Source organism: Cynoglossus semilaevis, chromosome 17 (assembly GCF_000523025.1).
Source record: "Cynoglossus semilaevis isolate Cse_v1.0 chromosome 17, Cse_v1.0, whole genome shotgun sequence".
Classification (NCBI taxonomy): Eukaryota; Metazoa; Chordata; class Actinopteri; order Pleuronectiformes; family Cynoglossidae; genus Cynoglossus; species Cynoglossus semilaevis.
Window position 1 is genome coordinate 1,962,617 of NC_024323.1, and position 63,035 is coordinate 2,025,651.

At 38.9% G+C, this 63,035-nt stretch overlaps 1 protein-coding gene and 1 long non-coding RNA gene across 6 annotated transcripts; one reads left to right on the forward strand and one right to left on the reverse strand.

Annotated features, from left to right (window-relative positions):
• Positions 1-19,025: 19,025 nt before the first annotated feature.
• Positions 19,026-50,892, reverse strand: LOC103392622 (uncharacterized). 5 transcript variants are annotated; one of them, XR_003052532.1, is made up of 7 exons: positions 50,857-50,892; positions 50,474-50,539; positions 48,633-48,719; positions 41,760-41,858; positions 31,637-31,704; positions 22,548-22,663; positions 19,026-19,852 (listed from the first exon to the last, which is right to left on the reverse strand). It is a non-coding gene; the product is annotated as an uncharacterized LOC103392622 (long non-coding RNA). The 5 variants fall into 5 exon arrangements; XR_003052533.1 differs by lacking the exon at positions 22,548-22,663; XR_003052531.1 differs by lacking the exons at positions 19,026-19,852; positions 22,548-22,663 and adding an exon at positions 23,545-27,867 and having other exon boundaries at positions 28,482-31,704.
• On the forward strand, positions 41,794-59,429 carry elfn1a (extracellular leucine-rich repeat and fibronectin type III domain containing 1a). Its single transcript, XM_008329269.3, has 2 exons — positions 41,794-41,871; positions 55,087-59,429. The coding sequence occupies exon 2, from the start codon at positions 55,449-55,451 to the stop codon at positions 57,816-57,818; it is 2,370 nt and encodes a 789-aa protein (XP_008327491.1). The 5' UTR covers positions 41,794-41,871; positions 55,087-55,448; the 3' UTR covers positions 57,819-59,429.
• Positions 59,430-63,035: the final 3,606 nt, after the last annotated feature.

Below are 63,035 nucleotides of genomic sequence, written 5' to 3' on the forward strand. Positions count from 1 at the left end.
GAACCCAGATAATCCATGAGCGTAAAGGATGCGCAACGCAAGACGAACATTTAACGTTAACAACGATGACCCGACAAAGACAGCGCGAGGGAGAGAGGTGTTTATACCCAGGGCGCCAGGTGAGAAGAATGAGGCTAATGGACAGATAATCACAGGACACAGGTGAGAGTGATGACACCGATTATCACAGGGAAACAGACGGGAGGGAAGAGAGAGGCAGACACAGAGTGGTAAAACAGTGAGTTATTAGCAAAAATGACCGAACAATTTCCCAAGAAAACTCCCAAGACCTGTATAAAAGATGGAAACTTTGTGGAAAATATGGAGCTTAGTCAAAACATTCCAAATTCAAGTGGATGGATTAAAAAAAACAAACAAACAATTCTTTAATTAGTTTTGGATATTTGTCTAATAGTTGGCCAAAACCACTCAAAAGGAAAAAATACAAAAGTATTTCGACCAAAACAAAAACTAATCAGTAAGATACTGTAGCCAAAAGTTGGCTCAATACTACAAAAAAAACAAAAAAAAACAAAAAAACTGTAGTTTTATTGACCTAATAACAAACACTAAATAGCAGAGAAAATACTTGGAAATATATCATTTTTGCAGTTTTTCTGTTCCACCTCCTGTATACTTCTGTCAGACAGATCTTTATTTGTATTTGTGTGTATGTACTGTAACAGAAGGTTCTTATCTCACAACAATCCTCTGCATCTGTTCTACCATTGAGGTGGCAGCCAGACAAAGGCAACACTCTGTGTTTTTAACAGTTCTCTTTTTTTTTTTTCTCAAGACCAGCAAAACTCTGGTATGTACAAATAAACCCCCCAAAAAAATCCAGAACTGCAGGAAGACGCTGCGTTCGGCTGGACTGACAGGCTGTAAATAATTGACAGACTCATTAATAATCATCAAGCATTTTAGCCTTTATGCATGACTTTTACATGTCATGAATCTTAACACTCCATCTATCTGCTCCTGACCCGGCCCCCCCCTGTCAAATTTTAGGACCAATTGTGGCCCGCGAGTCAGAAAATTCGTCCACGTCTGGGTTAAGACGCATACTTGACTTGTTGATCACGTGATTAAAATGTCGCATTTTATTAGTCCTGATTCTAAGAGTATTTGCATTTCAAATAATGTCCAAATAGTAATATATACATTATATATATACATACACATATAAATACATATATCCATATATGTACATATATGTGTATATACACATATATATATACACATGTAAATATATATACTGTACATATATTTGTATTTACATATATACACATATATGTATATATATATATATATATACACAGCGCAGATTTCCAGATTACTTAAAGTGGAGCTTTAAAGTCAGCAGTGTGTGGTCAGTGAGAGGGTCGGCCATTTGTAAACGAATGTATTTATTTCTAATCTGGAACACTGACTTAAATCTAAAGCATTGCTGTGACTGCGAGTGTGAATGCTGGTGCAACGTTACCATAGAAACTGCTGTCAAACTTGGAGTAAAACATGCAGCGCTCACATCACGGGCAGGGCCACAGCGTACCAGTAACAGTCGCCCTGGAAAAACTGCGGCGCGTACTTGACTCGGTGTTGGCTGGCACATCAGAAGGCTTCGATACGAGGCAGGTTTTTTCAAAGGAGCCAATTTCTCCACAATGGTAAACTCCAGTCTTTAATAAAAGCCTTTGTGCTGCACTTAATGACTCCCATGAAAGACTCTGAAAGTGATAAGACACGGAGTTAATTAAGACTTGGTGTTTGTGAAGAATCTCACACTGTCACAGTTTTAATCTCCGTGTCTGATTAAAAACTCTTTCCTCTGGGGAGGAAATGAATTGAGGAACAAAAAGAGGGAGTTCGGAGGACCGGCCCGAGCGATAAATAAATAAATACTTTTGGACTGAATGACTGACTCACTACGGCACACAGTACGTGGCCCCAGGCAACAAAGTAAGTGCTGTGCTCTGCGGTTACCGTATGCTACAGATCGTCATTGGAATCAAACGCGAGACGTTTCTTGGCAGCTTCGTTTTCTGCTTACAGCAGCGAATCACAGAGATGTCAACATTTACCTGGAATTCTGCCACAAGTTAAAAAAAAATACAAAAAAGAAAGCAGTAAATATCTTCAGTTCTCCTGGGACTTATGACATCAAGGACAGTGAGACTGTGAAATGTATCAATGTTTTCATGTAGGTTATACTGTGACTAGAACATGGCAGAGTGACTTCAGTCATTTCAGCTAAAGTTAGCAAAGATAATGCTAAAGATTAGCCTGATTCTCAACAGCAATCAACCACAAGCAAAACCAAAATGTTACAAAAGGGAATTTCTCCAAAAGCCTGACCCAAAATAGTTCACCCAATAATCAGCTAGTTAAAACCGAACACAGTGTTTCCTCGATTTGCATTGAAATTCCGTTCCTACGGCACAACGTAACGTGTTTTTTTCCACATGTCACTACACTGTTTAACTAAAAAGGATTCCGTCTCTTTGGGCAGATTTCTTCACATTTGAAACAACTATAAGTTTACATAACCAAAGCAAAACTTTAACTAAGCTCAGAAATCACCACAGCGCAATCATAACATAAATGTTTTCCCCTTTGTTTTCATGCAAATAGTTACAAGTATATTGGAAATTCTTTCACTTATAACATTTATCAAGTGGGTCGTATTGAATCAAGTATATTGGAAATTCTTTCACTTATCGTATTGAATCCCCTAGCGGGCTGGTTTTGGCCCGCGGGCCATATGTTTGACACCCCTAATCTAGGCCAACAGCTGGAGGAGAGAAATCGCCCCGTCCCCGGCTGCAGCCCGTCAGTCTGACACTTCACCTGTTGTCTCTCCACTTTTGCCCTGCGCTGATTATTAAACAGCGCTGCCTTTTGGGCCAAACGAGCTCACTGCGGTGAAAGCCCAGAGTGAGAGCAGAGCAGAGAGAGAGAGATGGGATCTGGGCTGCCAGATTGTCAGGACTGGGAGGTGTTATTCCTCAAATAAATATGGTGTGGAACGACCGTGTGCCAGTTACACTTTACACTTCTTTAGTACAGACTCTTCAAAATGTCTGTGTCAAGCTGCGCCGCAAGTGCTTTTTTTTTCATCTCTTTTTGTAGCAAGATTTACTGCATATAAGCTTTTGATTTTAAAAAGAAAAAAAACTTGTTAAAAAGTAACATTTAGAATTAATTGTTTTAGGAATGCTTACACAAGAAGACTGCTAACAATAGCTAAAGTTAACCAAGAAAACGCTAGAGGGAGTTGTTAATGTGATTAGGATGAGTAAGTAAAATAGGAAAATTGAAAGATTTGGCAAAAAATAGTTACAAATTCAACTTCATTGTTAAAGAAGGGTCAAGACATAAATAAGAGTTTCAAAAAGTAAATCAAAAACAGCTCAAATTTAGCTCGCTAGCTGAATAGGCAGGAAGCAGATGAACTGCAAAAAAGCAAAAACAAAAAAAAAAAAGTTTGCAAAAATTGTCTAAATTTGAGAAATCTGATTTCAATGTGCAGTTAAAGGCTAAAAAACCCCACACATTTCCCTAAAACAGCCAAGATCAATGCACATAATAAAATATAAGTGATCGAAAAAAAAAAAAGTTTGCAAAAATTGTCTAAATTTGAGAAATCTCGCAAAAAAGCAAAAACAAAAAAAAAAAAGTTTGCAAAAATTGTCTAAATTTGAGAAATCTAATGCACATAATAAAATATAAGTGATCGATATACTGTACAAACCATTAGTTAACGTCAAAAAGACACCATTATCTAAAGACATAAAAAGATTGTGCTAATCACAATTAGCTCAAAGTTAGCAAAAGGAGTTCAAATTGTGTAAAATATTTCACAAAGCGTAACTATTTCAGATAAGAAATAGAGCCTTTAAATGCAACTTTTTTTTGACTAAAATAGCCAAAAAAAAAACCCCAACTAAATGTTACCCAAAAAAGAAGACAAAAAGCAAAGATGTAAAGTGCCGCAGGAGAAGGAAAGACGTCGGTGAAGATGTGTGAGCCGTGTTACAAAAACACACACCTGCTCATACAAACAGTACCGGCAGAAAAGTACATGTTTCGGTTCTTTTGTAGCACCTGCTCAGAACAGGAAGTGCCAGTGTCTCGCTCTTCTCCCACTGTTGACGTGCCATTGATCCCAACCCGTGAAACAATGGGTGTCCAGAGTGTAAGGACAGACCGTGTCCTTGCCCACGGCCACGGCGTGATTCTTATTTCACACACACTGGCTCGGTGCTGCCTTCGAGGCACCAGGTTTTACCGAGCGAGAAGGAAAAAGATAAGACCTTAATCCCTCACTGGTTTTTAAATGTTCTACAATTAGGGATTCTTTTTGCTTGTAAACACTAAATAACTAATGAAGACAGATTTCAACACAGCCGTAGGGCCTCATTATTTGCCAATTCTGACGCTGATCATTTGATCACATTAGTTTTGCTGTGGTCCCACAGTCGCTATGACAGAAAATCTGGCCTAACGTGAAACTATTTGACGATGTTTTTTATTGGCATTTGTGAAAATAAATGATAAAGTTTTTAATGAAATAAAATAATAAAATAGATTCAAGACAGAATTTGTTTAATGGGCTGTGTTTAGCTATTTTTGGCTAACTTGTATTTTGTGCCTGGCAAACATTTTAGCTATATATACATTTTATCATTAGCTATTTGAATCTTGGTCGATGTTTTATTTTGTTGCACTTTTAACAACTTTTTTTGTTCTTTTCTAACAACTTCCTCAGTAATCAGTCTTAAATTAGGTTTTAGCCTTTTGCTAATAGCACACTTTTCGCTAATTTTAAGCCTGACTAAAAATCAAAATTTGTACAGATCTTAACAGTTGAAAATGTTGGGCAACAATGACGCTGTTACACTTTAACTAGAACTATGTACTGTAGTTATTTTTAACATTACCCACAGCGCCTTTTTTTATTTTTTGGCTGGTGCGACGTATACTCTGGAAAATACGGTACATTATCTCACAGTACACACTGTAGTGTAATATAATTGATAAACAGCAGTTTGATGTTGTATAAAAAATAAAAAAATTAACACAATGTTTCCATAAAAATAATTAAGTTATTTTTGTGTAGAGTTCACTTAGAAAAAAAAATCAAACATTTTAATGAGAAAGCCTTGTTGTTGGTTTAAAAAGGAATACATAGATTTAAAAAAAAATGGATTACCTCTATAAGCGTTCTAAATTATTTTTAACATTTATCCCACCTACCTGAAGCGAACTGCAGGTGCCCACACTCTCCACATTTAAAACCATCTGCCAATCCTGCTGACAAACGAGAGAAACAGATGTACCCGTACAGAAATGCCTTTACGGCGCGTCTGTGGGCTGTTTTCAGGTTTAATGTGTTTTTGTTTCGCTGAATAAATTACACCCTGAACAAATGTTTAAATGCTGTGAACGGTAGGTTAAACCTATAGACCACACGCTGTGGGAAACCTGAGTAATTTGAATCACATGATGATGGTGAAATCGAGGGAAATAGGGATGTAGTAAAATGTAAAAAAAACAAACAAACAAAAAATAAAAACCTCATACCAAAGTTACCGTTTATTAGTCCTGTCAGTAATAAACATTACGGTAATTTCTACACCTACGTGGTAAAATAATCTAATTATAGTTCATCTGATTTACTTTATCTTGACCTGTAGATATCAGAGAATCGCAGACATCTGTTCGTCTTCTTTGCCTTTCCAGCAAATACTTAAATGTTTTTGTAGACATGGACTGTAGCCCACTGTTTCCCAAAGACTGGGTTGCAGCCCTTAGGTGGGTCGCAAGATTTTTTTTTTTGGGTCGCATCGTATCATGTTTCCCAGGAGTTTACGAATAATGTCTATTGACTTGGGTCGCGAAGGTTTGTGACTTTTAAAATATGGGTCCCCAGAAAAAAAGTTTGGGAAACACTACTGCAGCCCATAGTCTGACACTAGGGACAGGGTGGACATGACCCCCTCAGATTTATAGTGACCATAATCAGCCCCCGCCCAGTGCCTCTAGAAAGCTAGCTACATTAGCATAAAAAAGCCAAACAACCACATAAAACATAACAAAAATTACAAATAAAACCAAGGAAAGAATATTCAAAAGTTATTATAGTATAGTCTTACTAATAAACGAACCTAATCTTAGCCTGGAAATAGGGAAGGTGGTCAAAAACAGAACGTGAATTAGTTGTGAATAAGTTGTATTAAAGAGCATTTTTAAAACTTGCTGAAAAAAAACCCAAAACAAACAACAAGCTAAAGTTAACAGAAAAAAAAAACAGCCCAGGTTTGCCAAGAGTTAAGTTTAAACCTGGAAATGACTAAAAATATAAGCTCAAATGATTGATGCCTCCCACAATCCTCCCTCGGGGCAAATTGTTTTCAGGCACCAGAAACAAAAATCAACTGAGTTTAATTTTTTTTATATATATTTTTCAATATTTTTTTGGGCTGGATGCTAGAGTGGTGCAGCGGTGGGGAGCCCTGCCTGCCACCAGAAGGTTCTTGGTTTGATACATACCACACAGTCTCTGAATCTCAGGTTGGATTGCATTGGGAAGGGCACAGAGTTTACTGTAAATAGTCTGCCAAAGTATGATGACTACCACTGTGACGCCCCCTGACAAAGGGAAAAAGCCAATGTTAGAGTCAATTAATGTTGTGTTGTAATCAATGCAGAATGAACCTGGATAAAAATCATACATCATCAAACAGACAGGAACCTGATTACATTTGAAGTAATTCCATGTTTTCCTCCTTAGTTTCCTAATGTACAAGAACATTAGACAAAAAAATCATATTTAATGAAATATAATATGACAAACATCACTAACATGAAAACATTTTTTCTACCTTCAAAATTCATCATGCGGTCCAAATTGAACCCCCTCGCGGACCAGTTTTTGGCCCGTGCGCCATATGTTTGACACCCCTGATCTAACATTTGGAAACATCTTTAAAATGTTGCAAATCAGGATTTTGCATCTGAGAAAGAGGTTGTAAAAATATCATAGACACAATGAGAGGGTGATGAGGGCTCTGTTTATGACTTCTGTCTTTGGCTCCGATCATGAATTCCTGACTGATTTGATCAACGACAGCCTCACCAAACTACATTGGCAGCGAAGAGGTGTTACGTCTCTCTGCTGACTGCACTGAAACGACAACAGGAAAGATAAAAAAAAAACAACAAAAAAAAAAAAACCCCAATAACCCAAAGCAGAATGGGAGTACAGAGCAGTAGATCTGCTCATTTGTAACAAAAATGAGCAGCGTTTACGAGGATATGAGCAGACAGTGTCTGAAGCCTGCTCTGTGGTTGTAGTTTTTACACCGTGATGTTCCATGGTCTCAAAGTAAGAGCTGCATGCATATAATACCTTCCCACACCATTAAAATAGACAAAAAAAAAAAACCCACTCAGGCTCTTCAAGTGCTTCACGCAGAGCTGGATGAAGAGAATACAGCTGAGCAGTGAATATTATACTGCACATATTGGACGTTTATTCAAGGACAGGCTGCGCCTCCCTCGACGGTCCGAGTGCCTATTAGCCCTGCAGGTGGTTTGCCTGCTCACACTCTAGTCCTGTCTGCTGCCCACCTCCTTCCCCCCCGCCCCGCGCCTCCCCCCCTTTATCAACCACTGTGCAACGCCTCCGGTCCTCTCCTCCCCAAAGGAAGTTCTAACAGAGATGCATCTGTTATTTCACAACAGTGCTTGGGACAGCATTATGATTAATTTGTTTTGTTTATGTACTCGTAGTAGCCAGAAATCTTTAAATATTACAGTAGGAGGGGAAGAATCACCAGGATGTTGTGTACAGTTCCAATAGATTTTTTTGTAAGGAAAAAAAAAATGGTTCCAAGACAGAGAAGACAGCACCGGCGGTGGTGTATGTTAGCACTGTGTCAGCTACGCTAACGAAGTGCTAACATCATAATCTAGGACATAAAAACATTAGAAGAGTCTGATTTACGCCTGAGAGCCATAATGAAGGGCAAAAAGTTCCCAAAAAAAAACCAACACAAACGATGTAGCACAATCAAATTTATGTCGTACAACCGCCGAATGTAAACAAAACCATTCCACGTAGAACACCGCATGACGACGTATTTGTCCGTTCCGCTTGCCAACTACTAATTGACGAGTTTGAACGCCTTTCTTCGGAATGTAGGAAGACTTGTAAATTTATGGGAGATGACAACGCAACGTCGAAACGCTGCAGGTCGAGGTCGTAAATCATGGAGTCCTTGTATACACTTGTAAAGGCGGGCTAGCTGTTATTCTAACCACTACAGCTAGGGTGACACGCTTAAAAGTTTTAAGACAAATGCGAACACGTCAGGCCACAGTTTTATCATTACATCCTTTTCAAGCCAGTGTTTTAATTAATCCAGTTTTTCCATCCTCTAAAATGAACCATTTCGGAAGCAGATCAAACAGCAACATTTTGAGCAAAATTTAATCAAAACAACCTTTGTGACAGTTTTTGTCTGACCTCCAGCTTAAAATATGATTCCACCAAAACTAAAAAAAGAAGAAAAAAAATTAGACAAACTCACAAAAAATAATACACCTTTTTGGTTCATAATAAAGGCTTTTTTAGCACTGGGACCAACCAGACTGAATTATTCTATGTTTATTGTTTTAGAGTGGAATTACTATTAGTACGCGGGACCCAAATGCAACACTGAAGAGACCACTCAAGTAAAGCAAGTTCATTTAAACAACAATTAAACTTAAATTCATCCACTTACAGAACTGCAGGGCCAGATGAAAACAAGCAAGTGAACATAGCATTAGCATGAACTATCCACAACCACCCAACCAAGACTGAGTGAAGGGAGAGAGACATAAACACCAAGGAGACCAGGTGAGACGAGTCAGACTAATTAACAGGGAACCTCAGAACATAGGTGAACAAGCTAATGTTGCTAATTAGCCACAGAGAAACAGACAGGGGGGAAGAGCTGAAAGCTAAAGCTAAAACAGTTTAAATCATTTCATTGTTATTATGAAATTGCAGAATATTAAAATAAATATATTATAGATATATTTTAATTCACTCACACAAATACATACACAAATTACTGTGCTAATTACCTCAGGGACACAGCCTGTAGTGCCACTCATCGAGACAGGATTTAAATACTGTCGTATTTGCACAGAGACAATGTAAAAGCTTTGATGTACGGAGGCCGGCGGTTTCTTTTTGATTTTCTAATTTCCCATTAAATAGGTTGTACACGTAGAGTTCTGATAAAATGACCAGCGTCCTCTCTGAGGCAGCTCTGTAGCAGGAGCCTCCACTGGGTCTGCTTCGCATATAAATCACACAACGGTGTTTTTAATGAAATGCTGTCAAAGTGGGGGAAAGCAAAACCACATCTATTTTGCCTACTTTAAAAAATATGTTCATTCACAGTAAAAAGGCTGGCATTGTGAATTTGGTATAAAAATAAATAAATTAATAAATTAAAAAAATTTTTTTACCTTTTTGTTTACTTACTTTTAACTTAACCCTATAAAGCCTGAAAAATAAAATAAAAAATTCCAGAAAATTCTACAGTTTTGGAGCTAAGATGTTAATGCTACATTACAACAAAAATATTACCAAATATTCTTTTGTTTACTTTTTGCAAAAATAAAAGTGAATATGATACAAATGGTATACAAATAGTAACTATTTATAAATATTCTAATGAATATTTAGCAAATTATTTAATATTTTTTCTATCTCAGGATATATGAATAACAATCTAATTCCACATTTAATGTTTTAAGAATAGTTTGCCTATTTCTCGCACACATTTAATCTCTTTCTGATATTTACTATTTGTCCTAACTTTATCCAATTCTGACAGAAGTAATCGTAATTAAAGGTTTTGGTGGAAATGCAGATATATTTTGTGTAAAGCGCTGGCTTTAATTTAAATCCTGTAAACAGACTCACTGACTGACAGCTTAAATAGGCTGTGGAGGTAGAGCGTTGAGAATTCAGTTCCTCCTGCTTCATTAATTGAGTTCACTAATAAAAGCAGTAGATCAAGACGCTTGTTTTTATGTAAAAAGATCGCCTGTACCGAACTTGTAAAGCAAACAGGCATTGTTGAGGGCAGCCTAGGGCGGTTCTAGGCGAGTTCCTGCCAGAATCCAACCTCTCTAATCAAACCATCACTGGAGGACCAGTGAAATCACAGGCTGCTTCTGAAACATGTCTCACACACACACACTCCTCCCCGTCTGATAACACACATCTGCAACCGTGTCACTTTCACAAACAGAGAAAATCGAATGTAAAATCAACCTGGGAGGACGACTCTGGGTTCTGACAGGTTTAATATGTATAAGTTAGAGACATTTGATGAGCTATGATGAGCTGAAAAGGTATTTAGAACCCTCAGTGGAATCACTGCAGCTGGCGACTTCATCATTGCATTTTCATATTTCATATATTTACATAAATGATGTAAAAACATACAAACATATATGTGTAAATATATGTATATACGTGTTTGTGTGTATATACATATATGTATACCTATATATATGTGCCATTGTATGTTTGTGTATAGGTACATATATGTCCATATATAAATATATACACATATATATGGACATACAGTATATATATATAAATATATACACACATATATGTGGATATATACATATATACTGTATGTGTGTGTTTGTATATATATATAAACTTATATAATACATAAGCTTTGTGAATTTATACTTTATATATATCATATATATATTTATCATGATAATGAAAATGTGAAAAGAAAATTGTACCTCCAAATGTATGCTACCTGCTGCTATAGTTATATATATACATGTATCATATTTTTACTCTGACATGTATTGCGTTTATTTCTAAGGTGGCTAGTTGACAGCTCGAGAGAACATAGTCATTTAGACAAATGGTTCTGTCATGTCAGAATGAAGAGTTCACTTCACGTCTTGTTCATATTTAACCTTCAGGTTGCGATATCTCCATCAGGTTGACCTCTGCCTCCCGCGCGCCTAATTGATTCGTGTGCAGACATTTATTTAATGCGAGCGTCCATCACATTTTTTTCGGCCAATGATTTTTGTCAAAGCAGTAGATTATGCTCATTAGTTTGACATGACTCGCTCGTGGTTTGTCACTGTCGGGGGATTTTTTAATCTTCGCTCCAGCGCGAGAAGGAAATTATTTGTTTTTCTATATGAGGACAGTGACGGAGAGGATGAAGCTGGAGTGACTGCTCCAGGAAATGGAGCTTAAAATATCTGACAGTGTCTTTATCATGGAGTCCCTTAAGTCAAAGATGTAAACCACTGCAGCGTAGAATCTCAGTGTGGAAACTTTCACTGCAAAAACAAACAAATAGTAATATATAAGAGTAATCTTCTGCGAAGGCAAACAACAACCAAATGTAGCCGTAAATAGATTCAAGTCATGATGAAGTCATTTTGGAACAACGAGAAATATTTCACAATAAGGACTCACATTGTTTGTTCTTCTGCAAGTGCACGAATCAATAAATTCTCATTCGAGAAGCAACAGCAGGAGGTCAGCTCTGCTCAGAAAATACAGTGGTTGATACGAAACGCCAATCTCTAGCGCATATATTAATCCTCTCAGGTCTTCCTCTTTTCCCCTTGCCTGGCAACCTCATCTCCATCATCTTGTATCCAATCAGCTCCCTCCCTCTCAGCCCAACGATCAACCACCTCAACCCCTGCCTCTCTAACTTTATCTTCAAACTACTAAACCATGAAATCCCCCCCATCCTAACCTCTGTCGTCCGGCATCTTCCATTTCCAGCAGTCGTCCAAAAATGCCTTTCTTATCTCTGTCCTGATAGACTAATAAGAGCCGTCCAATCACCACTGGTGCCCTGTCGGTAAACAGCAAGGGAGCTGGTTGCTGTCAATCCTATTTGTGATCAATCCTGAAGTGAAGATCTGCCCATCCTGATGCACCAGAAGGACACAGTATGTCCCACCTTGTAGGACATGACTCAGTAGGACTGTCTCTAACTCATTAAATACAATATTGGCCTACTTAGAAAACAAATATGGCGTCATCCCACGACTTATATATCATGAACACAGGGGTCCTCGACTTACATCGGGGCTCTGTTTCTTTGGACGACGTAAGTCGAAACTTACAAGAAATTATGTATCGTCACTGGTGAATGTAAACAGAGCCGTCTTCCTTGTCGGAATGCGGGACTGGTGAATGTAAACAGAGCCGTCTTCAATGTCGGAATGCGGGAACAGGACTTTCTTAATAAATGTATATGTAGGGGTTGTGGCAACGAAATGCGTCGTAAAAAAACATCAGCCGCCATCATCATGAAAGATATTTTTTCATAATATCTGTCATATTTTCTGTAATTTTTACATTACAGATCCTGATATAAACCCTGGACCTACGCAGATCACACAATGTCACGTAATAACGCAAAGGTCTGTCAGCCCAGTCCTTCACACGTTGGACTCGAAATAGCAGAAGCCAAGGGGTGATTAAAAAAAAAACCAAAAAAAAAAACACCTCTACTGTCAACACCAAGTAGTCAAGAGGTGAAGACGAGCTAAAAACAGACAGCCATACCTGCCATCGACAGCCTCACATCACATCCCAAGATAACGTCGTTAACTAAATTGTCATTTACCCTGCAGCAAAGACAGCTGTGCTGTCCTTTTTTTTTTTTTTTAACCTTTACTGTAATATACGTTTATGGCATCAGTTGCGGTGACCTGCCTTTCCGCAGAGCTTAACCGACTCTGACAGCTTTAGGGAACGCAAAATAAACTCATTTACACCCCGCCGCTCTCATTAGGTAACGGGTAATACGGCAATGTCACACATGGCCCCTGCCCCAGATGTTAACCATACTGTAGTTAATACTTAAAACAAATGAAGTTGAGAACCTCCATGATGAGTTCGTAAACGATTAAATGTTGGGGGAAATTATAAGATTATACACAGTGTCACTGTGTCTGGGATGCAGTTTTTTCTATACTGTAAATCTCCAGTTGTATTACCTGGTCGATTTTCTTGCAACAAAAATACACCCTGAATGATTTTTTTTTTCTTCTTCATGTCATAAATGATGTCATAAAAACATATTGTCAATTTATGGCAGACATGAGTTCAAATATATTTCTTGAAAAAAAAAATACTTGATGCAAAACAAGTGGGAAAAATGCCACTGAAAATATATAACTACCTATAAATTACAATAAATCCATGTTTTTCCCTTTTGTTTTCCCGCAAATAAGTACAAATATATTAGAAAATATTCATATTTAATGAAATATAATTTGACAAAACATTGCATTTTTTTTCATTTTCAAAATGCATCAGGTGGGCCGGATCGAACTCCCTAGTGGGCCGGTTTTGGCCCGCGGACCGTATGTTTGGCACCCCTGTAGTTTGTGTACAAAGTATGTTCTGTTTACACGAGTAAACATATATCCATCGTCGCAGTAGGTAGAGTACTTTAGCCCGGTCTTTTGAATAGTACTTCCCGAGCCGAAAAAGAAAAAAAAAAATCAGTGTTTATATCCTAGCACGGCATCTCAGCTCGGCTGTTCCGATCGACGTCCTCAATTCTGCATGTGTCGCTCACATTCACAATCATCACAAAGTTATCCTTGGCGACTGCTGCTGTTTGCAGAGATGTCAAGGATTTATCTGTACTTACATCTTATTTAATGAGCTCATGTTGACAGGAAGGAGGTAAAAGAAGAAAAAAAATCTTTCTTTGTGTCTGTACATGTTTTAAAATCAACCGTATGGATCCTGGGAGCTGTCAGCCTGCTTGGTTCGGTGAAGGATGAGGAAAAACAGTGTGGAATTACATTACAAGTCCTCACACAAACTGGAGCCGTGCCAAAGGCAGCTTTGGGGGGAGCAGCTTGACCAAGGCTCCTCTCTTCTCTTTTTAATGTGCTCCGGATACAGAGCCACCAGCCATCATACTCCTGCAATACCCATTTTCATTTTTTTCTTTTTTTTTAACCCTGCGGTGTCGCCTCCATACTGTGAAGAGTCTGATTTTTACCCATATGGAGTGAATGTGTGCCTCTCACCTTCTTACATTGCTTTCATTGACTGGAGCAGATCCAGCAGGGGAGGAAACGGGGACTGAAACGACAGGCTACTGTTTTCCTGTGCTACAGGACTGAACTCAATATACTGACAGAACAGTACAGCGCATTCATGCCGTGTCATGAAGCCTAGCGTTATCAGACAGGTCCAAGGTCTGTGGCCAACACCATGCCAGGTTATCTTTTAATTTAGGGTCAGGTCAATTCTGTCAAATTTTGCATTGTTTTTTTTTTTTTTATCTCTTTGGGCTAACCCTTAGTTAATTTCGCTTAGTTTTGGTTAGCTAATAGCATGTTTTGCTAGCATTTTGCTTTGTAGCTGTTTAATTATAACTTGTTGTGGGTTAACTACATATTCTCTTTAACTATTTTGAGTGCATCATCATATTACATTTAGCTATAACATTTTTATATATATGAATATATATGTATACACTAAATTGATTAGCGTACAGTATTTTCCGGACTATGAGTCGCACTTTTTTTCATCCTTTGGCTGCGTTCGCGACTTATATATTGAAATATATTATTATTATTATTATTTAGACACTAACAGCTGCTAGAGGGCACTCTAGGCTTGTGTACCAGTCTCTGCTACTCCTGTTCCACTGAAAATTCACATGTTCGTTATTTTCACACTGACAGCCACTAGAGGGCGCTCTAGCTGGCTGGTGCGACTTATACTCCAGAGTGACTTATAGTCCGGAAAATACAGTATGTACACATACATATACCATAGCGATATTGTGGTATACTTTACTTTAGTATGTAGAAATAAATGGTAATAATACATTTATTTATTAGTAACATTACATACAACAATGATCACATTCTACTACATTCTAGTCAGTACTTTTGGAGTGTACTGCTACTCCCTCTCTTTCTATCGCATCGCTCTACTTCCATCCCTGTGTTCTTCCTATGTTTTCCTTCGGTCCTCTTCTGCTGCCGGAGCCTTCATTTCCCGTGGGAACTCCCGGGGGGATTAATAAGGTTCTATCCAGCATCTATTTAGACAAAAAACTACTTAGGATTCCTCAGCTGTGACCACATGATCTCACTTATATCTCCAGATTCACCGTGAAAAAAAAGACAGAGACGCTGCCTCGCCACTGTTTTTCATAGTCCTGAAGTGCACGTTTATCTGGACATGTATCAGACGGGCTGTTGCGGGAGGCGAGGCCACACGAACGCCCTGCCACTTCTGCAGGCTGTAAGCCGGCCCAGCACTCTCTAAATTACCTGTCAGCATCAATTACAGAGAGTCAGCACGGATGGGATCCTGGATTTTCTTTCTCTCAGAATTAAGATAAGCTGCTGCCTGCCTGTTTGCGATGCCCCTCGTTGACCCACCTGTTGAGTTGGATGTGAGATGTGTATTCTGGTCACTCTGACATTATTATCCCCACACTGCACACGCCTGCACTCACCCCCAGCTGGCAGCAGTGGCAGTCCTCATCTATTCAATTCTGCCCATCATTGCTGTCCCACGTATCTTCTTACCTTATTTATTTTCTTTTTTTTTTTTCTTTCTCCTTTTCTCTCAGACCTTTCATCGAGCTGTCTCTCTGCTGTTATTCAGCCTCCACTTCAATGCCGCACCTGGCTGGCTGTTATTTTGAAGGCGAATGTTCCTTTTTCTGATGTCATCCGAGCAGACACATTCTTCTGTTTATTTTATTAAATCCAAAACGAAGCGCACAATTTCCTGACTGCGAGGTTGCTCTAACTGACATTTCGCATCTTTGCTCTGTTTAGATGTGCTTTTATTTCACTGACATCGTTATCAGTTGGATACCGCTCTACTTTGTCTCGTTAATATAATCTGAATGTATTATTAATTCGAGGCAAATTCTTATTTTATCACGTGACTATCGAACTAAAATCAAGAGAAATAGGTGTTTGTATTCATATAGTTTGTTTTTTTTTTTTTCCAAGTCAAAATCACATATTGTGAGTGTTTCAGTGCAGTTTACAGCAGTCCTAGCTTGGGCTTTTCGTATCTTTATTATAATAATTATGTCGTGCTTCAACACAGTGTGCACCTGTGTTACAGCCCCTGAGAGAAACAGAGTAGTGAGGCAAGAGTGAGAGAAGCCCTGGTATTTAAAATACTGCATTTGCATAAACTGTGAAAGAGACAGATACTGCAAGGAAGAGACAGGAATGTTTTCCTGCAGAAAAATAAATACATTTAAATCTTAAAACTGATTCAGATTTATTTGGAACAAAACAAACACAAACAACATTCAGATTTATTTGGAACAAAACAAACAAACAAAAAATCTCTACAACAACTAATAGGTATGTTGGAGCCATTTCCTTAAGCCAGCAGGAAGTTTAAGATTATCATTATATTTTTATGTTTGTTTTTTTTTGTAGCTACAAGCTCATGTGTCCCTTTGCATTATCCACCTAGCGATAGCATAATGTGAAAAAAAAGGAAAAGAAATCAGTACAAGTCAGTACCAGTGCTGTACCTACGTACTGTATACATGCAGTAAAAAGCACTGCATTACCACGCAGATGACCACGAGTCAAACCCACAAACTGAAACATTGCTTTGCATTCTAATATGCCACAACTCACACAGACTGAGTGGTGTGACGTACAGTACACATCCAGCTGTGATGTTTGTCAACCTATACACGTCTGTCAAACGCAGGTTCACCATAACAGTCCGCCTTCCACGGAGAAAGTCCGTAATGGAAGCGACAGGAAGTAATGAGACAGCAGCTTCAGTAATGAGTGATTGGATTTTTTTTTTTAATCAAATACAAGGGCAAATATGGTGTAATATTGACTATTCATATGGTCATGAGAGAGATCTGTTGAAAATTAAATGATGAAGTTAACAGTATAGTTTATAGCAGTGGTCCCAACCCCTGGTCCGTGGACCAGTGCTGCAGCGGGACACTGTCAAAAAATGTACTTCAGTTTTATAAATTTACTTCATTGAAAAATAATCCAGTCATATCCCTTTACTTTTTGATCTAAAAGATAATCTGGCAATTTTCAAAATAAAACATCTTATAGCTCCCAACCCCTGGTCCGTGGACCAGTGCTGCAGCGGGACACTGTCAAAAAATGTACTTCAGTTTTATAATTTACTTCATTCAAAAATAATCCAGTCATATCCCTTTACTTTTTGATCTAAAAGATAATCTGGCAATTTTCAAAATAAAACATCTTATAGCCTTTATTCTGTTAGTATCGGAGTCTGGATGACACATTATTTTGAAATATTGCCAGGTTCTCTTTGAATGAAGGAAATCAGTAAAACTGAAGTACTGAATTTTTCATATTGGCAACAAAAAGTCTGCAGACCTGGCGTCGGGGACCCCGGATCTAGACAAAACAAATAGTTGTTACCTTTTTGTGACCTCATGTTCCAGGTTCCACTTTGTAACTGTGACTTAAAGGCGTCAACTGAAGCCGATCAAAAAGGCGTACACAAGAATCACCATGATCTCCCTGTGACTTGTTGCTATTTCGTTACAGGTCATTTGTCACAAATAGTCGCGGCTAAAACTTTCCTGCCAAGCCGTCACCGAGGGTGAAAATATACACCGCTTTGGAAAGTTTCTGCTCACACAGGAGGAGGTTTAACCAGGAATTCGAGCGGAGAGCGATGACGCAGAAAAGGAGCGATTCACACTAAAATATAATCGTGATACTGACAGCGTCTGTACGGAGGGGATGATGAAATACAAATGAAATGAAGACAAACTGACGAAATCATCGGGAACTGCTCAATTGCGGCGTATTAACCTAAGACCTTCTGAGACAATGAGACAACTCGGCCTCAAGGAATTTGGAATGTGTCTGAAATTGAATCAGAGATCAGCTCATATTAAAGCTACCCTGAGCAGAGTCTGTGCCTCTGTTGAAACTTTTAATGTGCTGCTCTCACAGTCACTATATTCAGTGAGAAACAAACTGATATCGGCATGAGGATCAATGTATTTCTTTGACAGCACAGCAGCGTAATGCTGCTTGAGATGCAGCTCATGAAAACTATTTCCACGTCTTCCTACTCCGTTTCCCATTCATTATCAATATCGGAGCTCGGCACCCTGTATCAATGCGACGCAGCAATTAGGAGCCGCTTCTCTGGCTCTGAAAGGAGGAGATGTAATATCTTTATAGATTCTGATGAGACTTTCTAATACCCGCCAGAAAAAGATATGCGACTTTGTGTTGCGTTCCCCAGACCATAAAGACATAAAGTTGTTATCGGGGGAGGAGAAGGCAGTCTTTACTCAGACGGTCGCCAATTTGCACAACTTCAAGCCTAATATTGACTCGATGAGAGTCCTTTAAATGGGGTTCAGGAATGTAATGCAATTTCAGAAGAGGGCAGATTACACCTTAAACGGTGCAGAGAGTTTTCAGATTGAAGGGTTAGGTGGGAACAGTAAAAGAAATATATTTATATATTTTATATATTATATATTAGCTCTTTTAACAGGAATCCCACCAACAGCAGTTCCCCTAAAAATGCAAGAAGCAATTTGATATGACTGATGTTTTCCCTGAACTCTAAAGTTGAGCATTTATAGAATATTGTTGCAATAGTTATCTATTTAGTATAGAACTAGAACTAGAACAGACTAGATATGACTTGACCAGATTAGACTAGAAAGACTAGACTAGATATGACTCGTATAGACTGGACTACTGTCAGTGTACATACATATAGACAGCTGTAATTAATCAATAAAAGAAATTCTACCTTCTCTGAAATCGCTTGGAAAACGATTGTCTAATTTAGAGAAACAACTGTTTAATTTAGAGAAAAGGACAATCATGTTCTAGAACGATTGTCTAATTTAGAGAAACAACTGTTAATTTAGAGAAAACGACAATCATGTTCTAGAACCGTCAAACTCAGGCCCGTGGGCCAAATTTGGCCCGTGCTGTAATTATATTCGGCCCACAAGATCATATCAAATGTGTATTAGTTTATTAATTGGCCTGCCATTATACAGCCTCTATATACTGCCAGGGTTTGTAGTATTAGTGATGTATGCAGGATATTATAGCACATACATTTTTGGTTTGTTCTGTTGTTGGCCTGTCAAAAAAGATTCACAATAAAAAGGAACTCAACAGGCTAGAGATAGAGAGCGACATAAGAAACGAATACCGCCGCGTGTCTTATTTCAAATTTAATTTAAAGTGTTTAGCTTTGGTGGCTCCAGATTGGCTGTTACCCAACTGTCCGTTTAGAAGTTTGGGACTGACAGTTCAAACAACAGTATAGAAGCAGAATTGAATATAAATAAGTAATCAAAGCTGAGCGAGATGAATCCATTATTATTTTATTCTGTGAGCGCTACTGTATGTGATTCAAAGTAAAGATAAAATAGGTTTTGTGTCGCTTCTCCCACCGATCAGCCTACAGAAGCACAACCGTGACTCAGGGCCCGGTTGCCACATTGGCTGCTTTTATCAGCTCGTCTCAAACATGGCAGAGTAATTGTGTCCTAGTCAAGACGTTTTGTTATTGTACTTACAGTTCCTAATCCCTCAGGTAATCCCATCAACTTTACTGCAGCCACAACCTCCCAGCTTGAGCTCTTGTGAGCAGCTGTCATCTCCTTCTATTTAACTGTCAAACTGTCGGGCCAGATAGGACTTTATGGGCACGGCGTGTTGCGGTCAACAACGTTTTATCCGCCTCCTCTGGATGAACAACTGTTTCCTGCAGAGAAAAAAAAACCCAACCCCAGTAAACGAGTGAGGCGTGACAATAACAGCAACATCTAAATGGCTTCATTTGAAGATTATCATTGTCCCCATTAGTGTCGTTGGCGTTCCATGATGGAGACTCTGCCGTTGCCGCCGTCTCCTTCTACCCTCGATGATGAACCATTATCATGGCGTAATTGATTTTTGCCGGACGTGGACCTAATGCACTCCAAACACATGCACCATTACACAATAAGACAGCTCTGTCCACTACCTCCAACTTCTCGTGTTTGGCAAACCTTCTGCCACATTGATGATTTTATGTGTAAGAAATATAATTATTATTTATGATATATTGAATTATATATTGATATATTGAATTTTATATGCTTGTGACATGCACAGAAATACAGGGGAAACCATGCGGTGAGACACTGGTGCTCAATGTTGGTTTCCAAATATACATAACAATATATAACAAAGTGTAAAATATGAAAAAGGATTTTAAATAAATATATAAATTCAGTTTTATTAAGGGGAAAATGTTTTTTTTTTTTTTTTTTTTACTTTATTGATCCCACCCCCATTCTTGTATAACCAGCAGATCTGCTGCAAAAAGCTAAGCGTGCCAAGTGCTACACTATGGAACCACATAACATAACCAATTTTTCTAATGTTTTTTTTTTAATTAAAAATATTTATGAATATTTTGCAAATTCTAATGTACACAAATTTTACTGTAATACGATGTAAAGTCCAGCGTTAAATTTAAAAATACATTTATTTCATAATAATATTATGTTAAATTTAACAAAAAAAAATGAACCAAGCATTTACTCTATAACAATGTAAATAAGCAATAGAAAAATATTGAATAAAAATGCTCAAAAATTTACAAATTAATGTTCAACTAGAAAAGTGTTCACCGTGTTTATTAATTGGCATCTATGCTGAATTTTAGGATATTTATTGATGTCATTAGCTTTAGCTTTAGCTTGCAAAGTAAAAAAACATGCAGATTAGCATTACGTTAACTTGACACCATAACTCTGACTGTTAGCATGTGCGAGTGGCGGAGAAATGGGCCGAGGTGGACGGTACTCTGCTAGCACTGTCTCCAGTGGTTCTGACCAAGATAACAGTTGTTGTAATGATATAAAATATTGTTTTCCTGCCTTTGTAAAAAGATGAAGAAAATCCAAAACAAACCCAGTGTTGTGTCCTTATGATCGAACACTTCATGGATTTTCTCACTAAACTTCGAGCCAACTTTGAAGCACAGCCAAACATTACACCAAAGAGTGATGACAGGGAGTCCTTAAGTGTTCCGTGAAGAACACTGGGTGGGGGGGCAGGAGCCAGAGGCTAAAGGTGCTGTAACAGCATAAGCTCACCAGGTGTTGTCTAAGATTCAGTTTAGACCCTGGTCTTCTCTTTCTGTCACTGCCTCCAGGCTGTCCACCCTCAGACTCAGACTCAGGCTTCAGTTTGTTTCTCCCAGCTGCCTCCACAGATCCACAGAGCACAGAGTCGTCCTATGAACGCCGCTGACTGGGAGGATGTTTAATAGTCTGTAACATGCACTGACTATGAGCCTCTTAAGGAAAACATTTCCCTTACTCTTGTCGCAGTTTTCTATTTACACCTCCTCCTACTGCCTGCTTTTGTTGATAGAGCTGTTGTCTGGCTGTCTTTTCTTTTCGTACTTCAGGCGGAGATTTAATGGAAACGCGGGGAAGGTGTGAGACGCGGCAAAACATCTCCGGATTTTATTTGGGTTCAGTTTTGCACTGGATGTGCTTCTTGCTCGACCCATCTACCTTGGCTGTGACAGTGTTGACTTCTCACACAGATGCCTGCATGCGCCAATATCCAGGACTTTGCCATTACAGTGTTTTCCGGACAATAATTCGCACTTTTTTCCCATCCTTTAGCTAGGTTTGCGACTTATACTGAGGTGCGACTCATATATTAAAATGTATAATTTCACATGTGTTGCTTTCACACTGATAGCCGCAAAAGGGCTTGTGAAGTAGTGTCTGCTAGTCCTGTGCCACTGAAAATGTTATATTTGTTATTTCACTGACAGCCACTAGAAGTCACTAGTGTGACTTATACGCCAGAGCCACCTATATATGTTTTTTTTTTCTTCATTATGCAATTTTTTGGCTGGTGCGACTTAAACTTGGGCAATATATAATATAAATATGTAATATAATATAAATATATATAATATATATTTGTTATTTTCACACTGGCAGCTGCTAGAGGGCACAGGAGGGACTTATAGTCCGGAAAATACGGTAAAAGTGTCATAGGAAGGAATTGCAGAACAGCGATACAACAACATCAATTTGAAATAAAACGATGGAAGGGATGTTTGCTCTACAGCAGTGGTTGCCAAAATGGGGGGCGTGACCCCCCACGGGCCCAGAGAAATGGCAGATGGGTAACCGTATGTTATTAGTTTTTAATTAAAGTTAATGGGCACCATAATTGACCGTAGGTTTGAAAGTGAGTCTTAATGGTTGTTTGTCAGTTCATATAATGAACTGGTGAACTGTCCAGCCTTCGCTTGATAAACTCTAGGATAGGCTCCAGTCCGTTTGTTAGGTTAGTGCGATCAACCTTTTACAGGTAGAATTTAAAGCACAGGGAGAAGAAGACTTAGACGTCGTTTGAAGTTTTGTTAAAAAATAGATTTTTACCTCAGCGCTTGACAGATAAGCTATACCAACTCGAGCGCTGACACAGTCAAATGACAGGACGGTCCTACAGGTCCTGTCTCCCCTGAGCCTCCGCAGTACATTGATGTTAAGGGAACCTGTCAAGATGAAGAAAAAGTTCAGTTGCTTACATAGAACCCTTCCTGACATACTGCACTGTACACAGCTGGCAGCTACGCTTCATATAAAAGGGACAGAAAAAGAAGTGGAGTGTTCACTTGCAGAAGTCAGGCCTGAATCAGCTGTTAAAGGCATGGAGCTGTCTGTTCCTTATGGCCACTTCAGTGGAGACGGTGTCAGCCTGAATGTTCCTCGACAGATCATCGTGTCGTTATTCAAGTGTAGACCGCTATTGACATCACGGGGGTCACTTTTTATTGGTAGCACAATTACACGCGGGTCACACTGAGGTTACAGGTGCAGGTTTATCTACGGTAACAATAGCCACGAGACAAAGACGTGCAACAGCCGGGGCAGGATTCAAACCTGGCATCCTCAGGTAACAAGCCAGATTATCTTACCTACAGACCAAAGGCAAAGCTTTGGTCTAGGATTTTGGACAGAAAGGGGTCGCAAAAACACAAAAGTGGTATATTATTTGATAAATACATTCGTCTAGTTAATTCTTATAGCAGAAAAATTCAGTAAAGTATCCTCAGTAATGTCCTATTTGGCAGAAGCACAGCACATAAATATTACTTTGTCACTATTCCCAAAGATGTGCCACATGGTTCAATATCAGGTCCTTTACTTTTTCACGGTTTGACACTAATTCTTTCTACAACTTTATATTCCTTCCAGTTTTTATTTTCCTTCCAATAAAATGTATTTGGATATAACGGTTGGAAAGAAATACCGCTGATATCTTTTGTAAAACCCAAACGAAAAATTAAATTACGTTTATACATGTCTATCAAGGAAGACGGACAGAGTCGCCGTTGTGGTTCTGATTTAAATTGCTTGCATGAAGACAACATGAGTCGCCGTTGTGGTTCTGATTTAAATGGCTTGCATGAAGACAACATCATCACTGATATAAACAAAACAAATTTCATTGAAATCTCTTTAAATTTTCTCAAAAAACCTTTCCGATATGAAAACTGTCCGAAGCTAGTTTATTGGTTCCTCTTCAATTAAGGCGGTACGGAAGGCTGTGACCAGTCCAAACTCCTCCGGTATGTAGTACTCAGATACTAGCCCAACACAAACCCTGGACTCTCATCAAGAATTTACTGTCCTTACACGCTGTTGTCTCGCAACATTTCATTTGTAATTGTAACATTTATGGCCTAAGGCCGGCGTCAATATTAGCCCATCGTCAGAGAGATATTCAAAGCCCATCGTTAGCCGAGAGAGTTAATTCCGAGGTTATTTATCGACTTGGACGACATGAGCTGAGAGCCAGTAAATTGGTGGCCATTAAGATTGAGAGTGGTTTGTGTCAACACGCACGTTGCGGGGCTTTGACGGCGCTCTGTTTTAATTGATTACACTGTAAAACTGATATGTAAAAGGAGTGTTTAATAAAACAAACACAGTGTGTTCTGCTTTTATAGGTATCCTCACAGTACATCACCCCCCCCCTCCCCCCCCCCTTCTCACCCCTTTTCCAACAATGTTGTAAGGCGTTACTACACTCGCAAATCTTCTCTGGGGTTCTTCATGTTCGACTCCTGCACAGCAAATGTCAAAACCCTCTCAACCTTTCTTCTCCACCTCTATCTCCAAACAGTTCAACTACAGCTCTCCCTCAAATATTTTTTTTTCTTATACTTTTGTCAGATACAGTGAGTAACTAGTACAACCCATCTGAGTACTTGCTGAAAATAACTCAGCTGTTTCTTTAGGGAAGAAGGTAATCGGTATCCATTGGATCAAATACCTCGGCTAATGAGTCGGAGTTTAGGTTACTGTCTGCAGCGTTTCCCCGTCTAAATCAGATGTCTCAGTCCATTCTGGCAGAGAGCTCATCACAGTGGAATGATGATGTAAGCGTACAGGCTTTTAAGCGGCTGGTGAGCAGTCAGGTAGAATGACATATGGCAGGTAGGAACGAGTGGTGTGCTGCAAATCACACTCAGATGAACACAGTCTTTGCCTCCACTTTCAGGTTAAATAATAAATAATGTATTAAAAAAGGAAAATAAAATCATCTGGCTTCTCCCCTGAGTATAAACAAATGTCTTTTAAACCATACTTGTAAGTGCACTCGGAAAAAAACAAACCAAAATGGCCGACTTATACTTGTACTTGTCATAGATCTAAAACTGAACTCCAAAAAAGCCCGCCATACTCATCGGCCACGACCTGAAACTACCGATGTTCAGGTTTGGTTTAAATTTGACACAGCCACAGCCCGGGCTGTTGGTCTGGGAGATTGTGTTCCTGTATTAAAGAACTGGAACTTAGGATGCAACTTAACAGTGTGTTACAGGCATGACTATCAGTTTTGGTTCATGTTTTCCAAAAATGAAACATAAACATGTTGAGCGTCCTATGCCAGATCTGATAGGACACTGACAGCTTGGCATCCTGGTAGCTTTCCTGTCTGTAGGTAGACGGCTAACCTGAAATTTTGAGCTGTTTGATTGGTCACTGGGACTAAAAAAATAGTTATATTGGTACAGACCAATCAGTAAAAAATTCTCATATATATATATATTTATTTATATAATATGTAAATAGGGTTTGTACTTGAGCCGCTAATTAAATCGAGTCACACTGTGTAAACAAACATAGCTGATTAGCCCATTAAGTAATGAGCACACCTTACACCAACAGAGTGAAAGTGCATGTGTTTAAAAAAAAAAAAAAAAAAGGAAAAACTTTCTGTTTGTTACATATTTGCACTCGTGTTTATTCTCTAGAATGACGTGTAGGTGTTTTAAGATTTCAAAGAAGTCCTAATAAAAGTGGCGTGGAAAAATAAAACGGTGGTGCTCAGCTGGTGTCACATGTGTTTAAAGAGGATTTTTTTTTTTTTTTATACAGTTTTTCTAGCTGCAAGGATTTGGAACAGTAGAAGTTATTGAATGTCTGAATGTGCCAAGAAGAAACCCTGAGGATACAAAGGCCTCCAGTTCCCTCCAGCGCTTCCTTGAGCGTGACTTCAGGGCAGAGAGCAGACTGTGGAAGGCAGTGACACTAGAAGAACCTCCCGGAAAGTTTGAGTAGGTCACAAAGACAGAGAGCCCAGTGGCTGCGAAGACACTATAGAATCCAGAAAATGAGACAAAGAAAACAAAAAAAAAAAAAAAAAACTGACCAGAAAGAGTTGCCACGGTGCGGCAAAAGAGTTGAAGGACATGAATAATAGAAGGGAACGCAGCTGACATTTGGGTGATTATGTTTATGCCGCAGTAATTCTCCATTTATATATATAGATTTCACGGCGTGGGATTTTTCTGATTAAGGTAATTGAAACACTCACACTGCCTCTCTAAAAGCAAGTCACCGAGGAAATGAGCGTGCAAAGGCAAAAGGATGAGGACAGAGAACTGAAAAGAGAGGGGGGGAGAAAAAAAAAAGTTTTTTATCTTCACACATCTCTGGGGCTTTTTGTGGAGGTTGTCGGTTGCAGGAGGCTCCAAAAAAGGAGAGGGTTTGCTAATGTAGCGTTCAGTCAGAGCATAACGTTTATATGATGTTTTTTACTGAGATAAACAGGAAGGAATGTTAGGCTTCAAGGCCATTGGTGTAAATTTGGAAAGGTAGATTTTGGAAAGGTAGTTTTTAGTTTTTTGCCTATACAGGAGGTCCTCAGTTTACGACGTCCTCGACTTACAGCGTTTCACGGTTACGTCGCCGTCTCCCATAAATTTATTAAGAAAGTCTTGTTCCATCATTCTGACATACGGCGTTAAAGCAACAACAGGAACTAGTTGGCGTGCAGAGTCACGTGATGCTATACGCAGAAGACGGCTTTGTTTACGTTGCCGACTGTACGTTGTTTTCTGGGAAATGTTTGCCCTTCATGATGGCTCCCAAGCGTACGTCAGACTCTTCTGATGTACTGATGTACTTTCACGGTCGTATTCTCAGGTCACACTACCATGGTGACAGAAGAAACAACCCACATTATTGTGATCTATCATTGTCAGCTCCGACACTGTGGCGGTTCTACATTTTTGTTTGTATTAAGGCCAAAAAATACTACCCGTGTTTCGCATATCTCTGTGAAAAGAGACAACACCAAGACCTGTATGAATTCAGTGTTATCGTCTCCACATGGTTTTGTTTTTGAAAATGCTTCATGGACCTTTTTGGTGTTTAAGATTCTGACTGCTTTCTACTGGAGTGACAAGCAGCAGACTTCCCGTTATTTGCATTGGCATGCAGCTGTCGTCAAACCCCCGACCTCAGGTTAAAAGGTCAACACAATGCTGCGACTCCCATTTTCAGTAAATGCTAATGCCATCAAAAAATACAAACTGAAGTTTTTTTAAAAATGTGTCACATTCTGTAGCTAGCCATATTTCATCAAATCTAAATCGTGATGTGACTTGAGGTTTGAAGCTTTTTATTACTAAAATGTTGGTTCTATCATCCAGCAAAGTTTGAATTTAACTTTTTGAATTGAATTTTGCTATATATTTTTTATTTAAATGATTATCTATATAAGCTTCAGTCAGATTCTGTTCATTTGTAAGTCATTTTGCTGTCTATATTAGGTCTTTTACAAGCTATCTAGTTATTCTGAGCCTAATTTGACTTTAAACAGGTTTTGCTATCATTAGCATTTCCCTTTTAAAAAGGGCTAATCGTAGTTTTAATAGAATTTTTATTTTTTTATTTTTTGTTAATAAACATATGTTAATATTTTTGTATATCTATGCATTAATCATCTTGGATTGTTTATTCTAACTTAAGCTGTAATTTTGCTAACTGGCTAGCTTTGGCTAAATATTATAACCAACTAAATGAAAACTGCTGTTATTGATGAAACACGTGAAGTTGAAACACAGCATTGTTGTGTTCCACATAACATCGTCAGTCCTATCACAGGGGGAGCAGACGACCCTGAGGTGTTATTTAATTTGCCCTTGTTCAAAACATAAAAACAACGTTGTTACCCTAAGGGCAGCATGAGTGAGAATAGGAAAAGCAAACATCTCAAAAAAATGAAAAACATTTTTTTTTGTTTTTCATTTTCCTCCAAACCATTTTCCAATTTGAAGTAACCGAGTCTATATTCACCGTTTCAGTGATGTACAGCAGTTTCGAAGTTCGAGGCTTCAACACAACTTTGCTAATTGGATTTTAATGTTCCCCTGATAACACAATGGGCAGCAGCAGCAGGCACCTTCCATGTTTGGATCCAGTGCAGAAAACAAACAAACAAACAAACAAATGAGCTAGTTACTGCCGGGTTTACACCAGGACACACAATCTCACCACTTCACTGTTGTGTTATTATTACATTACATTATATTTATTACTGTATTTTCAGAGGGTTGTGCTTGGAATCGTTTAAGTGGCAACCGCACTAATATTCTCTCTTTACATTAGGCCTTTAGAAAAGTTACAACAGAATTGACAGTATATACAGTATAATGTATATGCTGGCCAAGTAAACATGTTATTATTATTATCCATTAATATTTGTCTTATATATCGCTAGTCAATATAGCGCTCATCAATGACATAACACATGTGGTATACTGCTACATGTTGCTACAGTAGCATGTGGTATACTGCTACATGTTGCTACAGCAGCAGTCCCATGAAGGGCCCACGTATGGGATAAGGGTGTACTATGCAGAAAAGCAATACTGCGGCTAAATCACCAAAGTAACACATACTGCGAGTTAGGAAAAAGTGAAGTAGAAAAAAAGAACTGAGAGTTAAACCCACAAAGAGAGGTGTCTGTTTACAAATGTTACCAGATGCATGAGCACCGCAGATGACAAAGCTTACATCATGTACGAGGCCCCGCGACAGGAATTGGATTTGAAGGACAAAACACTTTCCTTCACCAGAGAACCCAGGGGAGATCTGGAAAAAAGGAAAAGGGGGGGGAGCAAAAAGGCAGGGATGCAGCTAGTACAGAGGGACGTCGGCGGGCAAACAAAAGGGGAAAAACAAAACAACACCGTACGGTGCAACAGGGTTGCAGAGTAGAGACACTGAAGAAATTGAAAGCGAGTGTGGCTGGAATTAATGAAAAAAGAAATCTGTCGGGTAAAAACACCGAGTAACAGAAACACAAAAACACTGGACGGAGGTGTCGACTGTGAAAAGGAAGATACAGTGATACTGTATCTTCCTGTCAGGGTAAAGATGAACTTTTGAACCCGTGTCTATAAGCTAACATTTTTCCTTATAATAAGGGAATTATAATTAATACGATGATGTACTTAAACCTGCTACTTTGTTAGCAGGTCCCAGAGGAATTACATATGCGGCGCCTCCTAGGGGCAGCCTGTTGCAGCAGATCTCTTGACAACATAAGGATTTTTCCTACTGTGGGATCAGGAAAGTTCAAATAATTGTTAATTTGTGGCACATATATCCACTGAAAGTAAATACGTTTCGCTGTAAAATAATTGCTTTTCAATACTGGTTAAGTCATAGCAAACTATGGCTTAAATGTATGTAAGTAGAAAAAGTAACATTCACATTCCCCATGTCAGTGTAATTTCATGAATAAGGCTAAAGAAAAACATGCTTTATCGCACTTGCAGCTTCTGTTGCTACAGTTCCACAGGGATCTGAACCCGACTCCCTTTCAATTGGCCTTGGCCATCTGAACTGGTTCCCCCATTTGATACCCGCTCTTTTTGTATGGTATTTGCTCTATGGTATGTTGCTCTATGGTTGCTCTATGGTATGTTCTCTACATTGTATTAGTTGGGTCATGTCATGGGGATTAGGTTAATCGGAGACTCAAACACTTGGCTCGGGGGCTACTTTTGGCCCGTGAACCTAGCCGTTGCCTAGATGTCAAAAATATTTTTTCTCAATTAATAAAGTCAGTCTCAGTTAAAATTCAATACTAAATAATGAGAATAATAAAAAACAAAAAAACAATGCCCTTGGATACTTGAATTTTTGAATTTTCCACCCAGGCTGTAAATATTTCATATATTTCAGTAAAGATGTTGGAGGTGATGTCAACCTTGTCTCAGTGGCACAATAAAGTCAAGGGCTGGACTTCGGTCCTGTCCTTGTTAAAAACGCCGCACAGTAAAGTTAGTCCATCTAAACAGACAGCCAAAGATCAAAAATGACAAATGATGAGGAGCTGTGATGGAGGTGATAAAAGGAGAAGCCAGAACATGATGCATCTGAAGGAGGAGGAGGACGCTGACAGGCAGGAAAAACGACAGCATAATGTTTCACACTGGGACAAACTGTTTCAGTTCCAGATTCCTGCAGAGGTTTCCTCGTTCTGCCAGGCAACGACTGGATTTGGGCAAATCCCAGTACATTACATCAGCCCAGAGCCTGAGGACGCTGCATGACGTGCGCCACTTTTTTTTATTTTTTTTTTATCAGTATGATGAGAAGCTTTGTGATTATCAAAACAGAAAAAGGGAAATTGTTAGCAGAATAAATACATTTCCTACCAAAGACAAAGTTTTGTTGCTGGAAGCAAATTGCGTTTGTAAATCAAAACAACAGCATTTGCCCTGTGGCAAATAGACATTTCATCAGCCTCCTGCCACGAGCCTGGGAATATTAAGATTTCACAATTAACTTTTGGCAAGATTTAAGAGTTTGATTTGTCACATGATTGTTATCTATCTATCTATCTATCTATCTATCTATCTATCTATCTATCTATCTATCTATCTATCTATCTATCCATCTATCTATCTATCATCTATTAATCTAGCTAGCTATTTATCTATGTGACCAAAATGATCAAAACGTCTACTTTATTAATCTCAGCAGAAGTAAGGAAAATTCATTATGTATCACTTAATTTTTCCCAATGCTTAAAAAAAAAAGTCAAGCTGACCAGCTGTGCCCCATGTGCGACAATACTGCGACCTCCAAGGGGGGCCCCGCCCCTCACTTTGGGAAACACTGATTCTTAATAACTCAACGTGACCGTGGCACTGATCAGAGTACTCCTGGTGCGTGTAAGTGTATGCAGATAGAACATATAATGTATAGCAGCTGTGGTTAACGATGTTTCAAAAATGAACTACCGAATGAACCCCCTTGTGGCAGCTGAGTGTAGGTCTACGTTTGTGCCACGTTGTAACATGGTGCATGGGCTTGATGTGCATATAAAACGAGGTTCTGGTATTAAAATGAGTTTTGCTTGATCAACGAAGAGAATATTTTTTGTACAAGGAGTTGGCTGGAGTTCAGGATTTAATAACTTCAACCCTTGGATGACTCAAAGACTGTAAGTCGGTACTATTTTTGTTTTATGTACTGGACACTTTGCACTTTCTAAAAGTGGCAACACTGTCATCAGTAAATGAGGAAAACGATTTTTTTTTTTCTCCCGCCGGGTCTCTACAAACAAATGAAGAAACATCGAGCAGAAGGTCTTCGAAAAACTGCTTCGAATTTGAACCTATGTCAACTGCAATACATTCTCTCTGTTATATTATTAATAGATGTCGTTAGAACTAGCTGAAGAAATGTTTGCTGCTCGGGAGGATTTTGTTGTTTTAAGCTGAAAAAGTTGTGCGATAATCCAAGAGTCGGCTTCAGTGTCGACGCCAACGCTTCATCGGACCGCGAAGTGCATTACCAGCTCCGCTTAGAGTCTTTAATGAATCAAGTCTGGCAAGGCCCATCAAATGAGAACACTGAATAATGCTTTCAGTGCAGACACTATTCATTCATTAAGTGCTGATTGAGAAAACAGGGGAAAATCACTGCGGTGCACCGATTGATCCCATTTGTGATGTCATCCTTGAATCCATTAATGGTTAATATGGTGAGACTGACTGTGTCTGTGACATTAATAGTGGTCGGAAAAAAAAAATCTGAAAGTTGCATGACATTTTGGTCGCACTAATTTCTCAGAGTGGTAATGCTCTTCAAGCTGTATTTATCAGAAATTATTATTATGAAATAAAACAATGGGAATGACAGTGAGTTCTTACCTGACATATAGTAGGTCCTGGGGTAAAATCCCCCAATGCTAGTGGTGGGGGTTGTGCTTTTGGTGCCCCTAGTGAAGAAAAAGAAATGAAATAAATGTTTAAAACCACGGTCCCTAACCTTTTTTGCACCAAGAAATCTGTCGGTCTGTGGACCAATAATACCGCAGAGGAAGTTCTTTTTCATTTTCGACCAACTTTTCTCAGGTTGGAATTTGTACCTTACAAGTTTGAGCATGGACCTAAACCCGGACTTGACGCAGCGCTCTTGGTGAAAACAATCCTAGTACACGGCTGCGTCTCCTGTTACTTTCTACTCTTTGTATTATAGATGACGTCTGTGCATTTTCCCCTTTTCAATTATTCACTTAAAGGATTACATATTAAAGGAAGCGGTCGACTTGTCGACATCTGTGTAAACATTTTGAGGATTTTGTCACATATGTGTAAGTCCTAAAAATAGAAAGGCAGAGCTTGACTCTTTGAGCTGGAACCTTTGCTGAATCATGGCAATTTATCCCCAAGGTGCTGACGTTGGAGTCTCTACGGCTGCCGAATAAAGGCGGAGTGCTGGCCCGTGATTTATGGAGTGGGTCTGGTGCGGCGCAGAGCGAGGAGGATAAAGTGCTCTCACCTGGTAAGTAAAGCTGGCCGTGGTCAGGAGAGATTTCACTGCTCACGTTACGGCGAACGAACTCAATGAGGTCTGAACGATTCCATATTTATGAGAGGAATAATGAATGGACGCAGAGATTGCGTCCGCAAGACCACGGTGACTCATGTGTGAGCCAAGAGCACAGGAAGTCGGGAGGTGTGACCATATAATGAACTCTGAGGGGAAAGAGCACGAGGCTGGTTCTCGTCTGCGCGCTCACCTGACCGGCTGGGACCTGAGTCAACTGCTTGAGTGCGGAGGCGCTGTCTGCCTCCTGTTCTCTGGTTATGTAGCTCTGCCCGTTTGTGTTAACGCACAGTGATGTGTGTGGGTCTTTGAGCAAACTCACAAAGAAATCATTTTAATATCCTCACATATATTTCATAGCTCTTAAACGCCCGCGGTCAATATTTAATATTACTCCTATTTCCGCTGGTTCAAATACTCATTGGCGTATTAAGAATAAATGTGGTTTTCCATGCCTGCTGTCTCATACACTCGCCTTCTGTTCACATGACTCCGAACAAAGTTTTTTAATTAAAGTGTGTCGTTTTTTTTTGCATTACTTTCACGCTGACAGATTCATCCGTTACGAAGGTGCAGTGGTACTGCAAAGAGTATTTGCAGTTTCATTAGTTTTAATTCGTTTTTTTTTTTTTTTGTTTTACATCGGCAGCTGAAATTCAGGACTAAACATTTACAGAGCCTCAGTCATACGTCAATGAAGGGTCCAACAAGGGTCACATAGAGCCTGATTAGATGACAAGTGGGCCGGACCAGTACAATCATAACATAATTACCTATAAATAACAGTAAGTCTATTTTTTTCCCCTTTACTTTCCTGTAAATATGTACAAGTATATAAGACAATATGCATATGTGATGAAATATAATTTGAAAAAACATCCCTGAAAATGAAGAGTTTGTGCAGTTTTTTCACTTTCAAAGTTCAGCTGGCCGGATTGAACAACCCCTAGCAGGCCAGTTTTGGCCCACGGGCCGTATGTTTGGCACCCTGTATTATATCTGTTTCTGAAGTACTCATAAACATTTGAACTTGCTGCTCCATAAGACAACATTTTTTTGGGAGCTAATTATAATAATTATTTAATGTCTCGTCTTTTAAGCCTTTTTTAATCTATTTGAACATGTAGCGCCTCTTGTGGGGTGGCGAGTCATTGCAGGAGGGCAATGCAGGTGGAATGATTTTTTTTTTGTACCAATTCAATAATCTGTAATTTATCTACAGAAGAGGGCGCTGCAGAAAAGGTTAAGAACCAGTGCTCTAATTAGCATAATACTGAAATGCAATTGACACCGTTTATACACTGTTTGACATTCCTCACAGTGTGACCTTAGCCTGAAGATATTCACAAGCTAGAGAGTAAAGACTGTACTAAAATTAAAATACTGACACAGGGATCAAAGGTCAATTGACTCTAATGAAGAACAAAGTATTTTCTGGATCATTTCAGGTCTAAAAAGCAGAAGATTTTCCATTTCGTTCCGGTATTTTCCACCACGTGTGTTTTCACTTTGAATTTTCTAAATGACTGATAAAAGTTAAACTTACGGCTGTAGCAGCACGCCGTCTGTTTGACGACGTCTGCAAACAACTGCAGGGCCTTGAGGGTTCTCATCAGGGATGCTGCCGTTCCAGGGCTTTTTACATCTAACAGCCCTTTAAGTCTAGTCTGATCTCATCAATTAAGCTCCGAGCTCCTCCTCACAGAGGGATTATACCTTCTGTCTTTTATACCGCCAACATATGCCTCAGCCAACTGACATCAGGCCCCCATTTAAATTTCACCTGCCACCGGCTACGAGTTCAGACTGAGATGTTTTATGATTTAAAAGAATAATTAAGGGCCAGTGGCGAGCGCCGAGTCATTTCGACAGCTCGAAGTTTTCATTCCAATTTGGTTCAAGTTATTTCCTTTGGTTCGAGGTGACATGATTTAGGCTTCGATCCTGCAGTGATCCGTGGGCTGTGTCCAAGAGTGGGCTGATTTACAATACAATGCTTCAACTCTCATCTAATGACATCATTCGCAACTGAGATGAAGACTAAGACAAAGAGGGCAGTCCAGGGGACATGTCCACACGTCTTCCAGTCTTGACTAAAAACAAAGTTATGATATGGAGAGATTTTAAACCAAGTCATTTTAAACCACAAAAATCTGACAATTAGAGATGGGTGGATGGAAGGATAGATAGATAGATAGATAGATAGATAGATAGATAGATAGATAGATAGATAGATAGATAGATAGATAGATAGATAGATAGATGGTAGGATGGTGGGATGGATGGATAGATAGTCAGGAATCTCAAGCTCCCAGGCTGCGGGCCACCTTTGTCCTGCCTCTACTACCCACATGTGGTCTGCAAATGGAAGTCAGTATTATGTAACCTGACCTCTTGTTGTTATTTACTGGCCCGTATGCTGGCCTTTATTTGACTTTCAATGAGATGGCAGGGGCAATTTGAGTTTGAAACCCCTGCTGTAAACCCGGCTTCAGTCAAAGTGCACTTCCATGAAAAGCCCAGGAGTGAAGATCCGATGCATTCAAAACATACGTTTTACCAAAATGCCCTTAGACTTAGACCGTAGATGTATTTCTTTTCAGTTTACTAAAATTCAAAAAGCAAACATAACTATGAGTGAAATATATTGCCGTCAAATTTAAGTAATTTTTACATCTGTCACTTGTGCATTAAGGAGAATACAGTTTGTGCTGCGGTCCCACTGCACTCACTGTGCGCAATCTAGCGTGAATCCTTTATTTCACTGAATAGAGCCAGGGTTCATTAATCTGATTTTATTGAGTTCCATGTTCCTGCTGTTCGTCATAGTTGGAACACAATGCCCTCCTCACTCGGTCCTGCCCTGAAGAAAGTCTGCTAAAAGCTCTTTAAAAGCCACGGCATAAAAACTGCAGGACGGCCGCCGCTGAAGTCGCCGCGCTTACAATTCTACCCTACTTACCACACATAATAACAAACCAGACTGTCACTCAAAAAAGGGTCTGGGTTTTACCGGGAACCGAGGTCATTGTGGTTACTTCAAAGTGTGTTTGGCAGGGCTCAGCCTCCGAGGATGAAACAGACACGTGAGTCCATCAGCGCCTTTGTTTGGCGGCGTACAGTGGGTGCAGGGACACAATCGAGGCTCTGGTCTGAACTGGTCTGGTCTGACTCAACAAAAGGCTTCGAATGAAAATCGGCAACCAAGTGTCAACACTGAACTTTTATTCAATACTGTAAAGGTTAAGTGCACAACTTTTGCATGCAACACAGCCGGAAGCCTCCTGGAGTGCAACGTTCTTAAAAAGGTTAGGTGCAGAGACTGCATCGAAAGTGGATCTCGTCCTTCGGCATGTCACATAAATACTAATTAATTTAAATTGATTTATGCATACTCTTGGATGGTATATATAATCCTAGAAATACCTTTATAATAAGAGACAAAATACATATTTGTCATGCCTTTCAATAATTGCTATTTCTGCCATCCTCCTCATGCTATAGCTATGTCACTGTTTCTGTTAAATAATCACAACGTTTGGGACGTGTGATGATGTCATGCTGTAGTAGGAGGGTGATGCTGATTTTTTTTTTTTTTGTCTTGTGACCCCATTTTGACATCACAAATTTCCGGTGACCCCAGAGACGTGTCACGTGATCGCAGCCTCCAATCGAAAAAAACATACCAGCTCAGATATTTATATATGCTGCATGTTATATGAACTCAATTTATATTCATGAAAATTCAAGAATACTTATATGTGTTTTAAACATATTTTACAAAATTTTATTAGGAATTTCTTTATGAATTGAATTCCTTGGGTCCCGAAACCCAAGGTTGCCAGATATTGATCTCTGAATATTGAAATGTCCTCGCCAGAACTGACTACGTAACACCCAAAGAAAATAAACAATGTTTTATCTGCCTTCAAATTCTAGGAGAGACATAATAGTTAGTCTTAAAAGGCAAGCAGCAGGCTGTGAAAAAAAAAAAGACACTGTAAATGTCATGATTATCCCCGAGAGGGTGGGCCTTGGACATGTCCGGCTCGGTACAAATCCCTATTTTTATCAGCAGCGGAGTCAGCAATCACACAGTTTTGTATTACTTCGTTCCCACTCTCTTTTCTTTTATGAAACAGCTATCTAGGTTTTCTGGAAAACACAATACAATGCTTTCATACTGAATGAGAGAAGAACTGGAGCACTATTGTCTCGCTCTTATGAAGTGGAATTTCAAACTCCATTCTGTGGACCGATGTGTTTCTTACTGTGGATGAGGGTACAGTAAGTATTACTGACCGGCTATTTTTAGAAATGCAATTTCAAAGTTTACAGTGTGCATACGCATGCACAACGCTATGTGTTTAGATGGTAGCAGCATGCACAACGCTATGTGTTTAGATGGCAGCATTCTTGTGTGTGTGTGTGTGAGAGAGAGAGGGAGAGAGAGAGAGAGAGGGAGAAAGGCAGGGTGTGGGGGCAGAAAATGCTCCTCTCAATCTCCACAGAGGAAGCCAGTTGTGATCTACTCTATCTCCACACCTTCAGGCTCAACAGGGAATCATTCCAATGAAAAAAAAAAAAAAAAAAAGCAAATGCAGCGGCTCCAGATGCAGGGAATCTGGAACCCCCCCCCGGTTCAGTTATCTCTCAGCCATTTGAAAAAACCCAGCTCTGATTTGACAAAGCATGAATTTGATTTGTTGCTCGTACTTGTTATTCCATTCTCACGTCCAACCACGTCTTCCTCTCCACACTGATGATTCCTTTCTCAGTGGTACAAGAACTCTCTTATTCCCTCAGTCTTTTACAGTGTATCCATACTGTGCATCTCCTCCAGGCTATTAATATTTTCTTAATATACAGTGAGCAGAGGCGCTGCCAAGATTTCTGAGCGCCTTGGAAGGAAATGATAATGGGCTCCTAGCTATAAATCCATCAAGGATTCGAGTAAAATATAGCAAATGGCCGACATTTAAAATATCAAATATGACAAATCATAGGGTAAGCATGAATCGTAATAAATCACGAATAATCAAGATTAATCGAGAGGAGTCAACAGACCAGACGATATGGTATAAGTAGGTGTTTCGCATCTGTTCTCGTTTGTGTTCAGTCAAAAACGATGGGATCGAGAACATATGCAAAGCTATAACTCGCGCCGCAGCTTCACGGAGTTGGCGGATTTGAGACTCATTTATTACGGCGTGTCTTGCTCTCGTCTCGGAGAACGAGTCAAGAGTTGCTGTCAACACATCTCTGTACACGGCGGTTGTCCTTGACGACGTGTCAGTCTATGTTTGACAGTTGTGTCAGTCAGTTTGTCAGCAGCGGACTTACTTACTGCCCTGCTGCTCAGCGAGGCTGGTCCGACACAAGGCAGCTTTCACAAACGCCAGCCCGACGTCGGGAGGATATTTTAAGGTTGAGCTGCTTTTTATTGTGTGCAAATAACAACACGTGTATCATACATATACAGTCCTGCCTCCATCTCATCCTGTCTGTTTTCCGCCGCTACAGTATCTTCACACCGCCCACCTCCTTTGTGTGTCCTTTATTGTATCCGTGAACCTCTTCAGACTTCCTGTGTTCCCACCAACAGTCAGCCTTTGACTTTCGCAGAAAACACAATTTACACACGGAGCTAGTGCGAATCGTCTTCAAACCCTCAACCTGACATTCCTAATCCTGTCACTTCTGACAACCTTCACTGAAAATCTCAGTCGGTCTCACCACCTTTTTGTAAATCTCCTCAGAAGTGTAAAAGTCAACTGCTGTTGCCTGGGTTTCTTGAAAAAAAGAAATCCCATCTATCATTCAGAGCGCTCTTGAAGTTCTGGCAGCGGCCCAGAGATATCGCGTTAGTCTCACAGTCACGCCCTTGCCCTGACAAAAGAGACATATCGAAAACAATGCAAGTCACCGGGTTCTTGACCGTCTCGAAGCATCTGGGGCGAAAAAGTCCAATAACTAACTTCATCCAACAACTTCTCCCACTGACACTGCTTCGTCTTACCTGTTCTTACATCAGAAGAACTTCTGTCCATTGTTTTGACTGTGCTGAACAGTTGTTGTTGTCTGTGTCTGGGCCTTTCACTTTCTTCACAGCTAGGTGTGTTGGAGTGGCAGCTCCTGATCGAGTAAATACAACGGCACCATCGGCTTCATATTCAGTGTGAAAAACTCTCTGCCAGTTCTTGAAAGTTTTACATTAAAGTTACATTGTTTCCTTCTAGCAAGCAACACTTTTAGCTCGCACTGCATTAGTTTGTGTGTTACTCTAAAACCACTTAAATATATATTTAAATGTACTTATATATTTATGGGCTTGACATGAGACAAGTTTATAGCGAAGTGTATAATTATATATTTTATCCACTTCTTTACTCTTTTTTTTTGCAGAGAAATGTTACGTTTATACTGCTATTTTTTTCCATTTAGCTAAAAACATTTTTTTTATAGAAGCAAAGACTATTGTGCCATAATCATTCCGAATTTTTCTGATATTTCACGCTGGCATTTTCCTCAATTCTGCCTAGCAACATGTTCGAAAATTTGTTACATCCAAAAGAGATTGAATTTGCGAAGCAGTTGCGCAAAAAGAAAACAGAAATAAATATTTTGGTTAACATCCAGTTTACTGGTCATATCTAAAAAAATGTGCATGGACCTAATATCTATTCACATCGGCATCAATCTGGATCAGAAATGTAATAGAGCGTGATAATATGAAACACGGCGTTGGCAGAAGACAGAGCGAATTGTCAGATTTAAATTCTAAAGAGCTACACCCAACTGCCGACCACAGCAAGCTGCACCCATGAGTGCCTCTCTGCACGTCAGCATTTGAGCAGAACCCATCAGGTCCATGTCGGTGCTCAACCTTTTCAAAGCTCTGGGTCAGAATAGCGGAGTGCCAAAGGAAATATAAATCCAGTTTCTCAAAGCAACATGGGGCCTGTTTCTTTTCAGCACTGTCTGCTCTTCTTCAGCATTTCTTCCTCCAGGCTACACCCCTCCCATCTGCCCTCCATCCTCACGTACATTACATCTCAGGAAGAGCCTAATGGGAACATTTTTGACAGTATGACAATTTGGTAAAAAAAACAAAACAAAAAAAAACAACGAGGGATCTTTACTGTTTTACTACTTGTTTGGTCTTGTAGGTAAATGGCCAGAAATCAAAAGAAAAAACAGTAATAGTAGTAATAGTTATTCACGATTTTGAGCTGGTAAAAACGTCCAGGATGTTCGGCACGTCAAAAAAGGGAAAAGCAATTTAGACCCATAAGTCAACAGCTGCTCAGATGTCAACCAAAGAGTGTCCACAGTATTGCCAAATATCAGTCTGGCATTTTGGTAATATTCATATTACATGTTATCCAAAGCATTTGACTTTAGCCAAAAATGATTTCAAAGATATTTGAACCAATTTGCGATTCAACATTAGGACCATTTCAGGCTGAAATCCACCTTCTCTGGGCCAGTTTAAAGACAGATTTGCTGTGTCGGCGCCAGAATTGGCTCATGTGTTCATGCTATCTGGCGTCCAATTTGATTCAAAAACAGTTTCAACTGAAGGATTAAAAGAGATTTTCTTTTGATTGTGGCGGTTTTAAATATTAATGCTGGGAGGACGAGAAATGTCTTCTCTCTAAGAGTGTTCCAAGTTAGTGATGTCTTTCTGCGGCCAAGAAAAGGAGGAAGAGAAATTTTGCCTCTCCCAACACACAGCGGGTGGAAGTAAACTATAAAGTTGTCTATCTGTTGATGAATGGCACCGAGGGCAGCTGCAGGACAGACCCTGCCAAGGCCACAGAGCATCCCACGCCTGTTCGTTGCCCCCCGAAATCGGGTCAGTGAACTGATAAATGGCGTTATTATAATGACTAATTTAAAGCCAAACATGGAAGACTTTCAAGCCCCTCTTTCATCCGGTTCTGCCGCCCTTATTTCGTGTTTTCGCAGACCTTACTTCAAGACAGCTGCCTCGGGCCACTTAAGACCCTTTCATTGCAGTGTAAATATAGCAGCCTTAGCGGCTAATTGAATCGTATTATCCATTGTCCTGTCTTTCAGTGAGAATCCAGCCGTTTTGCAGATTTCCATTACTGATTGTTGGGAAGTGAATTTGGCCCTGCACGTTTGCATCTGATAAGACCTGTTTTAAATTCTGAATCAGAGGGAACAGCGGTGTAGGATTGTTTCATTAGACCGAGAGGAGCCATATGAATACTGATTCCACTGTAATCTGGCGCGTCCGTGTGATCCTAGGGGATAAATATGTATGCAGGTCCGGGAAAATTGCATCTTTTTATTGCTGCGTGGGAGCCACATGTAAATACTGAATCCTAGATGCATGTGTGAAAAAGGAACATTTCATCTCTTTTTAAGATTAGTGCTGCAAACGCAAAACACCTACCGCCCTCTGTGCAAAGCGTTACTTTATTTTAACCTCTAACAAAAATGTATGCACATTTGCTCGTGCTACTGCTTCACCCCCGCCCCCTCCCCCTCCCTTGGGTGACATATGCTGCACGTCCACAAAATGCTGGGGGTGAAGTGATGTTTGATTATCGAGTGTAAAAATAATTAATTAGCGAAACTAACTTGGGCCAGAGCGGGATGTGAAACGGAGAATTTCATTACCTCGTGCTCCTCAGATAAGGTTAATGAGGTGGTACCAAATACTTAGGAAATGAGATGAAAAAGAACATTCATAAAACGCTTCTGAATTCATCGTGAACACTGCAAAGCCAGAGAAGGGTATTCTCTGAACAAGAGGCTTTTTTACTACATGGCCCATTAATGCTGGCCCCAGTAGACCGGCCTGGGTGGTTGACTTTGTGGCTCGGCATGTAGGAATTACTGGCATCTATCTGCGATGTCACACATGAGCACACACGGTTGTCGGCTGGTATTTATGCAAAACATGAAACTCTTTAGAGATGTTTTCGTTCATTATTATAGCTCATTCATTAAAATAGCAATTTTCTCCGCAGTCTAGCTCTTTAAGCCACACAGAAATGCACTTGGTACAATACCAGGAGGCTTAGCCAAGTGGGCCGGACCAGTACAACCAGAAGATAATTACCTATAAATAACAATAAGTCCATGTTTTTCCCCTTTGTTTTCATGCAAATAAGTACAAGTATATTAGAAAACATTCACATTTAATAAAATATAATTTAACAAACATCACAAACATGGAGGGTTTTGCATTTTTTCGCTTTAAAAATGCATTAAACCAGCCCGATTGAACCTCCTAGCGGGCCAGTTTTGGCCCAAGGGCCATATGTTTGACACCCCTGACTTCAACAGGGAATCAAACCATTTAGCTGTTGATTCCCGTCTGTAAAGCAAGAGCACTAAACCTCACTCCTTCAAACATACGATTTTAATTCTAAAGATTATGATAACAATGTAATAATAAATACTTACCTTATTTAAATCCTATTTTTGTCTGTGTCTCAGAGTTGAAGACAGGACCTTCACAGCTGGAGAACAACAGGAATGCTTCCTTTGGCTGAGGACCTGAGTCTGGAGAACACAGGTAAGCAGAGGTATTTACTAAACAGTAGCCGTGACTGCAATCTGAGTCAAATCTGCAGCTCTACATAAACAAACAAAAGATAAGAGGATCACAGGGAAGCCGTCACTTATCCACTAGTCAATACACATGACAAATTTGGATTACAGAGCAAAAAAAAAAAACCAAAACAAACAAACAACAAGGACAAAAGTGAGGACAGTCTGCTCTTCTTTTTTTATAAACAATAAAATCCATTGTTGTAATAAAACAATGAGTGAAACCATTTTTGTGAACGTGGTTTTACACTGTAGATAATGTTTCAAAATATACCGTTCAAAATATTTGGTGAAAATGCTCTAAATATATGGCTCTCCTATGGTTTTCTTTAAAAGCGTTAATGATAAAATTACATAAATATTCAGCTGTAAATGAAGGTATATATCACGTTTCTGCTACATGCTACGTGGCTAAGTTATGTCTTTACTAAAACCACTGCAATTTTGCTCTGCTTCACTTCTGTTTTCCAAGAGCTCGGGCAACATCAGCATATTTTTCAAATGCGTAATTTAACATAACATTTAAAAATTATTAAGGCAAGTAAAGAAGTCATCTCTATCTTTTTTTCTCCTCAATTATAGGCATCTCCAGTGATGCTTACGCCTCAGATACGATCGTCTAAGTACTAGCCTTACACTGATGCTAGAATGACATGAGCCTGAACTTTATTTCGGGTGAAGCATTCTATTTCCAAGCAGAAACTTTGCTTAAGTTAAATCATATCGTACATGTATTTGTTCGATTTTTTTTTTTTTTTTCTGGTAGTTTGGACTCAACTCAACATTATAGTCAAGCTTCTAGGGTCAGTATGGAACACAATCCTATTCTAGGAGACTCCTAAAATTGATTCATGTATTCTGGGTTAATGTGAAAAGATATAGCATATTATGTCATCAGTATAAATGATATGGTGCGTCTTTATTTAAATCACTAATTTAACCAACATTGTTATAATACATGCATATGTACTGTTGCCTTCTGTAATGTAGCCTCTGGCCTACATTACCTATTTCAGTTTAAATTAATGGCTTTGCAAAAAAAAAAAAAAAAAATTCAGACCCTATATGAATATAAATATTTTATATAATACTGCATTAGGTGTATAAAGCATAACAGCCACCAAGGATTTTCTTACACATCATTGTCAAGAACTTTCCTGGCTCCAACTGTGGTACGGGTATAAATATTAAACCACATCTCCCATAATGAGCACAAAGAGCCCATATACTCACACTATTTATTGCAGGAATTGAAACAGTTTTGGCTTCAGATAAAAGTGAAGTGGCGCCTGGTTTTACCCATTGTCATTAAATTAAAGATGAAGTGCCACTGCTATTGAGGTTGAGACGTGTTATTCCAGAGCTGGAGAGGGACCGCAAAACTCCCAGTTTAATTATTTTATTTTAAAAGGGATTGTCCAGAGCAATTTAGTTCTAGAGGAAATATATATTTCCTAGTTACCCCGCAGAGTTATGTTCCTCTTCGCTTATTTGTACAGGAAGAACAGTGGGCCCCAAGGAAGGGTAAAAACCCATGTTATAGGAGTTTATTAAACACGTTCAGTGACACACAGTTTGAGAATCTAGCTGAGGCTGCAGAAGTTGTTGTGATTTTTTTTTTTTTTTTTCAATGCCCTACAATCTAATTATGGAACGCAAGACTAGAGAAACAAAACGATTTTGATTTTACACCAGCGTCACGTCAAGGACTAACTAAGAGTTTTGCCAATAATAGCTTCAAGTAAGCAAAAAAAAAAGATAAAAGCAGCTAAATACAGTCAGGCTCAAAGATAGCCATATCAAAATGAATTATCTTATTATTAATAGCCATAATTTTGTATAAACAAAATCAAGCACTGCAAGTAAACATAAATCCAAAAAATATATAAAATGACAAAATATGACTAAAATGATTAAAAATAAATTGAAATTGCTTCAAAAAGCATTCAATATAAATACATATTGAATATAAAGTAAAATACAGACAAAGGTTGTAATACATTAGACCCCTTGAAATAGCTCAAACAAATTGAATGTCATGCTAAAACAGCTTTTTTTAGCCACTGAAACACTGTTTAACATTGCACACACTAATCCTCCATTTGCTCTGGGCCGATGACCCCGACATTTATTGTGAAACGGCTGTCCTGGGCCTTATATAACCGGCCACAGTGCCGTAGTTAGCCGTAGGGATAGATTTTGGATTTAGCCTTTATCCCTGAGAACGTACCCCGTGCCAGCTCCTCCATCAAGCCAGATTCCTAATTGATGGCTGCACACAAGAGTTATTTGAATGGATTGCTATAAAGAGCATCATGGATTAGCCCGTGAGAGACATGGATCCTGAGGGAGCCCTAAATTAGTCACATAAAGTGATTAGAAAACATCTGCAAGGCTGACTATTATTGGACGTGGCCCTCATTAAGACATTTAACTCCTTCCTGATCTCTGAGTCTCTGTGGGTAGGTTGTCCCGACCTGCCGCAGCCCATGTTCACGCTGGCCGTAGCGGTTTCATTCGGTGCCCAAAGGTCGCATATTTTCATCCTGATATTTGAATTTTTTTTTTTTTTATTAAATTGAATTAAAATGACACTCCCTTATAAGTCAAACAATGAGGAAATTCACAGTGTGAGTCTGGCTGCCCAACAGGAGGCGCCAAGTACGTTTATCTCTGTCTTGAACCGAGGACCTTCCTCACGTAAGGCAGATGTGCAAGCAGGCGTGATAACCGACACACTACAGACCCATCCGTTCCTGCTACATTGACCGCAGCAGTGCTTTTTAATTACTATTTTTTAAATCCTTAAAATAAAACAATTTTTTTTTTTTTTTAGGGTTGGTGAACTAATCCACATCCTGAGTCTTAAGTTTAAGTCAAAGTTTACTTGAAGGAGTAAACCATTAGTACTAAAGCCAAGGCAGGGCCAGTTCTTATAATTCCATTTTCAAAACTCTCATCAAATCCCACTTTTCCTTAATAAAAAAGTGTGCAGGCAGCCACGCTGTCAGTTTGCGATGAGAAAGGCAATCATGGGGAAAATGAATGGACCTTAAACCAGGGCCGTGTGGTTTTGACAGACAGCTGTCTGCTATTATTATATTCATTAGAAAATCCCTAATGATTTTTTTCTCTCTCTCTCTCTCATTCCTCACCGCTGATAAAACGCTCTCACTTCCCTGCTGCATGACAGGGGACTTTTCTCCCATCATGACAACTTAATTCCTCTCCTTTATTACATGCCGTTCACCGAGTCAGACTGAGGAAAACAACATCTCAGGTTCGTGAGCAAATTGAGTCACTCAAACCGAAGCAATAGCAAACACCAAGGCGGGACGCGCGAAGGGTGTGCATCTGGTTCTGGAGCGAGAAAAGAGAAGATAATTATGGCTCTGGTTTAACACCCGTTGTGTGGGGATTAGCGTCGAAGGCCAGTCACCTTTAAAGACGGATCTGTGACCATCTGCCTTCAGGAGATGTCCTTTATGGAGACGGTTTTTACAACGGTTAAACATCGTAAACGTTTTTATCACCGAGCGTTACGGTATTTACATTTATTAACTTCACTGTTTGCCTCAGAACAAATACATTGTTTATTTACATTTATTTGCATCCGCGATTGCTAAAATTTACCAATTCATATGATAATTAATAATTCATATGTACTTGTGTGTGTTTACATTTATGCCTGCTGTGTTTGACAGGCCGGATTAGAAAGCTCAGCGGGCTGTACCTGGCCCACGGGCCGTAGTAGGCCCATACCTGGTTAAGGGTTCTATATAAAGAGATTTACATTAGTAAAAGGAACATTTCAAGCATGAACAGTTCAAGTATTCAAATCAATCGCATTGTAATTTCAACAAATTATATCAATTCATTTAAACTATATCAAGTGCACAATGCAGTGAACTTTACATGTGACAAGATTAACTTCACCATATAAGGTTTTCAATAGTAAGAATAAATCGGATTTCCAAAATCTTCATTTTAACCAACAGGCAGTTACTTCAAAGGGAGGGCTTATAGTTCAAAGAGTTGAAGGAACAAAAAAAATCTTCCCGCCCTTTCCTGATTGCAAAGATTGAAACGTATTTTACCCCCCATTTATTTTTGACACAGCATGACATGTCTTGTTTTCCGTATCACGCTGAGCCTTGAGAACACGTTGATTAATGCATTCTTAAAGTTACCCAGTAGCAAATGAGGTATCTACATTGAAAGTGAGGAATCAGCACCAACTTCTTTCAAAAGTACTACTGCAGTAGACGACACTACACCCTGTGAATATTACGCTAAACTTCCTCAAATGTTTAATTCATTTTTAATCATTTTCAGCACAAACAACCACTGATTCCATTTTGAAGAAAAATAACCCCTTCTCAGTGTTTTTACTGAGTGGGCAACAGCATTGTGCGTCGCGATTTCTTCACCCATTTGGAAAATGACACAGACGAAGAAGATTGCATCTCTAATGGCTTTAAGATTAGTATCAATGCCTGGCTGTCTGACTTAGTCTGAAAAGTGTCAGGATTATGGTCAAATCTTGACAACCAAGTGATCTTTTTTTTTTTCTAATGTCTGCAGAGCTTTTCTAAATCCAATAACTGAATAAAAGAAAAGATGAAGAGAGGTCTCCTTGGACACTTTAATCAGTGAAATATATATATATATATATATATATCACCTGAAAAGATGACATCGCCTTATTGAACAGCCATCATATATATATATATATATATATCACAATTATAATACAGAAAGTTTGGATATATTGTTTAGTGTTCTTTTAAAGATTGCAACATATAGAAAATGTATTACCGGTATTATCACTTGGTACTTTGAGAAAAATGTACACATATTCTTTTAAAGAACAATACAGGAAAACGCCCATAATTCAGTGGTCACTTGCTGCCTGCCTGTTATCTGATTTTGCCAGTATTTCTTGCTCTATTTATAGCTTTATTCTTTATTCAGTTGTGTTTATCTTTTTTGTTAGATCTAATTATTTTCATTGGTGTCGTGTATGAACTTGTACACATAATAGTGTTGAAAAGTTCGAATAAGAAATCTGGGGTCCTGGAACGGATTACATTGATTCCTATGGGGAAAATTGTTCCAGTTTTTGAAATTTTCGTACGAAAACTGAGATTTCACTGCATATCTAATGTCCAAAGATCCTAGAAGTAAATATAAAAAATGTAAAATTAAAAGACAGTCAATTTCAATGTACAAAGACAACAACAACTGCAACAGTTCCGAGCTACAGTCGCAAGAACGGCAAGAACAAAAGAAATCTCCATAAGATATACACCCACGTTTTACAGACAAAACTAAAATTAAGGGACAAAACCTATATAAATACAGACAACAACAACAACAAAACAATAACTGCAATGAAATCCAATAAGAAGAAAGCAACACAGAAGTGATACCGTCAGCCTGAACGGGAACCTGAACAAGTCTGTGGGCCTGTTATCTCATAACCACCACCTACAGCCCCAGGTTATGTTCTCAGTTCAGACTGTTTATATTGCAATATTTGATTAGTTGGCAAGTGGCTGCTCTGGCTTGGAGTTAATAAAACGCAGTCACATCACCCACATCTGCAGCCACAACCTTTGTTATTTTACTCTGGGTGTAGTTATGCAGATAAATTTCCTGTTTGTTTGTTCCAAAACACAGTGAAAAGCCATTTAAATAGTTCCCAACTCTTGTGTTACACACTGGAATAACAATCCTAGTTATATAAGAAAAATAAAACATAATTTGCAGGAGAGTCTTATTAAATTAAAATGGATTAAAATTCATTCTAGGATTTCACAGTTTCAGAGTTTGTAACTAATCTCTTTCGCTCAGCGGTCCCCAACCTTTTTTGTAATATGGTACTATGGCCAATACTGCGTAACGGTAGTGCAGCGCTGATTAGAAGGATTGTTAAAGGATCGGTACATTTTCCTTCAGGATTTAAGTTAGTATGGGAGTCTGAACGATGTATTATTATAGAATAAGCAGATTCTCTTTAAACACAGTCAATTATCATAACACCAGATGACCATAAACAGTCTGCATGTGTAACGAAAGTGAACAGGAAAACAAATCGTCACATGAAGCTTAGAGAAAAAAAAAAGTTACATGTACCACATATAGCATGTATAAAAATTAACAAACCATATAGTATCCGGAATGTGGGTCACATCTCTGCTCTATACCAGGGGTGCCTAATAGGTAGATAGCAATCTACCAGAAGATCACAAAGGTACTGCTGGTAGATCCTGAGCGACTTAAACAAGAACAATTTTAAGACGGGTATAATTCTGTAATATAAATGCATACACGAATGATGAAACTATAGAACATACATCAGTGATTGCTGCATACCAGATGTATATCCACTGATCCTTGTAATATTCATTACTGACACACTATTGATTGAAGCAGAGTGAAGTGGATATCATCAGGTAACCCTGTGGTTAATTGAAAAGGCAGTACCATTATATTTTCCTTATATGCAGTGATGTAGAGTTTAATGAAGAGATGACAATGTAGATCAATTCATTTCCACTCCTCCTCCATCACTCTTTGAGCTTGTATTACATCTAAGGCTTCCACTTCCTGAATATGTCATGAAGTCCACGGGCACACGCATCCAGTGCACACAAAGGGGCTGCTCTTATTCACAGCTTGTCAATCAAAAAAAAAACTCGGGCAGACCGGGATGTCACTCACCTGCTGTGCAGCCGTCCGGTCTAATTGAATTAGCTACTGTCACTCTCCCAAAGGTTAATTGGCAAGGAGGACCTGAGTGGGATTAAACTAACAAAGAAAAAGGCAGATGTTTGATGTCAGACTTTTGTCAGCATCTGTGAAATACATCATTTCTAATCCATCTCTGAATAAAAGGCATTTAGAGTAACACATTTTAATATCAAAATAAGAATTTGACATCTTGGTACAAATAGTCAGACAAAGCTACAAGTGGCGTTTGTGAAGCAGCTGATGTTGAAAATAAAAGCAAGGTTTTGTTACATTTATATGCAAATTCACACTGTCAGAAATCGGAAGTACCAAAATAAAAACTCGAGGAGGACAGCTTGGAAAAGTAACTTACTAAGTGCTAACATTTTGTATTGCCTCTGTTCTGTGGCACTAGTATGCCAAATCAGATTTGTATACCGAAAGTTTGAAACAGAGTATACTTTTCTGAGCGGTGTATTTTCTCTATCGGATTAACATACCTACAGATTTATACACAGTATACTATTCTGATTGGTGAATTCTACCTTGTGTACATCCGATGTACTGTACACTAGCCAAACAACATATCCCATCATGCATTGCAGTCATGACAACATTGCCGAGAGAGAACCCAAACCCGTCTGTCCCATCATGCATTGCAGTCATGACAACAATGGCGAGAGAGAGAACCCAAATCCGTCTGATTAAATTGTGGGACAGAAATTACATAAATAACTGTAGTGTGCGAAACAGTTTTTCATTTAACCCATGGATCCACTATATAGTGCTCTATATAGTAGGGAACAAGTGAGTCATTTTGAACACAGCCATATTCTATCTTAACACTCCGTGAGGTAGCTAGCCATGGGGAGAATGTCGGCAAATTAGTTGTTTCACGGGGCAAAAGAGCATATCGAGTCGATGGTCAGTCGATGGCCTGATAAATTACATTAAAACCTTCAGGTGCAATTCCAAGTTGTATCTTGTTCTAAAATAAGTGGAATAAAAATCGTCCATGCTTCTTTCACTTTGATTTATGCTCTCAATAGCTCTTCACCCAACTTTTCCTATGCAGCCAAACTGTAATGATTTTGTGAAAGGAGCTGTGGAAGGTCAAACTGGATATTCTCCCTGCAGTTCCCCTGTATACATCCTCATTCTTCATAGGTCATTGTCATTATAAGAGGTATGGCCTTAAAATTGCCTTTTAGTTTGTAATGGCATTTTTGTAGTGTCAGTCATATTAGATCACAAGATGCTGAAGGACCCGTGAAGACTGAAGAACAATTGAATAAAATATTGTGAATTTACAAGTGATGGCCGGGCAGCGAGTCATTTAAAGTTTCACATAGTGTGACACCTGAGTAGAATGCCAAGTAGTCAGGAAACTTAATGTAACTTTTCAGGCACTTTCACATTTTTTAAAAAAAAACCCTGTGCAGTAGTATGCAGTGTATGTGCAGTGTGTATGCAGCAGCTCCACTGCAGTACTTCATTATCTTAAAGAATATTTGTAAATTCAAATCAGTCCACTTTAGCAAAACCTGTCATCTAATGAGGCTGATTTGCACATTATTTTACATGAAGAACCCTAATTGGCTGCAGTAACCTATTATTTGCCCTCATTAACCCTTATTAAAATGTATTAAAAGCCGTTGACTGCCGAAAAAAGAATACAATTAAAACATAAAAAAACATTGTTACATTTAAAGTTCTCATGTGAACCCTTTTTTTCTTTATTTTCTTTCTTTGAAAATACGTATGATATTAATATTGGTCAAAAACGACAAGAAACAGTATTCTGCACGTGCTTGTGTGTGGCATGCACTAACCTGCTACACCAACTTGGTAGATTTTCCAAAAAAACGAGTTTCTTTTCAACCTTTATTTAGTAATCACTGTAAAAGTAAACGAACATAAAAAACATATGTTATTCATATCATGATATATTTGAACTAAATATATTCACATACACAGCATCTCTAAACTAATAAAAACAAGTCAGATAGCTTAATGCTATTTTATATACGGCGAGCATGTACGGATTAGCGGACGTAATTTGTACTATGACCTATGTTAAGTAACGAACATTCTCTATATGCATAAATGTAATGCAACATCTGAACATAAAAATATAGTCACCGGTAAATGTTTTCATGCCATTAAATAAAGAATTTAATAATATACGTAATTCACATTTCCTGTTTGTCTTTACCTGACTTCCTGTTGGCTGAACCACCTACGGCAACACCGAAGGTACAAAATGATCTTTTCTGCAAGGAAATCTCAGTTAAATTAAAACCAAAAACTAAAACATTCCAAAAAGCTGAAGGTACAAAATGATCTTTTCTGCAAGGAAATCTCAGTTAAATTAAAACCAAAAACTAAAACATTCCAAAAAGCTTGCGCTGTGCTTTTCTTTTCTTTATTTAAAAAAAAAAAAAAAAAATTATTTTATTATTTATATATATTCAATTCATGGCAATCACGAATTACTTTATTTTAAAATCGTTTTCAATTTAACAGAGAATGATAAGTTAAAGACACACATCATGTCCTACAGATATATATTAAAGAAGCCATTGTAGTGCACAATATTTATCAAACTCCTGTTCGACTTTGATATTTTCCAGTAAATCCAAGCGCTCCTGCTCACCCGCCCTCTGATGTAATTCACTATCTTGAGTAGTACAATGTTTTCCCTCCCCAGGAGAAGTAGTTCCATTTCTTCTCAATTGATTCTCCACTTCTGGTTTCCCATCTTTCCTTCTTTTCATTCTTCCTGGGCAGGAAGTGTATGCATTTTCAATGACATCAAATAAAAGGCCATGTCATTGGTATGGATGAAGAGGGTCCTCGGAGATTGAAACACCTTCACTGCGACACAAAGCACGAGAAAAAAAAAAAGGCAAAAGTGTCACCAACAGAAAAAGAAGAGCCCCTCAAATACAGAACAGATCCATACATATCGGGCTTTTGTTAGGGTTGAATGTAAAACAGAAAAATACCTCATTTGTATGCACAGAAAAGTGACTGGACGATGACAATGAGAGCGAGACGAGACCGAGATATAAAAAAGAAAAACTAAAACTAAAACCTGGAAAGATGTGCTAATGTCTTTTTGTGGGTAGAGGAATTTAAAATGTTCTTTTCTCAGTGAGGCAGGCAGTCTGAAGCCCCTGTCAAAGTTTTCCTTGCTCTACACTTGAGATTTAATACGGGAGAGGACAACTCTCTCCAGTTCACATACTGTGTACAGGCTCTCATAAACCACAGATAACTGGTGCATCGCAATGACTTTCAATGCAAAGCTCATCCAACTCTGTTAGGAGATATATATATATATATATATATATATATATATATATATATATATTATATCTATCTATATATATATATATATACACACACATATATATATATATATATATATATATATATATATATATATATATATATAAATACACTCTGCATAAACTGTGAAGCTACCATATCTACAAAAACTACTGCTGTTAGGGGTCATGTCTTGTTTAGACTAAGATTTATGTATAGATCTGTCTTGTCTCACTGTCTTTATATAGTGTTAGAACCAAGTTCCTGGGGAAATGTCATTTCTCTCACTGTGTACTTGGACTGCCCCCTGCCCTCACCTGGTAACTGCTGGGATTGACTCCAGCCCTACCTGCAGTCCTGAAAAGGTTTAAGTGGTAAACGATTGAACGATTGAACAAATAACTGAGTATGTGATCTGAGTAAAACTGTATCCTTTAATCCTGTTCCCATTGTCCACCAGGGCTCAATAACTGATGCCAACAATATATTCTAATCTCCGTTCTTATATTTTAAGGACTGGTACTGTGATTTGTGAAAGTTATACACCCACAATGCAACAAATCTGAAGAGAAGACAAAAGGAGCCCATGTCCCCCCCTGAGTATGAAGTATGAATAGGCCCTGAGCAGATGTAGCAGAAATGTACCAGGCTGTTTTGTAGTTACTCTTCAAAAGCAGGGTTTCAATAGGTTATCCACAAAGGAGGAGAAGGAAGAGAAAAAGCCGTTATTACCCACCGCATAAACTCCAAATGGAAACGAGCGTTTGAAGAGGCTGTTGGTGTCTGATAGAAGAGCGGGCTCAGCTCTGAAGCTCTGGGTGTTACGGCCTGCTGCATTGAGGGCCGGCACTGTACCTTTTAGATTGCTGTCATTAGAGAAAGTGGGTCTACGGTGGAAAACAGAGCCAAGATCTCACGAGGCAAGCACTCACCACTCACTGCTTAAGGCTGAACAGAAGATCTGAATAAACAATATGCTTCCATTTGCATAAAACCAAAGCAGTGAAATATTAATTTCAATCAAGATAGTTGTTGTTGTTTATCCCTCAGGAATTCACTTCTCCGGGCCAACCTTGTGTTTTACTTTCCAGACAAAAGTAGCAGAAGTTAAGATACAGTCCTTTGAATGAAGAGTCTGTTTTGTCAAGCAAAAACATCCTGTATTAGCGTGAGCGTGTCGAGTTTTTTTTTTTGTATTTACTCAAACGGAGGCTGTGTCAGACTGTAATTTATGCATGGGTTCCAGCGGTGAGCCAAAGAATCAGATGAAGGCTCACTTCAGTGAGTCACTGTGGGCAAACAAAAAACAATCAATGAATTTTAAATGAGCGGAGACTTCACTTCAACTCCAACCTCCGTTTAGACACTGAATGGAACGTGTGCCATGCTGCGCACACATACAGGGTGGGTCAAATGAGCGTAGTCTCTGTGTTTTTGATTTGCAATAACAGTAAAATAAATAAATAGAAATAAGAAGCACTGTCTCTTCCTTTCAGCAGCTATTTTCCTGAACCACAGTTGTCCCATTTTCCTGAAACATTTAAGGTAGAAGCTTAAATCCAACCAGTGGGGTTGTTTTTTTTCTTCAAAATTTCCTTTGCCACTTCTATTTCGTTATCATAAAAATAGTGTTTCAGGAAGAATGTTTGTGATTTTGCTGCAGAATTTATTTCTGTTTTCTGAGTGTTTTACCTGAACTGTCCAAAGGCTGATCGTTCTTTGGTGTAGTTTGTAATTAAAAGTGTGTTATAAGTCTCATTTTTTGATGAACCACAGAAACATTGTATTTAGTCTAAAGTTTATCATTATTATTATTGTTGTTGTTATTATTTTCTACGATAAAGAGTGATACAGCAAATGGTTCTGGTTTAGCGATGAGCCACAAAACTAAACTAGGACCTCGCTCAGTAATGAATTATGAAAGGGTAGCAGTTCACATTTTACATTCAGAGAGCAGTCGAGGCCACGACTTTCAACAAAAGCCGTTCCACCTGGTCAGACAAAGATCTGTCCTTCGACACAAACAGTTGATTATTCATTACCACTGGGCTCAAGTCACTGGGTGAAGCTTCGATAAACAAGAATTTAGAATCTTATTTTTGAAATATTTTTGTCAATGTTCTTGCTACTCCTACCTGGTGAACCAAGCAACTGTATACTGGTCTTCATAAAAATATATATTAAAGGAACACAATTGGTCGATGTTTACTAAACCATATTATGTTTCAATTGCATGCACATGTAAATGTTAAAGTTACAACTTGAGTGGCTATGTCTACGTAAAGTGAAGACATGATAAATTGATTTTTTTTTTCTCTAAAAAAGGAGCCTCGTATCGAGAGGTTTTATAGTTAATGAAGGGAACGCCAACAGAACTGTGATTGTAACGATAAACCACGCGTTCAAAAGGTCAAAATGACAGGAGAAATGCCACACTGACAGCTGGGGTTAGAAACTTAAGCGAGCTCTCTCTTTATGCATTCCTGTTACATGATTATCTCATTCAACAATCTGATCGTCTCCAGAGGTCGAACCAACTGAAATTATTCTATGACAACCTTTCCACATAGTGTCCTTCTCTGTTAAGTTTTGATAAGTGAATCTCTAGAGCCCGAAATGTTTTGCCCGCTTTTTAAATTCAAATTATAGCTCGTGGGCCCTTTAATGTCCTGTGGAATGCATCACGTTTAAAGTCGAAGTGGAACTTCGGCAGCACACACAACTTTTCTTTTGTCATGTCGGATAGATTAGATGTGTAATTCATTTAATGCAGCTTCTTAACATTAGCCTCCCTCAGCTGTGTTTGACAGTCTTCAGGTTACTGGCGTGAAAACAGGAACTTTGCCTTTTTTCTGACCTGTCAAGTAGTAATTGGCCGGCAGTTTCCTTTATTAGCATGCTGCCGCAGGGACTGAAAACACCTCCTATACTGTGTACAAAATAATTGGACGAGCATGAACAAGGAGGGCTTGCAATAAATATGCATATTTAATGTTGCCGGCAAAAGGTTTTTGTGCCGACATGCAGCATGTAATGTAAAAGTAGTAATACGATGAAGAATACCGGCTAACTAATGATAACACTGTGTTTTTTTTTTCTCTTCACATGGCAGGATATTTCTTCATATCACCAAGAAAGATACAGCAAGAAAGACAGAAACTCTAAAATGAGAGCTTTAAATGATGGTTACCTCTGAGGAGGAGAGCACAAGACAACCTGAGATGGTGAAGTCATCTCCACAACTCCACTTCAAGCAAACCTTGTTTGATGCAAGGCAGAATAAAGGCAGTTTGTTTTCTCTTTTCTGACTGGTACATGGCAGACAACAGTAGCCCTCAATGAAGACTTGGCACATCAAAGGATTGTTTCTGGCCTTGAAAACAGCTCAACTTCCAGCTTGTTTTCTAAGAGGATTGCCTCAGCTGTACTGAAATCACAGCAGTATCACCCTTTTATCATTTCTTGGCCCTGATCATGACTCTCAGAGATGCACCAATGGCCTGTGGCCCAGGCATGGTGATGAGTGCCTTGTTTTGGTCCGTAGCCATTGTATATATGACTCATGTTCGCGGAGTCAATGGAGACTGCTGGCTAATTGAGGGTGAAAAGGGTTTTGTATGGCTTGCGATTTGTAGCCAAAACCAACCGCCCTACGAGGCCATCCCTCAACATATCAACAGTACCATCGTGGATCTTCGTTTGAATGAAAACAAAATTAAAAGCATACATTACTCTGCCCTCAGTCGCTTTGCCAATTTGACATACCTGAACATGACAAAGAATGAAATTTCCTACATAGAAGACGGGGCATTTTCTGCTCAGTTTAACCTGCAAGTACTCCAAATGGGCTTCAACAAGTTACGAAACCTAACAGAGGGAATCCTCAGGGGTTTGGGAAAACTACAATACCTTTACCTCCAGGCAAACCTAATAGAGACGGTGACTCCTAATGCTTTCTGGGAATGTCCCAACATAGAGAACATTGATCTGTCCATGAATCGTATCCAGCAGCTAGATGGATCCACGTTCACCAGTTTGACCAAACTCACCACTTGCGAGCTATACACCAACCCATTCAATTGTTCGTGCGAATTACTCGGTTTTGTCAAATGGCTATCGGTTTTCCCAAACAGGACAAATGAGCGGATGGTCTGCGACTCCCCGTCAGGGGTCTCCGGATATAGTTTACTGAGCCAGAATCCAAACAATCCAACATATCGAAATGCACTTCACATGCTCACAACAGTGTGCACTGATGACTACGTGACCCCGTTCATTGCCATTCCCACAGAGTCGTCAACACCTCCACCGGACTCAACACTCTGTGGGCTGGAAGACTGTCCATCAGGAACCGAGCCAGATGACATAACCATAAGTGTAACCTACGGCAGTGTGGAGGTGACACCTCTGATGAAGGTGAAGCAGGTGTCTAACACCGGAGCCATCATTACAGTTCAGATCCCGAATCCTTTCAAGAAGATGTACACCTTAGTTTTGTACAACAACAGCTTCTTCACAGATATACAAACTCTTGCCGAGGAAAAGAAGGACATCGAACTGAAGAACCTCAAACCCCACACTAACTACACATACTGTGTCGCCTCTGTACGCAACTCTCTGAGACACAACCACACTTGTCTGACTATCACCACTGGGCCTCGGATTGAAAAAGACAGAGGAGCAAACAACGCAAATGCTACTCATTACATAATGACAATTTTAGGCTGCCTCTTCAGCATGGTCATTTTTCTTGGGGTGGTCTACTACTGTTTGCGAAGAAAACGTCAGCAGGATGAAAAGCACAAAAAAGCAGATAGCCTGAAGAAAAACATCATGGAACTCAAATATGGACAAGAAATCGAAGGGGGAACCATGTCTCGAATGTCACACAAGCAGTTGCTGGCCGGGGAGAGCATGTCGCGTATGCCATACTTACCGTCTGCGAGTGAAATGGAGCAATACAAATTCCAAGAGATAAGCGAAACTCCTAAAATGATGAAAGGAAATTACATGGAGGTGCGGAGTGTGGACCACCATGAACGCAGGGATTGCGACATGGGGCCCGGTAATAGCCAGGGCTCAGTGGCAGAGATTTCAACAATTGCCAAAGAGGTAGATAAGGTCAACCAGATCATTAACAACTGTATAGATGCCCTTAAGTCAGAGTCTACCTCTTTTCAAGGGGCTAAATCTGGAGCAGTGTCGACAGTAGAGCCGCAGCTTATGTTAATATCCGAACACCCACAAGGTAAATCCGGCCTGTTGTCCCCCGTGTACCAGGACAGTTACCATCATTCTCTTCAAAGGCATCGGACCTCAAATGCCTCGCCAAAAAGGCCCAGCACAGCCACAGGTGGACCCATGCGAAGCCCCAGGCCTTATCGCCCTGAATCCAAGTACATCGAGAACACTTCCCCAAAGGGAGAGACCATCCTCACCGTCACACCTGCTCCGTCCATGATGAGAGCCGAGGCGGAGAAGATTCGTCAGTACACTGACCATCGGCACTCATATCCCGATGCTCAGATAGAGGAGCTCGAAGGGCATGACGGACAAAGGTCTTCCATGTTGGAGCCGCTGACTCATTCCCGCTCCAGAGACTTGGCATATTCCCAGTTGTCTTCTCAGTACCACAACCTTAGCTATTCCTCCAGTCCCGAGTACCACCTCAAACCTTCACACAGCATCTGGGAGCGTTTCAAACCCCATCGTAAACGGCACAAAGATGAGGAGTACATGGCTGCAGGCCACGCGCTGCGTAAGAAAGTCCAATTTGCTAAGGATGAGGACCTGCATGATATTTTGGACTATTGGAAAGGCGTATCAGCCCAAAACAAATCATAAACCTCTTTCGATGTTTTTTTTTTGTTTTAATTGAGCAGAAATTGGCTGAACTGGGACGAGGACTTAAAGAGCAGACTTGCCAATGATATTCAACCTCCCAAACATGTACGAAACTCTTTTTTGAACATGAGAAAACGTGAATTAACCTTCTAGAAATTGATCCACCATGTAAAGTACCTGATGGGAAAAGTTTATCTATCAAAAGAAGATATTTATTACAAATGAATGATATATATGTTACATTGCATATGTTGGATTATAGGTTTTTTGGGTAACGCATGGCTAAGTCCTGTGACGGTGGATTTGCTGTTGTGTAATATGAAACTACTATATGAAGATATGTCCAATGAAATCTCAGTATTTTTGAAGAATTGAAACCCTTTCTTTGAAATTCCTGTTTCCTCCTAGATTGCATTTATTTAATATAACTAAATTATGTACAGATATGGGTTTATATTATTTGAACTGTTTGTTGTGTAAATAGAGTGTGTTAGTGACTGTGCCGGGTGGTTTATCAGATGAAGCGCTGTCTATTTCAATCGTTTTGTTGCATAGAATGGCAGGTGTCATTTCAAATCAGTCAGAATATTTGGCACTTCTAACCTTTTTCACTGGTTTCTTTTTTATATATTGTATCTTTTTTGGATGTAATGATATCAAAGTGAGTGTTGACGATGGTATTGAAATCAAATGATATAATCTATATAGCATTTTTCTTCATGGTCGTAGCTACAAGAACTGACTTGTAAGCATACCATTACTGGTAACATCCTTAAAATGCTCAATACACTGTATGGGAGCTTATGACTCAACAACTACAAAACAAGAGGCTAATGCTTAAGCTAAAAACTGGTCAGCAGCGAGGTAACACGATTATCACCAAACGTGGGAACAAATTTAAAGTGTCAGTTGCCTGAATCAACTGTCAGAGAGGCAGAGAGGTGCTAATGATGCTAACTGCTTACTTCTTTATTTTTTTTAACTAAATATGACCACTTAGCTACTAACTTGTAGAGTACTTAAAAACCTACAACTTACATCTCTGAATTGCAAACAATTTTTTTTTTCTTTTAGTAGGTAGAGGAGAAAGGGCTTGACTGTTTACGGAACCATTTTTAGTTAACCTACTCCAAGTCATTCCAGGCCTTTTTGTTTTGAATTTCTTTCTCTTTTTTTTTGTACACATCGTGTGTACCATATCAGCCATGTACTAACTGATAACACTGCAGTACAGTAAATGTAAAATGTAAACTGCTTGTAGATAAGGAGGAGATAAGGTGAGAAGGAACCAGGGGGTTACAGATTTACAGGATTTTATTATTGCTAATATGCTTATTAGCATTTATGTGATACCCATGCAGTCTGGAACAACAGTCAGGAACATCTTACACTAATGCCACAAGGGTTAAGTTAGTCTTGACTTTATACACTACCATGCATTACACATAACCGTGGATTCTGGATTATTTAGCTTATTTCTAGGCTAACAGCACATGCATTATTGCAAGGTTTTACAGCAAACTAGGTAAGGATAGTGCTATCTCACAAAGCTCGCGCAGCTATCAAGACCACATCAGTTACAGGTAAATAATTAGAACCGCAGCTGTAAACACAGCACTCAATTTAAAATATAAAATATAAAATTAATTCAATTAAAAGCAATCCCTGATAAGCTATATTTAAACTACGATGACCATACTAAAAAATATGTATTTAAAAATACATAGGTGTTACCCTGATAGAAATCCACAGACAAGGTAAAACAGGAAGTGCCACGCTATGGTACTGCACCTGAAACAAAACAATAATGATAATGTTTAATGTGGCACAGGTGACTGACATTATTTCTTTGATATCCTAACCAACTGTTAATGATATTATTACATCCCTTTTTTCTCATTTTTTTTTTGAACCCGTTTACTCGAGAAACAGGTGAATTCAGTTCTGTCACCACTTAACGCTAGGTATGCTAACGTACCATGGTTTCAGATAAACTTCTCATTTGCTCCAGTTGCAGGTCTTTGTGAAGTAGTTCAGTCATCACTTTCATGAACCACTACTCGTATGTTTACAACCAAAGTAGATAAACTCGAAATGTTTACAACTCTCTGCGCAGTTTGGAAATCATGGAGAAACATACGAGGGTAAGTCAAAATGTCCTCAGAAATATTTAAATATTCATGAAAAAGGACAAATATATTTCTGCAATTTTTTGGCTTACCCTTGTACGACAGTAGATTTGTGTCGACTTTGCTTTTAAAGGTGAACACAATGCAACGCAAAAACATCCACACACACACACACACACAGAGTGGTTCCAGAAGCCTATTAATAATTACGGAGACTTAGTAGGGAAGGCAGCTGTATTATGTGGCCTGTTCTGCAGGTAAGCAGCCATTGTGCCCTACCACATAGGAGCCCGATGGATGAATGTAACAGATACATACTCTGATCTGTCTACGGCAGCTTTTATGTATGTTTTCAAGGTAAAAAGAAATGAATTATTTGCATTGATGTTTGTTTTTTTTCTCTCTTTGTTTAAATATTGCTCCCTGTTTATTATACTCTATTGCATTATACTGAATCTGATATGTGCAGGAAAAAGAACTTTGTCAATCAAGTGGCAAGGCCTGGTTGCTTGCTGTGAGATTTCTTTCTTTTTTCGTTTTTTTTTTCCAAATTCCTAAACTTCTAGGCTGTTAAATCTTTTTGTATATTACGATAAGCTAGGTACCAGAAGGATAGCAACATGCTAGAGTACACTTGAGAATGTGAAACTAAATCCTCTGACTTACTGGCTGTGAATTTGTATAACATGACTCTATTTGTAATGAAAAAGAAAAACCTAATGTTTTTTTGTTTGTGTCTGTCTTTTTTTTTTCCCCTCTCAAGTTGCTTACATAAGTTATCCCAAACAGGCTCGTGGTGGTGATTCATTGCATATTTATTAATTCTCTTACCCCCCCTCTGTTTCATGAATAACCACAATTTTTGGTGTATTTTCAGCCCGGTTAATTAAAAGAAAAATGTACTGTATTGTTATGTTTGGTTACTGTATAGGCACAATATTTTTTATTAAAGATCATATATTATAATAATAACAAAAAATGAGAAAAATTACAGTTTAAAAAAAAGGAAAACCTATTTTTAAATTTTGGGGCACATTTTTTGCCATATTATTTTAACATCTCTATAATTCAAACTTAATTTAATTAACTTTAAAAATACGTACCTTTTCTATTTGCATATTCATAATTATGAAATGAAGCATCACTGGGCCTAATGTGAATGTGTTATGTATGCACCTTGCAAACTATGTTACCTTTGTTGTCTACTAACCGCCTTAAGATTTTTGGACTTGTGTAACTTTTCTTTTCTTTTATGTTGATGGGTTGCAGAGTCTCTCCTTGCAGTAATTTTATTTTATATACAGTATATATATATATATATAATAAAATAACAAGCATTTCAGTCTCTTCTTCTGTGAGCTGTAAGGTTTCTGGTTCATTTGGCTATTTAGCGACATGATTTTATACTGCGTATTGTAGCACTTCTGTGTCTAACACGAACTGTAAGTGTTAAGGAAAAACCTTACGAGGATCGACAGCTGTTTTTTTTTCTTTTTCCAAGTGGATCTCAAAGCAAACAAGAGCACAAAAAAAAACGTTTTCTTTATTTGTCTTTTTATCATTATTATTTATAAACTATGTTATCAGCTTTCGGACAACATACTGTGAAATAAATTGTGCACATAAACATTACATTCAGCCTCTTTATTGTGACTTTTCAGGCAGACTCAAACCCTTAACAGCGCTATTTGTTTGAGATACACAAAACCTGGTTTTGTATACAAACACTGTGGCGTTAAGTATCAAGTTTATGTCAGAGAAATAAAAAAATATATATCAAAACCCATTAAACTCTAATCACACCAACAGGGAGAAGGAGCAAAAAACAGCAGCAGCTGAAAAACTGTAAAAGATAAAGGAGCACGATTTAGTGTGTGGAATTGGATTTTTTTATATAGTATATATCAGTGTTTCCCAACTACTGGGAAAACATGATGCGAGACAACCCTAAAAAAATCTCTTGCGACCCACCTGAGGGTCGCGACCCAGTCTTTGGCAAACAATGGTATATATCATACAACATAAAACAGGTAGTGGTGTTTATGGGGACGCAGACTTTTGACCATTTTGAGACAAAATAATATCTGACAAAAAGAGAAGGTGATGCACCAAACTGTGGAGCAGGCTCTTACTTAGGTTGGTTAAAGATGATACTGAGAGAAATAGGAAATTATTTTTAAATCAGGCGGAGGTTAAAAGCTCACATCAATGAGGAGGAGTTGGATTCTTTTCCAAGAAAAGAAGGTCAAAATGTGTTAAACTACATTTTTTCGGAGCTTTAAAAGACAGGTAGTAATGAGTGTCGGAAGCGGCAGAAAAGATCTTGATGCCGGTGCAATGCCTATACGAGGACTGTGAGATATTGGAAAGCTGTCTTTGCAGCTTCTCGGTCATTCAGGTTCTGTTACTCTCAGAAGTTTAGAAGTAGAACTTTTACCAAAGATGGATAAGTGGTGAAATGTTTTTGAGAAACCCACGTCAGTCAAGTTGCCTCACTCTTAACTTCTTAGGATATATTGAATAGATGTGCGGTTGGAGATACAGAAAAAAGTTCTGTGTAAGATTGGTTTAAAGTAAGGATCAGGTTTAAACCCCTTCACATTTTAACTAGAATTGCACAAATTGATAGAAGCCCGGAGTCCGGTCCGCAGTAGATAGTGGAAAGGAGAGGTTAAGAAGAGTTTGAAGGGAGGATGAATTGGTTAAATGTGAGTGTCTTACCACTGCACTTTGAGGAGGACCTGAAAGGAATAGATTGTTACTGAGTTCGTGGAGAAACATACCATAAGAAGATGAAAGAGGTATCAGACAAAGGAATGGGGAATTGGGATTCCATGCCAGGCAGAGGAATCAGCAGAGAGGAATCATATATGAAGTGAACGGGGTAGTTGACTGGAATGAGGAAGCACGAAAAGTGACCTGGATGAAGACACTACGGGCTGCACCCCAACAGTGCAGCCCAGAGAGAAGAAGAAACGTGACTGGTATAAAATATAAAAATAGAGTATATCATGGTATCGTCAAGTACACCAATCTAAACAAACTAAAAAAAAAAAGCTAGCTAAGACGTGGGCAAACTTTTGACTCG

What these genes read in the sequence shown, in the direction of transcription:
- elfn1a (XM_008329269.3), top strand. Translation starts at nt 55,449, where the DNA reads ATGACTCTCAGAGATGCACCAATGGCCTGTGGCCCAGGCATGGTGATG.